Source organism: Phragmites australis, chromosome 5 (assembly GCF_958298935.1).
Source record: "Phragmites australis chromosome 5, lpPhrAust1.1, whole genome shotgun sequence".
NCBI classification, from domain to species: Eukaryota; Viridiplantae; Streptophyta; class Magnoliopsida; order Poales; family Poaceae; genus Phragmites; species Phragmites australis.
In genome coordinates, this window is record NC_084925.1 from 26,815,349 (window position 1) to 26,887,437 (window position 72,089).

Here is a 72,089-nt window from a genome sequence, read left to right on the forward strand (position 1 = left end):
TTTTACATTCCACAATCTATAAGCTATTTTTCACAATCCACAGCTAAAACAAATAGACCCTTAAGCCGATGCCTCCAAAGAATTGACAAGAAGAGATTAAATTTACTTTTGATGTAGCGAAGTGTGATCGGATTTTTGATTACTTGCTACAAGAAAAACAAATTAAGTTGTCTCATGGCCATGTAGTTCCACTGCCATATATCATACAGTTTTGCACATTGCTGGGCTCAAAGCACATTGCTATTGTTTGCAAGTTTTGTTGAAAATATCACAGTGCCAACCGACAACAACATAGACTGAGCGATCTTCCTCTTCGCAGTTAGGACATCATATCCTCTTCCATCACGTTCTTGGAAACTTCACAGCATCAAAGCATAGCAATGTCAGCCATTTGGGATCATCATCACCCGCTGATCCCATTCCTTGCTCTTGAGCTGTCTACGACGCCTGAGGGGCACCTGTTCTGCATATGCCCTTGGCTCCATCAGTACCATGTCTCCCTCCTTTGGCTGACCAAAATTAGCATCCTTCGAACTCCGTATTCTTGAGTATGTTTTCATCTTCATCTTGCTCATAGGCAGCCTTATGATTCCAATCATCTTCTGCAGCTCCCCAACATATCTCTCCAGTTCCTGCACCTTGGCTTCTGGACATAAGATCTTCCAACTTCTTAGCATATTCACTATATGTTGCCATACCTGATTCATCTCCCTCCACTGTACCTGTTGAAAACACATTGAATTCCTCATTTTCCAAACACTCAAAAGCACAGCAGAGCTAATCATATTCAGAACAGTAAATTTCTTGTTACTAAGCCAGAAGCCAGCCATGCTTTCATACGACTCCCCTATTTTAACTTGTACAATGTCAGACACTATCTTCCACATAATTCTTACAACAACACATTCAAAGAATAAATGTTGCACAGATTCCATTTCATTACAAAATAAGCAAGGTTTATCTTTAACAAATTGTCATTTGCTTCTCTTGTTAGACTCTTTTTTTTTTTTGATAATAACAAGGAAAAATGCACTCTAGGTGGAATATGTATATCCCATAAGCTTGGAATGAGGACATGAAGAATGCCTCTAAAAATTCACTATTATATATAAAGACTGAGAGGTATACTGCCCTTTTGAGTCGAACTGCCATATCAAGCATTCTTCTTCTTCAAAAAATTGTGTAGTTTGAGCCAGCTGAACTACCTCTAACCACATGTTCATTAATTTAACATCCGCACATCTACGAAAAGTGCATTTTACGTTGCTACCATCCCATACATCTACTACAGTAATATTCTTTTCATTTACAATTACATATAATTCCCAACAAACAATTGCCAAACTGGATGACCCCAACCAGTTATCCTCCCAGAACATTACGTTTTCCCCATTCCCTAATTTTCCATCTAATCCCATTTTTGCTGCTTTACCAGCCCATAAAACCCCCTTCCAAAACGGAGAAGTATTTTCTAAAGGACATTAAAATAAATTACTTATGATCTATTACTTGCTTCCATAGCTTATCTTTATCTAATTCATATCTTCTAATCTATGAAGCTAAAAGACAAATGTTCAAATCTTTTAAGTTTGGAATGCCTAATCCATTATATTCTTTTTTCATACAAACACTCCCCCGATTTATTAAGTGATAAGGGTAGCTAAATATAGACACCATTCAATGATGGGTGAAATAAATGTAAAATGTTACTAGTTAAATGAATGCCATAAATGCATGGATCTAAGAGTTAGGACAGTAGAAACAGGAGAATCATGGCTACAAATCCGAGTGAAAATGCATGAGAATAATTATATGCGTGAATTTCTGTTATTTATGTGTTTAGTCAGTACTCCCTTAGGTTGTGTAATGTTCTGATCAAAGAGAGGAATGGTGGTGAGATTTAAGTTCTGATTGTTTAGAAATTGCAGTAACCTTATGACTTCACGTGCTGATTAAATACTTATACAACTGAGAAGCTGGTTATAGATCAAATCTCAATTGAATGGTGCCATGCATTGGATTTATGTGAGCATCATAGTTAATTAAACTTCTCACATGTATTCTTCCTTGTGATGCAGAAATCATTTAATGTGGAACATCATGGATCCAAGGTAACTCCACAAACCATAGCAACTATGGTTATATGATTATACAGTTAATTTATGGAAAGTTTTGTGTCTCAAGACAATACTCTTTTGCTCAATTTGATTATGGTTCAAACCTAAGTGTGAGGAGCTGTGCTTTCAAGGTGTTGTTTTCCCTGTTCTATTTTGGTTGGTTTATCCGTTTCCAGCTTTCCACGTTTCTTCTTGGTTGGTTTAGACAATAAACTTGGAAAAGAGGGAATGGTACTTTATAAATTGTGTAGGCACTGTAAAATTGCTTTACTTCGAATATTGACATGGTATCCAACACGCGTCTTTTGACCATTACTTTTCCTAATCATATGTTAGTAAAAGCTATTAAAAATATACTCATTTGAAAGTATATTTCATGTCAAATGCACTAATATCTTTTTTAGGTGACAAACATTTAGACTTTCGTGTGTATTAGTGATCAAAGTTTTTAAGTTTGTCTGCATGCATTCTTAACGACATCTATTCGACAATGGAGGGACTAAGATTTTTCACACCATTGTTTTATTTTTTCATGGAAATTTGCTATCCCTTGAATCTTGCAGACATATATCTATGATGCTATGTGTCTTAGTACTGAATGGTACTCTAATGTTGTGAACTGTGAAGGTTTCCAAAAGAAAGTAAACCGATATTTCATTGCTCAATATATGTTATTTTGCACTCCATCTTGCTGTATAATGCAGGAAGTTCCTCCACTTGATCTAACTGAAGTACTGGCAAATCTAGTAAGACAGTCTGAACCATTTTTGGACCAGCTTGGCGTACGAAGAGGTATATATAAAATCATAGGAAAAGCAGCTGTGTCCTATTTTCTTTGACAAATTAGGAGTTGACCCTCTTATATGTTGATACTGTGGTCCAGATCTATGTGACAGAGTAGTGGAGACATTGTGTAGGAAACAAAACCATTACCTTTCAGAAGACACATCCTTGCTTGTAAATGATAACTCATCAGATGAACTTGATTTAAGAATCGCCAATGTGCTTGAAAGTACTGGTTATCATGCTGATGGCTTCTGGAGTGAACCTGCAAAGTATGAGGTCTCAGACAATAAAAGGCATGTGGCTATTGTCACCACAGCAAGCCTACCATGGATGACAGGAACAGCAGTTAATCCATTGTTCCGTGCAGCATATCTGTCTAAAGGTACTAAACAAGATGTGACACTGGTAGTGCCTTGGCTCTGCAAGTCAGACCAGGAACTGGTGTACCCAAATAGCATGACCTTCAATTCGCCAGAAGAGCAGGAAACTTATATAAGGAACTGGCTGGAGGAAAGACTTGGTTTTGAATCAAACTTCAAGATATCCTTCTATCCTGGCAAGGTGATTGTCTTGTGCATCTTATGTCAAATTTGATCTCTTCAATACTTAAACTTGACATGTTATATATGCCCTGCAGTTCTCAAAAGAGCGACGTAGCATCATTCCTGCTGGTGATACGTCTCACTTCATATCGTCCAGAGAAGCTGATATAGCAATACTGGAAGAACCAGAGCATCTCAACTGGTATCATCATGGGAACCGCTGGACCGACAAGTTCAACCATGTCATTGGTGTAGTTCATACAAATTACCTGGAATATATCAAGCGGGAGAAGAATGGAGCTCTTCAAGCTTTTCTAGTTAAACATATCAACAATTGGGTGACCAGAGCATACTGTGACAAGGTACTTGACCTAGCTCAGTTGTTTTTGCTATTCGGCTGATGTACTTCAGCATTTCTAATGGTAGCCATCTGCAGGTCTTACGTCTTTCTGCGGCAACTCAAGATTTACCAAAGTCTATCATTTGCAATGTTCATGGCGTAAACCCAAAGTTCCTGAAGATTGGAGAGAAAATAACTGCTGATGGGGAGAGTGGGCAGCCATCATTCTCCAAGGGAGCATATTTTCTTGGAAAGATGGTTTGGGCCAAAGGTTATAAGGAACTGATAGATTTGATGGCCAAACATAAAAACGACTTGGAAGGATTCAAGTTAGATGTATATGGAAGTGGTGAGGACTCGGAAGAAGTCCAGTCTACTGCCAGGAAGCTTGATTTGAGTCTCAATTTTTACAAGGGAAGGGATCATGCAGATAATTCACTCCATGGGTAGGTATCAATAAAAAAACTATGACGGGGTTGTCAAATGTCAATCAGCTTTTCATTTGTATTCCACTTTTTGCTGATTGCTGATGCAGCCATTCCCTGTTTGTGTTATCTTCAGGTACAAGGTTTTCATAAATCCAAGCATTAGTGATGTCCTGTGTACAGCAACAGCAGAGGCTCTTGCAATGGGGAAATTCGTCATCTGTGCAGAACATCCATCAAACGAATTTTTCATGTCGTTTCCGAACTGCTTGACATACAAAACATCAGAGGAATTTGTCACGAGAGTGAAAGAGGCAATGGCTAGAGAACCCCAGCCTCTAACCTCTGAACAAAGATACAACCTATCATGGGAGGCAGCAACGGAGAGATTCATGGAGTACTCAGACCTTGACAAGGTTCTGAACGATAAGGTAGCTGAGCGTGGACAGGGTGGAAACAGAAACAAAACGAGAAGAAACATACAGCCTACTTTGACAGACATCATGGACGGTGGATTGGCATTTGCTCATCGATGCCTTACCAGTAGCGAAGTCCTCAGGTTGGCGACGGGAGCCATTCCTGGTACACGCGGCTATGACATGCAGCATTGTGTGGATATGGGTCTTTTGCCTCCTCAAGCACAACACCCTGTATATGGTTGGTGATGATGGATGGGTACCCTAAGTTATTCTAGGTATATATGTACATAATACACCATGTAGCTCATGCTGTCTAATATTTTAGAGTGTTGTAATTGTAGCGTCCATGAGGAACTCTGGCGGTCTGGCCATTGTTTTATACTCTGTATTGAATTACTGGAACTTAGTATGACCTGCCCTTTTCATGGACATCAGAAGTTCAGAACATCAATGCAATGCGATAGAGTTCAGTAGACTGATGCAAGTGTTGCACCATCTGGATAAATGATGTAGTTAACTTGAATTGATGAACGGGGTGGAGTGGCTTTGGCAGACCAAGTGATGTCCTCGGAAACCGGATCCATCCCCCTTGTGTCGCCTGAACTGTGAATCAGGCCTGAGCAAAGAGCCTCCTCCCCGTTTGCAATAACTCCAGTTTCTATCAGATTCCGAGGTCGCAGACTATAATAAAATAATTTAAATTCTATTTTTAGTTTAAAATAGGAATATCTAGTTCTAACTTTATGAATTTTTAGAACTAAAAATATCTAGTTCTATGAATTTTGAAACTGGAGCTCTGCCCGTCAAACATATTAAATCTGTTTGGTTAGTTGCATCTAAATCTGTATATACAATAAATTTATATCCACTTATATATTTTAGTATACAAGTTTGTTTAGGTACTTACGTATCATTTTGGCTATACGATACGTTCAAATCGAGTTTCACTCGTATTCAAATTGAGCAGATACAGGCTGTATAAGCTACAGTGATCCTGTCATCAATCTCATGCCACATAGTCGTTACATCTATCCATCCCAAACAAATATTTTTCTAAAAAGCTATATAATTATCCTAATCTGTTTTTACTCGGCCAGACTAGATGATCTAATCCTTCTTTTACAATTGAACCCACCCTTAGTGCTGGGGCACGGCCTCGGCGTGCTGGACGTCGACACGGCTGAGGCGGCGTCGGCAGTCAATGCCTCGTCGTGCGTGGTGGTAGTGGCAGAGGGAAAAGGATGAGAGCGCTTCCCGAACGATCACTGCACGCGCTGACTAGTCTACTCCGCTGACCAGCTAGGCGCTGAAAAAGTGAAAAGTGGTGCTGACTCGGCTCGATCGAGACTCGAGAGGATCCTCTCTGGCCTGATCGCTCAGCACTGTGATGTGAGAGATGTCTGGCAGCAGCTGATTGATCTTCGGCTGACCAGAGTGACTGATTGCTTCTAGATCTTCTGCATTTTTTGGAGAGGCATGTACCGGTGCTTTCCGAAGAAGCATATATTGGTGTTTTGTTAACGTAATCTCAGTTGCATGCTTAATTTGAGCTAAATGGTACATATTGCTTCATGCCACGTAATTCCCGGGCTCTAATTCCCAGCTTAACCTGCCTGCCCATGGTCGTTCTGCTATCAGCCTACGACAATCACGTCCATCAAGTATCAGACGCTGTGCCTGAAGGTCTCCATTCGGAACTCTGAACATGGACGAGTACGTGTTTGCTTGTGCTAATTTCAACTTCTCTTCAGTACGACTAGTGTTCTCTCCGTTCTTGCATGCTCTCTCTCTAGACTAGCTTGAGCTGTCAGCCTCAGCCCACCCACAGTATAATAAATACTTTGTACTCTGCGGTAGCCGCCGCTGACCAGTGGGGGTGCAAAAATTGTCAAGATTTTCACTTTTGATCGTGACCATAGTCAGAGCTGATGATGACCTAACAGCAACATTGCAGGCGTCCTCGCAGAAAAGGCCTTCGTTTGCGGACGGATTTGTAGCTTAGTGGTAAAACTCTATGGATGGAGAGAGTCCGTGAGAGTTCGACTCCTGTTCTGCACATCAAAAAATCTTCAAAGTAGATTGTACAGTGAGGAGATATCTATAAAAAAAGTGTTCGTTCGACGGCCTTTGTAAGTAACCGAGGGAAACAAAAACAATGACATAGAGGTAGTAGCAGACATAAGATGGACTGTTGATGGTGTCTCATTTTCTCCTTCCTTCCAGTAAAACATCAGCGGGTAGGGGCTTTTAGCCCTTGCTGGATCCACCACTGGATAGAGGCATTACTCACTTTCTGTTTTTTTTGTCTCTCTTTTCCATATTTTCAGTGACGAAATCTGTTATAGCTTGGGCTTCACTGAACTTTAGCCCAAGGCAAATTCTAAATAAATTCTAAAGGCTCATTCATGCATATATAGCGTGGTGGGGGACTTTAGTCTCATATTACTACTTTAGATGGAGAGAGAATAACTTAAAGTTGGAGTTGATCTCACCTAGTTGAAGCAATAAAAAGAACACATGCACTGCTCACTCGCCCTGCCCTAGAATCTATCTATGTGAATTCCAAGAGATGACATACGAGAATGCAGTTATGGCTCTTGGCTATGATTGTGTTTTGGGTCGTTAGTAATCCTCCTATAGGGCCTCTTACTGAAAAGCAAGGTAAGGAGTTCGCTGCGACTACAACAATATTTGTTGGATGCGTCCTTAGCGTTCTATCTGACTAGCTGTGTGATGTGTAAATACAAATCAAAGGTGCTGTAGAATTGTGGGAGGGGCTCAAACATAAGTTCACTGCATCAGGCACTAGCAGTGAGCTATATGTCATGAGTCAATATCACGACTTCAAAATAGTTGATAATTGTTCTGTTGTTGAGCAAGCTTATGAATTCCATCTCACAAGAGAGCTCACACACTTCAACTGTGTGTTGCCTGATAAGTTTGTGGCTAGGGGCATGATTGGAGGAATTTTACCACATCGATTTGGTGGCTATCTTTGATGTTGAGGAGAAAGCTCAGACAAATGATGCACCACTTGGGCTTCTAAGGGACAATCTAGCACTAATATGATGCAACATGTTGGGAGGAAGAATCACAATCAAGGGAAAGAAAAGGTGGTTCAGACTACCAACTTTAAGAAGAAGGTGAATATGGAAGATGGTGTGTGCTTTGTGTGTGGAGAGACAGGGCATTATGCTAAGAAATGTCGCAACCGCGTGTGCAAGAAAAATCAGAAAGGGCAGAAGTCTGCTATTGTGACCATTGGCAATGCTGGTGGATGCTCTGAGTACGATAATTTACCTAGTGTATTTTTGGTTTGTAAATCTATCGATTGGTGGATTGATATAGGTGCAAATATTCATGTTTGTGTTGATATTTGCATGTTTTCTTCTTACCATATCGCACGAGGTTCTTCCATCTTGATGGGAAATGGGTCATATGCTTCTATTCTTGATGTTGGCATGGTAGACTTGAAGTTTGCTTTAGGAAAAATCGTGTGATTGAAGAACGTGCACCATGCCCCCTCACTAAATAAGAACCTCGTTAGTGGATCTCTTCTTTGTCGAGATGGGTTCAAGTTGGTGTCTGAGTCGAATAAAGTAGTCATGTCTAAGTTTGGCCAATTTGTTGGCAAAGGCTATGATAGTGGAAGCTTGTTCTGCTTTTTTTCTTTCTGATTTATGTAATAAAGTTCTGAATCATGTTTGTGATTCAACTAACAGTGGTGAGGCCAATGTATGACAATGGTTACATGTCTCAGCTATCCAATATGAATTTAATTTCAAACTTTCCATTGTTAAAGGTCCTAAATGTCAAGCATGTGTGCAAGAAAAGCAACCTTGTAAACCTCATAAGGTTGTAGAGGAAAGAAACTCGACATTGTTAGAACTCATACATTTTGATCTTTGTGAAATAAATGTTGTGTTGATAGAAGGAGGGAAAATATATCGTACAACATTTATTGATGATGCGACTAGATTTTGCTATGTGTATTTGCTGAAAACTAAATGAGGCATTAGATTATTTTAAAATCTTTAAAGCTGAGGTGGATAATCAACTAGAAAGAAAAATAAAATGAGTTAGGTCCCATCATGGTAGAGAGTATTTTTTCAAATGAGTTTGACCTTTTCTGTTTGGAGAATGAAATTATTCATCAACGAACACCTCCCTATTCACCTTGGTCCAATGGGGTTGCCAAAATGAAGAATCAGTCTTTAACTGACTTGGTTAATGTCATGTTAGACATTCATGATATGTGTAAGGCATGGTGGGGTTGCTATTTTAATTGCATGCCATATTCTAAATAGAGTTCCCACTAAGAATAGTGATGTTACTCCGTTTGAAAGATGGGAAGGAAGAAAGTTAATGCCATGTTAGACATTAGTGATATGTGTAAGGCAAGGTGGGGGAGACTGTTTTAATAGCTTGTCGTATTCTAAATAGAGTTCCCAATAAGAATAGTGATGTTACTCCGTATGAAAGATGGGAAAGAAGAAAACCTTTCCTCTCCTGCTTGCGCACTTGGGGCTACTTGGCCAAGGTCAATGTACCGATAATTAAAAAGCACTAACTTGGTCCTAAGATGGTTGATTGTGTCTTTCTAGAATATGCACATCATAGCACGTCATATAGGTTTCGAGTAGTCAAATCTGAGGTATCTGATGTTAATATCGATACAATAATGGAGTCTTGGGATGATACTTTCTTTGAGAATGCTTTTCCTATATGAAGGATACATGTAGCTCATCTAGTTCAATAAATGATTTAACTCCTGAACCTGCAATTCCACTTGATCAATTTGAACACTTACATGAACATGAGGAGGATGATAGTGTAGTAGCTCCTCAAAGTAGCAGCGAGAGACAACGAGTTGCAAAATCATTTGGTGATGACTGCACTGTGTACCTTGTGGATGATACTCCCACATCCATTTCAGAGGCATATGCATCTCTTGATGTAGACTCCTAGAAGGATGCGGTCCACAGCGAGATGAATTTCATTGCCGCTAACATAACACGGGAAGTCATTAATAGACCATTTGGTTATAAACCAGTTGGCTGTAAATGGGTGTTCAAGAAAAAGCTTAGACCTAATGGTACTATTAGAAAATGCAAGGCAAGGCTTGTGGCCAAGCGTTATACTAAAAAAGAAGGCGATGTTTTCTTTGATACACAATCACCTGTTGTCAGGTTAACTACCATCCATGTGCTATTATCCTTGGCTACTTCATATGGCCTCTCGTCCATCAAATGGATATGAAGACAACTTTTCTTAATGAAGAGTTGGATAAGGAAATTTATATAGAATAGTCTGATGCATTTATAGTACCTGAACAAGAGGGCAAGGTGTATAAGTTACTCAAATCCTTATATGGCCTACAAAAATTGCATGAGAAGTTTGATAAAGCTTTGACATATGTCGACTTTGTGGTAAATGAAGCTGACACATGTGGTGGGTGTGAAGGAGTAATCTTGTGCTTGTATGTTGAAAACATACTGATTTTTGGGACAAGTATCGACAAGATAAATGATGTAAAATTATTTTTATCCCAAAAAACTGATATGAAGGATTAAGGAGAAGCGGATATGATCCTAAATATTAAACTAAAGAAGGGTGAACTAGGGTGGGATCACTCTATCGCGATCCCATTATGTGGAAAATGTCTTGAGCCGATTCAACTATATGATAGCTAGCCTTCTTCAACGCCCTATGACCCTAGTCTAATGCTTCAACAGAATCAAGGACTAGGAAAGGATCAATTGAGACACTCTCAAATCATTGGTTCACTCTTGTACCTAGCTAGTGCTACCCAACCTAACATCTTTTTGTTGTAATCAAAATGAGCTAGTTTAATCCTAATCTAGGAGATTATCATTGGCATACACTTAAGTGGGTTATGCACTACTTGAGGGGCACAATGAGTTATGGAATTCACTATTTAGGGCACCTAGTATACTTGAAGGATATAGTGATTAAAATTGGATATCACATGCTGATGAGATCAAGGCCACCAGTGGATATCTATTAACCATAGGTGGTGGTGCTGTTTCATGGAGGTTGTGCAAACAGACAATTTTGACAAAGTCAACCATGTAGGTAGAGCTCAAAACTCTAGACAAAACCACTATTTAGGTAGAATGGCTGCATGAACTATTGATGAGGTTGTCAATGGTTGAAAAACCAATTCCTACTATCCTCATAGATTGCGATAATCAAGTGGTTATATAGAACGTGAGGAACAATAAGTATAACATGAAGTCCTCAAGATATGTGAAACATCAACTGAAGTCTATCAGGGAACTAAGGAGATCTGGAGTTATATCTTTGGATTATATCCAAATAGATAAAAACATGACAAATCGCTTTACAAAGGGAATTTCTCGCAATGTGATTGATAATGCATCGAAGGAGATGGGAATGAGACCCACATGAGTTACACTAGGGTAGTAACCCGACCTATGTGACTGGAGATCCTGTGAAGTGGGACCTAGGAAGAACAAGCTATTAGTTAACTGGAGAGTATGTCCTTTGTAACACACTTTATTAGAGATAGCATACTCTCATTTTATTTATGGTAGACTGATGTTTCTTAGTGTGTTCTGAGGACAAAAAAGGTGAGATATATACTGTCCTATAGAGTATTCTTGCAAGAACACACCTCTATGAGCCTGCCCTTTAATTGCAGTATATGAGAATTGAGAGTTCTCTAAAAAGCTCATGAAGTGAGACAGAAGTACGACTTATATGTTCCACGATAACCTTCTAGCGGCGTAGTATCAGCTAAGTCCTTAAGTGAAACTTGCCTACGCAAAACTTCCAATTCAAGGTGTAGTCCATTGTGTAGTTGTGGATAAGTGTAGCTTGAAGTTCTACATGGATGTTCAACCTTAATCGGTACCCACTGAAAAAATTGTATATTAACATTGTTTTGGAACTATAGGCAAATTTGATGTGCTTCTGTAATGTTAGAGTTTGGGCATTGGTCCAATGCAAATTTCAAATAAACACCAAAGTCCCATTCATGCATACATGGCATTGTGAGGGATTTTAGTACCATATTGCTACTCTGGGTAGAGGGAGGCCAACTTGGAGTTGGTTTCACCTTGTTGAAGAAATCAAAAGAACACATGCACACACTCGCTTGCCTCACCTCGCCATGCCAAAACTGTTCATGGTGACATTCTATCTATGTGGTTGGTTGAGAGACAAGAACGGTTCAAACGTTCATCTAGTTTCTTATGGCAACATTCGGTTCAAACGTTCATATAGTTTCTTATGGCAAGATTAACTAGAACTTATGGCAGGATTAATCACCATTAACTAGAACTTATGCAAGATTTCTCGAACTTATGGCAACATTCGGTTCAAACTTGTGCCTCCCACCTACCGTGTGATCGAGCTTTCCTCCAACCGCGAGGTCATGTCTATATTGGCGAAGGACCAGAGAGGTGGAGAGTTACTCAAATAATCTTTTGGCCCTTCCTTTCCACTATGTTGTGTTGCTTTCAAGTCTCCTTGTTTCTACGATCATATCGACGTGTTTTAGCCTTGAAAAGAGCAGGTCTCTAAAGCCATTTGTTCCATTTAGGTCCTTCACATGTTGGGAGGAATTAGGTTTTTGGGAAGCGCCATCATGACTACTTGCTGATCATCTTCTTCCTCGACATCGAACAATGCATCTACCTTCTTCAACTACGTTGCTCATTATCTTCTTTGATGGATTGAGCGCTTCCTTGGAAGTTACCATTAGTGTCACACCTTGATTTTCAGATTTCTCAAATTTCTAAAATTTTCCAAGACTAGATTAAAGGTTGAACAATTAGAATAGGAAAATTCCTATTTTCTAAATTCAAATTCAAATTTGAATTTGAATAAGGTTATTAATTGTTTCTATGCATTCATGCTGATAAATAAGCATTTAGGTTTATTTTGGCTCTTGGTTTTCATTTGGATTTATTGGATTTTATTTGAGCTCATTTGGAGTTATTAGAATTTATATGAGTCAAATCCAATTTTCAATATTTCAAAATGTGTTCATGAGTATAAAATATTTTTGGCTTCTAAATGATTTCAAAACCTTGCAGGAATTCTTTTTTGGAATTTTGGGCTTTATCTGTTATTTAATTGAACTCTATTGTTTTCCTTCATTTTCTGAAATTCACAAACCAAAAATGAAAATACTAAACCCTAACCCCGGGCCTCCTTCCCTCTCGGCGCATCCGCCAGCCCGAGCTGGCCTACTGCCACCACTCGCCTGCCTAGGCCACGCGCTGGCTTGTCTCGCCCCAGTCTGCCCTCCACGATCGCCAGCCCGAGCCACCCGAAGACGCCTCCGCGCCAAACCGTTTTTGCCATGCCTTGCCGCCATGTGGGCCCCATCAAGTCTTCTTCTTCGTGGAGTCTGATTCGAACTCGAGCCCGGTCACCGCACAACTCCAACTCTGTCGGCCACCAATCTCCCTTCCTTCTTGGCGTATGCGCTATGGCATCTTGAAGCCGCCACCTATGTATAGTACGACGCTCCCTAGCCTCGATTTCAGCCTCAATTCATTGCCTTCCCGTGCTTGTTTTCGCCAAGAACTCCATCGCTGCTAATGGAGCCTTGTCAGAACTCGTCGATCTGCCACCCCGAGCTGTAATTGCCTCAACTGAGCTACCTGGAGGTTTCTCCGTCGACCGTTGAACGCGCCAGTGCACTCACCTTTGCCACCCGGCCACCAGATCATCACCTCTACCATAGCCGAGCTTCACCGATGCCGATCACTACCGCCAGCCGTTTGTGCCACCTCTCTACCGTCGAGGACTATCAAGGTGAGCTCATCGTTGCCTCTTTTCTCTCTTCCGCCGCTCACCGGCGCAAACCACTCTCTGGAGCGCCATTCCGGCTATCCTTCGGTGAGTCCGTCGTCGTCCCGCATTTCCTCCGTCGTCTCTACTCTGTGTCCACCGCCCTTGGTCCACAAGACTCTCCATGAGCTGAGGCCACCGCCCACTGATCCACAAGTCTAGAGATCCGGTCCACAAACCTCAACCATCAGATCCAAAAGCCATGGCCCAGATCTGAGCCTTTGACCACGTCAGCTCATGTGCCATGTCAGCTGCCACATCATCCGCCCACGTCGGCATTTTTGATGATGTATCAATTCACGTGTCAAGCCACTTCAGCATCAAAATCCCAGTCAGCAAGCCACGTGTACGCCACGCAAGCCACCTGAGCCTGTCAGCCTCAATTTTGCAAATATATCCCTCTATTTTTACAAAAAGGCCCCTAATCTTTTTATTTTATCAAAACTAGCCTTTTTCTTTTTCAGATTAATCATGATCTATCCAACCATGCTAGTTTCAAGTATCAATTTTCGATCTTTATAGTAGTTTTTCCTCATTAACATTTAAATCTCTGCAACATGAAAATATTATTTCGATTAGTAAATTATGGTTGTTGCAATGGCAGGTAGGTTCTGATCAAATCTACATGTCATTGTATTACGAACATGAGTTTATGATATTAAAATAATATAAAACTTTGTAAGTCACTCATGTTTATGCCTTAGTTAACCTTTTCTATCATTTAATGTGAATCCTTTCTTATCATTTCATGTGAAACTCTAGTTCCTAACTTTTCATCTTTCTTCGGAAGATGTTCTCCTTGTCCAGCTCACTAGAAGATCCCGGTCTATCATTCTTTTCCTTTTATTTGCAATTTGGGGTTTATTCAATGTTGTTTTTGGTTTGTCGATAGAATTCACGATTAGTCGATAACGCTTCGGATTTGTTCGAGGGATTTCAAGACTAAGATTTCAACAATACTTAGCAATATTGGGTAAAAGGCAAGTATACTCCTTGATCATATTGCTCCTATGTTTTTAAACATTTTTTTTACAAAGTTGCATGCAGTGTCTGTCAATATGATAGGTAGTCACCTATGTTAGGGTTTTCCCTAGATTTTCTCTTATAATCCCTTGAAACCTAGGTGAGTTATGGTTATGTGTCCTTTATGGGTAGAGTTGCTTAGCGATGCTTTTGGGATGTTGGGAAGTGTCATATACCTGATTAATGGACTTATACAATGGTGATGATGAACTTGATATAGTAACATGAAACACTAGGACTTGGGCAAGGAGCTAGTTTGATAATGGTGGTTTGATTATGGTGGTTTATGTGGTGGGTTGTGGATACGTTCCAAAAAATTTGTTGGTTATTTCCCTGTTGGTTTGATAATAGTGGTTCATGTGACGGGCTTGTGGATACGTTCCAAGAAAAAGTGTTAGGTTTTGTTAGTTATTTCCCTATTAGATAGTCTTTGCCAAGTGTCACATGTAAGGATTGGTTCATGGAGCGACAACCCAAAAAATACTGTACCAACACGAGGCCGATATGGGTAAACCTTAGCATATTAATTAGACACCTGGCTGGCATTCATTGGAGTACTATGACCTAATGGATGGACCATGATTCGTAGTGATTCTCCTGGTGGCACACCACTGGCATGTGTTAAGTGTCTTGCAAACATGAAAACATGGATATCACGACTCGTGGCTAAAAGTTGGACAACCTCTGCAGAGTGTAAAACTGTTATAACAGTCGTGCCCGCAGTTATGGGAGACTTGGATCCTCACATGATTAGATGGTTATAGTTATGGTTTGCAAGATGGTTAGTTTTGGGTGAAGTCTAACGGTTGGATTAATTGGGATATATTCACTTAATAATTGTTCAATGCTTTTAAAGTTCAATTATTTTCTTTACTCGCATTTATGCAAATATATCTTGTATTAGCCTATTCTTGATATAAGCCTGCATATCATTATTCTGCCGTATACTTGCTGAGCGCATCATGTGCTCACACTTGCTATTTTCTCTATATCATGCAACATGTGTGGTGCTGCTCAGTCAGTGAAGATGATGAAGACTATCAAGATGATGTTGTGACGTTCTAGGCACGTGTCTCCCTGTTGGTTGCGTACGGTGTTGTTGGGCAACAGTGTTTCTGTTCCGCTACAGATATCTTCATAGAAGATAATATATATGTCAATTGCTGTAAGAGTTAACGTTTATTTAATAAAAATATTACTTTTGTTACTTCACCTGTGACGTCCTTATATGTGTTGAACATCGTAGACACACATAAGCCGCATCTGGTTTTGTCTATTAAAACCGGATGTGACAATTAGTAGATGGATAGATTAGGGATATTAGTGCCTTTTTTGTTCATCATGATGATGCCTAGAGGCGAAGCTAAGACCCAACAAGCTTGGGCCATTGTTCGGGCTCTGCCTCGGCCCACTATGAAGATTGGATAATGTAGATAATTTGTGAACCGCCGATCTAATGAACTTGCACTACCATATAAAGGGTCATCCGTGCCCCTCTTCACTACCGTTTCAAAAATATCCAGCAATGATAATATATCACTACCGGTTCTTAAGCTCAAGGTGTGCAAAAAAGGTCATGCCAGTAAGTGGTTATAACATGAACCAGTAGTGATACATCACTGATGGTTCTTAACACAAACCGGCAATGATGTTCAAATTATCACTGCCAATTCTTAAAAAGACTTTGCATAAAAAGATGTACCTTTAATAACCGGTAGTAGTAATATTTATCTCAACCGGTTTGTATTTCAAACCGGCAGTGATAAATATTTATCACTACCGGTTCTTAAAATACGGGCATAAAAAGACACACCTTTAATAGCCAACAATGATAATGTTTATCTCTGTCTGTTCGTATTGCAAACCGTCAGTGATAATGTTTATCACTTCTAGTTCGTAAGCTGGCCGATGGAGCAATAATTGAGGTCGATGTATTGGCGATGTTAATTATTATCGTTGCCGGTTTGTATTACCAACCGGCAGTGATGAATTTTCTATAATTGAACCCGTCTCCCTCAGCCACGCCCATAGCTCATTTCTCACTCTCCCAGAAACCGCTCTTGAGGGGTAGTGGTGGTTGAAGTGGAGTGGTGGTCACCAACCATCTCCACTGTGGCCGCCTCTACCCCTTGTGCCTGGCTTCAATACCACTCACATGAGCTCCTCGCCGTAGCCACCATTTGTCGAGGTTGACTTCCACCATGCCCACCGTCTCCCAAGCCAACGCGCACCTTCCCTGTCTCCTCTTTCCTCTCCCAGCGGTCTCCTCTCACCATCTCCTCATCTCCTCTCACTGCCACCACGCGAGGTTCACCGAGCCCATTGTCTCACAAGCCAACATGCAGCCATGTGCCTTCTCCCTCTCCTCATATCCTCTCTCCATGTCTCCACTGCGCGATTGTTGTGGCAATAGATAAATATAAAGGAATGGCAGCAAACACATCTCCTTCTTCGTTTGAGTGTTAAAGATTGTGCTTTTTCCGTTCGTTTAGACTTACTATTGTCACTCTCATAGTAAATTCAGTCAGAATGTTTGAAGAGCATGCAAGATGTATAATGGATGGGGTAGAGATGTTGTATCAGGAGCCCTTTGACATGGAACGTCTGAAGAACTCTTAGTACAGTAGCTTCGCAACATTTGTTTCTATTTTTAGATTTAGGTATAAAATACTCTACCTCGAATATTTTAGCATGGGATGTCAGTCTTAAGTTTGATGTGGCATCAAACATAAGACAGATCCCCATGCTGAAGAGTTCGTGGTAGAGTATTTTTGCACATTTAAAAAGATTATCACTACCGGTGCATGCCTTGAATCGGCAGTGATAGCAGTTATCACTGCCGGTTGAAGGCTTACACAGGCAGTGATACTTACTATAACTGCTGGTTCATAAGCTGACAATGATAATCATGGATTATCACTGCTGGTTCACAGTGAAGTCAATTTTAAACTGGTAGTGATGTCTTTTTTTGTAGTAGTGTTGTTGAAGAAATAGAGAATACTTTGAGTAGATGAATCATGAGGGAACACACATGGGTTTTTATACAGGTTCGATCCTCCCTAAGGATAATAATACTACATCATATTTATCTTGTATTGATCTGAGTTTATTACAAGGTGGTATGTGGCTAGCCTAGATGGATCTAAACCTAGCTGGCGACTTTCTTGCTCAGCTTCTGTTGGCTTGTATTAGACTTATTTGGGCTTTTGTCGCTTCATTCCTGCATGTCCTCCCCTGGGCCCTCTGGCTCTGTATATATATAGGAGTGCCATATGTCCTCTGGACTCCTCCTTTCTTGGAGATAAATTTTCCTGGTTATGGGACTCCTTGAGTACCTACAGGTAGTTTCTTTTCATCCAAAGATTCCTTTTCTGGAGATAAAGATATTCCCGAGAAATTGTGAAAACCCCTAAGGTGTCTGGATATAGTAACCATCCATTATTCATCCTCAGATACAGTCCAATTGTTAGAAATTGAAGTTGAGCCCGGCAAAATCGACTTTGGTAGCTTCAGCAAGCCCAACAAATTAGCTGGAAAGGGCAAAGGGTAGCTAGCCCCTGCCACCGACCTGTCATGTGCCCATGCTGGGGCTGCCCATCCATGAGAAGGGACCATGCTGCTGTGTGAAGAGACGATGTCGCTCTTCCGCGATGAGCCGTCGACAAAGGTGGATCACCGAGGCTATTGTGGCAGACGTGATGGAGGATCAAAGCCTCACATATGGAGTTGCAGCCAATGCTATTGCAGACGCCAGGGCCGAAGGCAGATTCTTGGTCTTGAGTAAGATTTAATTCCATTTCTTGTTAAGATTTAATATCATTTCTTGCAATGACTTCCTTGGTTTCTTTTATTGCAGTGAGATCATGTCGATTATTTAAATTATGTCACCACATTTAGAGGATTTTACTTCTTTGTCTAGGCTAATTCTGATTGTAATATTGACGTGAGGGGATCAGGTCATTTTAAAAAAAATTAGTACATGTTCAATATTCCTTAACACATGTATTATTAATTTTACATCAAGCTAATAAAAAACTTGATGATGATATATAATATTATATATTTTCTAAATACAGTATATATGAAAAAGGTATATGAGTATAGTCTATATCTTACTCGATACGGGGCAAGATGTAGCCACCATGGAGAAGATATGGAGACGATATACTTGGAAGCTAATCATACCAGATACAGAAGTTGTCCTCTATTTGAGATGAATTCCTAGATATTTGGTAGTCTAACGATCTAAGTAGGATATGTCTAGAGAAGTCTGAGCATGATATGCTCTAGGTTCCCCTGACTATATAAGACAGGGAGAGGGATATGTCTAAGATTGAGAAACCAAGTTAAAATGTGTCTTGGTTTATAAGTGATGAATGATTGACAATGATGTTATTTTTGTTTGTTAGTTTGTCATTTACACGAGCATGTATATGTGTTGCAATTATGATCATAGCTAACCAAAGTTGCAGAGAGAAATGGAGTTGACGTATTTGTCTTTGAGTCTAGAAAAATTGCACACATCGGATAATCCATAGCTTAAGATTTTGTACACGCCAGAAAGTCCGGCGTTTAGATGAGGTTCACGCCAGAGCTTTTCAGCTTAGAAGAAGAAATTGAAATACACGTTAGAGAATTTCTTGCAAAGATGTTGTGAGTCATCTCTGGTGGACTTAAACTTGTTGGATGGTCCAATGATGCAGAGCGATGCATGCCGGATTATTTCTTACATAAATGTTGCAGAACGGTGGTCTGGTGAAAGTGAAGTTGCTGGATGGTCCGATGATGGGATGAAGTGTACGTCAGAGCAATTCTTGCATAAATGTTGCAAGACGGCTGGTCTGGAGAAAATGTACATGTCGGATGGTCCGGTGATGAGATAATGGACACGTCGGAGCTTTTCTTGCAGAGAAGTTGCAACATAGCCTGTCTGCTGGATTGAGTACGCCGGATGATACGGCACTGAGGAGATGACAATGCCGGAATATCCGACGTTCACAATTTTTCTTAGATGTGCTTTAACTGAGGATTTTGATTATGTAATAATTGATAATGGATTTGGAGATATGTGTGTGCTTGTCTCATATTGTGTAGGTGATTGATGCAACTTGGCGGCTGATGGCGGGATGATCGAGGCCAAGTGGGGTGCTTGGTGCCGTACGATTGAGGAGGCTAGGCGAAGTCAAGGGTAATCCTAGCTGTGTATGTGGAGGTCAAGCAAAATATGGAAGGAAGGATGAAGATGACGTGTTGACAAAGTCAAGCGAAAGGGATGCCGGTGCAAATGACAAGGTGGCCTGAGGAATCGAGAGCGGGAGATACTTGTCGGCGGTCAAGATTGCAAGATGGAGTACACGCGTCCACACCAAGATGCTTGCTTGAGGTGAAAGCAAGTGGCAGCAAGTTACGCTTTGAGAAGCGTGCGAGGTGGTTTCGCGGTTTGGTCTCAAAACTATGGAAGGATGGAGAGCACGTGATATCATCACAAAGCTTGTATTGAGGCGATGCTAAGTTATGAAGACACCACGACTGTTCAATGGATGGAGCAAAAATGGACCAAGATACCCCGGTGGTAGGTAAGAGGTCATTGAAAGAGAGGGGTATCTTGGGAACAAGAAAACTTTAGTGTTAAGCTACAACCCTAGGCCTATAAATAGAGGGGTAGAGCTGTATGGGAAGTTTGAGACATCCATTTGAGTTTGTATGCTAGGGTTTTAGAGGAAAGAAGAGATGAGTGCTTAGCCTATGTGTAGGTGAGAGCTTTTGTGAGTGAAACTACTTTGTAATTGTTGGGAAATAGGTAGGCTATGCTAGCTTAAAACAAAAAAAATTCTACCACATTCACCCAGGAAACAATGCTAGTAGGAGATCATAGATCGTTACCACTCGACGTGTAGTGCAGCGGAAGAAGAGTTGGAGTAGACCGATCCAACATCGTGCGCGTTGAACTCCTTGAACAACTTCTCGATCAGAACCGCGACCAGCACCGACACAGATAGTCATGCTCCTCGACTAACTCCGAACAGGTGGTTGTGCTCCTCGACCAATTCCTCGACTAGTTCCCGATTAGGTCTGTTGCGACCTTGACCAGTTTTGAGGGGTCGTGTCGTGCTATCCGACTAGATCCGAGTGCTCGTGTTGTGCACTCCGACCAGATCCGAGTGGTCATGTTGTGCTTCGTGACCAGTTTCGAACACATTGTGATCAACTCATCAGGAAGATCAGCACCGCAATAGCAGTAATGCCTCTACGGTATCCACACATACTGGGCAGAAATGTCGAGTGCCAATGTGCTAGCATCTCACGCACGGCTAGGGTTTTGGGAGATCGTGTGGAAGGCTGCAATTAGGGTTTTGAAATGGCTCAACCTCTGCACGTCCCACCCCACGCCTCTCCTTATATAGAGCTCAGTAATAGGCTCCCACATTGGAAGCCCATTAAAACTCTAACACCTCCTGGATCACAATCTAATCAACCCATATATGAATCCAATTCGCATGTTTTGTTCTAACCCATTAAGTGTGTGACCCGTTAGGTTCATGTAAATATGGCTGCGACTCGGAAACCCTTTCAAACCAAAATCAATAGCGGTCTCTAGCAGGACATGTTGACTCCTGAGTATACATGAAAGATCATATCGGCTGAAACTTGATATACACATACACCGATCCCTTCACCTCACGATACTAGTGAAGCTCAATTGCGTGTCACCCTTGTAATAGCTCAACCATTCACTTGATGAAGTAGTGGATTCATCATGATTAACTCTTTAATCATATTGGTATGGGCATGCACTTTCTCAACCCACCTACCTCGAGGGGCCCAAAGATATCTCTTCTGTTATAAAGGAGGGGCAAATTCTATCTTGATCGCTCACAATCCACGACATGTTTCATGGCAAACCCAAAAACTATCTTTACAACTACTCAGTTATGGAATAGCGTTTGACTGTCCCAAAATATGTCACTACACATTCTAGAATCAACGACGATCTCTATGATTGCCTCTAGGGCATATCACCTTCAATCTCCCACTTGCACTAGAGTCAATCATGTAAGTATCTGATACTTATAGCTCTCATGTGCACCTCATACTTTGGTCGCGGGAGTGGTTTTGTCAACATATCAAAAATATTCAAATCAGTGTAAACACCTTGCATATCTTCACGTCATCCCGATCTAAAATCTCTCGAATAAGGTGATAGTGCCACAGTATGTGCTTGGATTTCTGATGCGACCTAGGTTCTTTGGCTTGCGCAATGGATCCACTATTATCACAATAGATATCCATTGGACTCGGACCACTAGGCACCACACCTAACTCAGAAACAAACTTTCTGATCTAAACAGCCTCCTTTGCAACTTCAGAAGCTGCAATATACTCAGCCTTCGTCGTGAAATCGGATACTGTTTCTTGCTTGGAACTCTTCCAACTCATTGCTCCTCCATTGCGGCAAAACACAAAACCAGATTACGATCTCGAATCATCCTTGTCGGTTTGGAAGCTAGCATCTGTGTAACTATTTACAACGAGCTCATCCTCACATCCATAGACTAGGAAAATATCCATAGTTCTTCTCAAGTACTTGAGGATATTCTTTATTGTTACCTAGTGAGCTTAACCTGGGTTTGATTGGTCTCTACTCGTAACACTTAGAGCATATGAAACATATGGATGTGTACAAAGCATGGCATACATGATGGACCCGATAACAGAAGCATACGAGATCACACTCATCCTCTCAAGCTCATCAGTGATTGAAGGACACTGACTTTTGCTGAGAGTGATGCCATGTGATATTGGCAAGAAACCTTTCTTGGAATCCTACATATTGAACCTTTTCAATACCTTGTCGATGTATGTACTCTGACTTAATCAGATTAGCCTTCTCAACCTATATCTATAGATCTTTATACCCAATATGTATGCTACCTCTCCTAGATATTTCATTGAGAAAATCTTTTGCAACGAAGATTTGACACCATCAAGCATTGAAATATCATTCCCGATCAATAATATGTCATCTACATATAAGACCAGAAGCACAAGTGCGCTCCCACTAGCCTTTTTGTAAACACAAGGCTCTTCTGCATTCTTGATGAAACCAAGCCCTTTGACCACTTCATCAGAACAAAGGTTCCAACTCCGAGAAGCTTGCTTTAGCCCATAGATGGACTTTTGCAGCTTGCATATCTTCCTAGCATTTTTCGGATCGACAAAACCTTCAGGATGGGTCATGTACACATCCCCACTTAGGTTTTTATTAAGGAAAGCTATTTTGACATCCATATACTGTATCTCATAGTCATATTATGCGGTAATTGCTAGGATGATCTGGATAGACTTTAGCATTACCACGAGCGAAAATGTTTCATCATAATCAACTCCTTGAACTTGCCTAAAACCTTTCGCCACCGATCGTGCCTTATAGATGTGAACATTTTCATCAACGTCCATCTTTTTCTTAAAAACCCATTTGCACTCAACTGCTTTAACACCATCGGGTGGATACACCAAGTTCCAAACTTGATTATCGTGCATGGATTCTATCTCGAATTTCATGGCTCCAAGCCATCTCTCAGAGTCCAATCCCACCATCGCTTCTAAGTAGGTCTTAGGTTCATCATTGTCTAACAATAATATACCGCGTTGCTCCGTAGTTAGGAACTTAAACCTCTCATGTGCACAACTGATCCTTTCCGAACGATGTGGGGCTGATGTCTCCACAACATATTCTGCAACATCCAATTATGGTTCAGTAAGGGCTGAAACACTTTCTGATGGTTCCCAAATTTCTATGAGTTGCACCATGCTCCCACTAACTTTCTTTGAGAGAAATACTTTGCCTTTTTCCCGGTTATAGAAGTAATATCCTTTGGTTTCCCTAAGATAACCCACAAAGATGCATTTATCTGATTTGGGAGTGAGCTTATTAGACGTCAAACGTTTTACATAGGCCTCACAACCCCAGATCTTAAGGAAAGACAACCCGGGATGCTTCACGGTCCATATCTCATATGGCGCCTTCTCTACAGCTTTAGATGGAACACTATTTAAAGTGAACGCAACAGTTTCTAGAGCACATCCCCAGAAGGATAATGGAAGATCCGATTGGCTCATCATGGACCAGACCATGTCCAACAAAGTTCGGTTCCTCCGTTCGGACACCCCATTCCATTGGGGTGTACCCGGCGGAATCAACTATGGAACAATTCCACATTACTTTAGATGATCACCAAATTCATGGCTCAAATGCTCAAATACTCACCTCCATGATCAGATCGTAGAAATTTAATTGTCTTGCCAAGATGATTTTGTACTTCATTCTGAAATTTCTTGAACTTTTCAAAGGACTCAGATTGGTGCCTCAATAGGTAGATGTAACCATATCTACTGAAGTCATCGGTAAAAGTAATGAAGTACTGAAAAATCACCTCTAGCGATAGAGCTCATTGGTCCACACACATCAGTACGTATAAGGGCCAACAACTCACTCGACCTCTCTCCTTGACGAGTGAAAGGTGCCTTAGTCATCTTGCTAAGTAAACAAAATTTGCATGTATAAAATGATTCAAAATCAAATGAATCAAGAAGACCATCTCTATGGAGTCTCTGCATGCGTTTCTCATTTATATGACCTAAGCGACAATGCTAAATAAAAGTGGGATTCAAATCATTAAGCCGAGGCTTCTTCGTATTAATGTTGTAGACAGGGACATCCTCAAAATCTAGAATATACAATCCATTCACCAATGGACAATTACCATAGAGCATACCATTCAAATAAATTGAACAACCCGTGTTCTTTATTATGAAATCATATCCATCTTCTTCCAAACATGAAGAAGAGATAATGTTTTTGCTCAAGGCAGGAATGTAATAACAATTATTTAATTTCAAAACTAATTGTGAGGGTAGCTATAAGGAATAAACACCGATGGCCAACGCAACAACTTTTACACCATTGCCGACGCGAGCATCCATATTGCATCTCGCACACTTCCTAGTCCTTTTCAGTCCCTACAACGATTTGCAAGTATGAATCATCGATCTAATTTAAAATACACATGAATCATTAGGACGAGTAGCAAGATTAATTTCAATAACATTTATACCTGAAGTGGAAATCTTCCCTTCTTCATCTTGAGTTCTTCCAAGTATAGCTTGCAGTCCTCCGCCAATGGCCAGGCTTATGGCAGTGATGGCAAGCATCAGAAGTAACAGGGCCAGCCTTGGACTTTCCAACAGGTTTAGGCTTTGAGCTTAAGATCTCATCTGACACTTTAGCCTTGGCCTTGCGCTTTCTCTTCTTGCTATCCTTCTGAACCATCATTACATGACTAGAGATTTTTTAATGCTTTCCTTAGCAGTCTTAAGCATCCCATGCAATTCAGCCATGCTCTTCTCCATGCTATTCATATAAAAATTCAAAATGAACGGCTCGAAGCTCGCAGGGAGCGACTGGAGAATCACATCCATAGCCAACTCAGGACTAAGGGGAAAACTAAGTTTTTTCAGGCTCTCGATGTAACCAATCATCTTGATCACATGAGGACTAACTGGACTACCTTCTGTCAACCTGCACGCAAACAAGGACTTGGAGGTGTTGAACCTTTCGGCCCTAGCTTGGTTCTCAAACATGCCTCAGAGTCCCACAATCATATCGTGAGCATCCGCGTTCTCATATTGCTTCTGAAGCTCAGAGGACATAGTGGCAAGTAGGAGACAGCTAATATTGAGTGAAACGTTGCTATGCTTTTCGTAAGCCATCCGATCAGCGGCAGATGCATTATCAGCTGGTTCATTAGGATAAGGAACCTCTAGAACATACTCCTTTTTCTCTTGTTTGAAAACAATTCTCAGATTTCTATTCCCATCAATAAAGTTTGTTCCAGATATCTTTTCTATTTCAAGAATCGAACGCAAATTAAAACTAGAATTAGCGTTAACAGTAGGTGCCATGATCTATAATAGAAATAAATATGTAAAGTTTAGCACTATATTTATGTAAACCTTTCATTAAACAATTTAACAAAAGATACTCCTACTATATGTTTTGAAACTGTTTCCCTCTAACGACATATAGTGGAACAAGATCTATATTTGACTAGGTTCTAGTGAGCTTTAGCATCATTGCTAGAAACTTAAGTAACATAGGTAAGAAATATCTTGCTAATCACATCCCTATGCGACTCTTGTTTGTTGGGTGGCATCAAATGCCTCGGCACCCAACTCTATACCCCAAAGCCCAAAACTATTTTGATAGCTTTGTTAAGTAAACCAACACTATGTGTGTGGATGTCTGATATTCACCCTAACTGGTTAAAATAAAAGATGGTACTCTGCTTTGGCAAACCTACCAAACAATGATCAAAACCTATGTAGGTACAACTATTGGAATGATGTCAATTACTCTTAATTTTTCTAAGGGAGGCTATTCTATCATGTAAACATATCCATCTCATAGAAAATATGAATAAAATAGCATGACAGGAACATAGATAAGCATCACAAGAAATTATATTAACTGTGATGTAGTATGGCCCCTTTACATGGTGATCTCCATCACCACGGTCCCTGTCCTTCGGGTCATCATGCTTCGAGTCTCCATGGTTATGTGCTAGTCTACTACACCTAATAGCACTAGACAAATTACATGAGAACATGAAGCATCACAAGTCGGTACACGGGCTGTTATACAATAACATGGAAGCCTTTGGCTGCAATTAACGATGATTCGCAGGCCATTAAAATTACATGCATGCATCATATACACATAAAGGTCATACTATTCACATAATTCCCTACAAAAATAAGTTAAGCGCAGAATTGAATCATAATGGGATGATGAAAACATGTTATCCTTAAAACCCCTAGGCTCGAACAGCACCGCAGTCCCGCTAGCCGGTTAGAGGGTGGGGGTCGAGGGGGAAGCCCCCCAGGGGGTTTCAGGGCAGTGCCCTGAAAACTTTTCGGTAATACATAGATCATATCTATAAATCGCTGTGAAAATCTCATTGGATTGATCATATCAAGCTGATTCTAAGTCATTCACAATGCCGCAATTTTCATTTGATCAATTATATTGATCATCGCATGGGGTTTTTTGGAATCGATGACAACACACATAACCTCGATCTGTTGTTCTTCCGACCATGCAACGGTGCATGCTATTAGCCTAGATGGTGATTCCCGTCGGTAGAAACAAGTCGCTGCGCAGCCAGGTGGGAAAGCGAGCTAATCCTTTGGTCATATGGTTCCATCGACTCATACCTCATCCAACCCCTATTACAACAAACCATGCAATAACCGATCCATCACATGAACCAATCAAGATCCAATCTTTTACTACCACACATCATCTATATGCGACTGATCTAGATCAAAAACTATGCAGGATAGCTCTAATACCACTATTGGGAAACGGGTAGGCTACGCTAGCCTAAAACAAAAAATTTCTACCGCATTCACCCAGGAAACCATGCTATAGGAGATCATAGATCGTTACCACTCGACGCGCAGTGTAGCGGAAGAAGAGTTGAGTAGATCGATCCAACGTCGGACGCGTCAAACTCCTTGAACAACTTCTCGATCTGAACCACGACCAACCCCGCGCAGATGTTCACGCTCCTTGACCAACTCCAAGTAGGTGGTCGTGCTCCTCGACCAGTTCCTCGATCACCTCCTGATAAGATCTTTTGCGACCTCAACCAGTTCTAAGTGGTCACGTCATGCTATCCGACCAGATCAGAGTGGTCGTGTTGTGCACTCAGACCAGATCTGAGTGGTCATGTTGTGCTTTGCGACCAGTCCTGAACACATCACGATCAACTCGTCGAGAAGATCAGTGTCGCAATAGCAGCAGTGCCTCTACGGTATCCACACGTGCTGGGCAGAAACACCGAGCACTAATTTGCTAGCACATCGTGCATGGCTAGGGTTTTGGGAGATCGTGTGGAAAGCTGCAGCTAGGGTTTCAGAATGGCTCAACCTCTGCATGCACCACCCCACACCTCTCCTTATATAAAGCTCGCTAATAGGCTCCCATGTTGGAAGCCCTTTAGGACTCTAACACCTCATGTATCACAATCCAATCAAACCCATATACGAATCAAATTCGCATATTTTGTTCCAACCTATTAAGTGTGTGATCCGTTAGTTTCATGTACATACTTCTACGACTCAAAAACCCTTTCCAAACTGAAATCAATAGCAGTCCCTAGCAGGACATGTTGACTCCCGAGTATACACAAAAGATCATATCGGCTGAACCTTGATATACACATGCACCGATCCCTTCGCCTCACGATACCAGTCAAGATCAAGGCGAGATACGTGCCACCCTTGTGATAGCTCGACCATTCACTCGATCAAGTAGTGGATTCATCATCATTAACTTTTTAATCATATTGGCATGGCCATGTACTTCCTCAATCCACCTACCTCGAGGGACCCAGAGATATCTCTCCTATTATTAAGGAGGGGCAATTTCCATATTGATCGCTCACACCCCACGACATGTTTCATGAAAAATCTGAAAACTATCTTTATGACTACCTAGTTACGGAATAGCATTTAGCAGCCCCAAAGTATGTCACTACACATTCTGGAAATCAATGATGATCTCAAATCTAAGGATCCTGCAGGTACACCATTTGAGATAATAACTGATGGCACATCATAATAACAATCCCAATAGTATCTCAAGGTTAGCCTATCCAATATTATGTTCTCCAACATAAATGTCCACATTATTGACCTGACATCTCTATACCTATGATCCATAAAATGTAATCATCAATCAATACATGTGCTGGTCTTATGTATCATCACAATGATATGCGATTAGGGATCTACTAAGAATAACATCATGATATAAATAAAGAGTTTCATGAACAAGTCACGTACTTACCAATCAAAGTAAATGACAGTCATTCTTGGAGTAACATATTCTTCAGAAGTACAAGAACATAGACGTGTGATACAATCGTCTCTATGATTGCCTCTAGAGCATATCACCTTCAGTAATCTGCCTAAAAGAGGACTAACTTTTGCAAGAAATGAAGTGCATGTTTCCTCCAATGTTTATGTTCATCTTCTTCTAGTTTCCTTCTATTGGCTCCCTTGCTTTGTTGCGAGTTTTTCCTTTTTGTTGTGATTTTCATTTTGGTTGATGAGCTAAGATTTCCTCACCTTGAGAAGTTGTTCTGCTTGTTGTTAGAGGTATACAATTCACACATATATAAGTGGGTCTTGAATTCCCTTGCTTCTAGGTCATCAACTCGGAGAATTTTTTTCTTTCGGTGTTCTTTTCCTTGGAGCAAAGGTTTGTTTCTTCAAGTTGCTATCTTTCTATGGCGGTGACTTGTGGGATATGTGCCAATGGAACTTAGAGTTCATTTACACCCATGAAAGTCATGTTTAGAGTTTTTTTGTAGCAACTAGTTTCTCTCCAGTTTTTGCTTCTGCATTGTTTTGAGGTGTGTTGGGTGACAAAATAGGAAAAGGCCATTGGTTTCATAAGAAATTGGTGAGGCACCTATTTACCCCATCTAGTCATAATTCTTAATCCTACAATTAGTATCAGAACCAGTTTGATCACTTGTTGACCTTAACCGGCTTTGTGATCCGTAGGCGACATAGAGACATATGAGAAGATTCCAGTCTTTGAAGGTCGTGACTTCTCGTACAGGAAGGTGCACATGGAGGCTTATCTCTTAAGCCAAAGAAGTGCAATATGGGATATTGTAGACTCTAATTATGTGATCCCTGATGCTCAAATTGAATAATATGAAGATAACAACATGGCTCGAAATATATTGCTCACCAGTCTGAGTTAGAATGAGTTTGATAGGGTTCAACACCTCTGCACTACTTGAGAGATCTGGTCTACTCTGAGTGTCATTTTAGAGGGCACTAATCAGATTAAGGCTTGACGCCAAAGCAAATACAATCAAGAATATCAAATATCTGTGCAAAGACCCGGAGAATCTTTGGATGCTTGCTTCTCTATTTAATCATATGGAATTTTCCTATTACAGGTATGTGAATAACAAAGGAAATGTTGTTGAACAGTTTCTTGCACCTGAACATGTCATTTATACTAAATCTGAGACACTCAAGTGAGCTTTATTTGGTGTCCTTGATATTATCACAAGCTATTATATTTCCCGTATACAACGACAAGGTTATGATTGGACTTCAAATATGAGAGGTGAATTTAATGGCTTGCAGAAAAAGATTCTACATGAAAACCCATATGCTTTTTATGTTCATTGTTTTGAGCACCAATTGCAATTGATAGTTATTTCTATCATAAATTGTTGCTCACCTATTTATGATTTCTTTGAGTATTGTTCATTGATTGTGATAACAACAAGTGCATCTTGCTAGAGAATGGATGCTTTAGTGGAAAGTCATCATAAAAAATTAAAGAAATGCTTGAAAGGGGTGAGTCATCTACAGAAAGAAGCATGAATCAAGAAACCAATCTTGCTAGACCAGGAGATACTAGGTGGAGTTCACATCATACAACTTTAGTTCGTTTGTCTCAAATGTGTTTTTTTATAAAGGTTCTTTATATGGTCCATGAGGATGGGTATGGACCAAATCAAGCTGCTGGTTTGAAAGAAAAAAATGGAATGCTTTTAGTTTTCTTTCATTATAAAGCTTATGTTAAGATTGATTGGTATCACAAATGATCTCTCACATGTCTTGCAAAGAAAGGATCTTAACATTGTTCATGCCATCATGGTTAGTAGCTAGTTCATTGTTCCATTTATAATTTATCATAAATCCTATTGCAATTTAGTAATTCATTTTATTGCAATGTAGCTTCTTAATGTTCTCAAAATTCAGTTGATCACCATGAGACATAGAAATTGGGATGACTTATTTGATGAGGTGACACCGTTTTGTGTTGTCAAGGGTATTCTTATGCCTAATATGTCTGGAGAAATACTGGTGAGGGGTCGCTCAAGGCGTGATGGGTTTACTGTCACTAATTTGTGCTAAGATAAATCATCGGTTTAGTGAAGCAACTACAAAGTTATTAGCATGCTTCTCTTATCTTGATCCAAAATATTCTTCCTCCAAGTTTGATGTCAACTGGCTCGCTCGACTCGTTGAAATTTATTACGTAGATTTCTCATATCATTACCGTACAATAATAAGTGATCAAATTTAGACCTATGTTCTTCATGTGAGGAGGCATGTTGTGTTTGCTACTTGGAAAGACATTGCAAGTTTGGCGGTGAAGATGGTTAAAAGTGATAAACATTTGGTATTCCATTGGTTTACATGCTCATTGAGTTGGTATTATTATTGCCCATGTCAACGGCAACTGTTGTGTAACGTCCTAAGTTTTAGCATATTAGTTAACTACAAAATTCACTTCAAATTAAAAATTTTGTAATTAGTTAAACCAAATAAACATCAAGTAAAAGCTTATATGAGTATATATATATACCAGTATGTATATATTTATGTATATTAGGTTGGCTAAGTACACCAAAATGCACCACCTTAATTTCAAAATGAACCCTTGCATTAAGTTTACTCATATGTATTTGGTTTATTGTTGTTGTAATTCTTGGCGTGGAGATTAGAATTTGAATGTCTCTTAAATTCAAATCTACTCTTAGTTTTTGTTCAGCTCAACTCCAATTTGAATTCAAATCATCTTCCAAATCTCGAAGCTTTACTCCCAAGTCCAAATTCAAATCCCTCATTTGAATTTATCCCAAAAGTATTTTTCCTTTTCCTTTTCTCTATTTTACCTTAGGCCTAATCTCTTTCTCTTCTCGTGCTGCCTTTCTTTTTTCCCTCTCGGTGCATCCCATCCAGCCAGCCCAACCAGCCTGGCTCCCTTCCCCTATCCTTCTCCCATGCTTTGGCCGCAGCCGCGCTGCCAGCTCAACTTTCGCACGCACACATGAGCCCGGCCGTCCACGCGTCTCCCATCCGCTCTCCGCTCATGTCGTCTCTCTCCTCCAGCACATCGCCACGCCGCGCTGTCCGCACACAGCCACCACGACTGCCACTCTCCCCCTCAAGAAATATCACGGTCAGCGCATTGAATACGCCACGAAGCCCTCCGCTCTCTCGCTCTCTTTTCTCTTTCTCTCTCTCCCCTCACAGCACACTGCCCATGCGCATGAAGCCGTGTGACTTCCACGCCTGTGCATGCGTATGGACGGCACAATGTGGCCATGCTACGGGGATTAAGGTGGGTGCCCCAAGCCACCTCATCTCCATGCTTCTCGCCGATGACCGCACGATGTCATGAGACCAGCACCACCTCAAGCCGGAACGTAGGGCTATAAAAGGCGTAGCCCCGGCCTCTCTCCTTCCCCTTTTACCCCTTTCACCGTCATCGTGCCATTGCTCTCCGCCATAGCTCTGCCACTGATGTTTCTCCCCACAACGAGCTACCGAAAAGCCCACAAGCTCACCGTCGTCCCTATGTTGTGCTCCATTGACTAGAAGCCCGACGGGATCCCACCTGAACCAGGGACCAAGAAGCATCATTGTTGTCACTTCAATGCATCGCTGGCTGCTATCCTGCCCATCACCGTTCTTGTGCTCGGTGAGCATCCCCGTCCCCTCGCACAACCCATCGCCTAGCACCATGCAATCATGAGTTTTTCCCCACCGCCATCACCATCGCTCGCCGCTGGTAACCCCTAGCCCTCTCCTGAGCTGGCCTTCGTGCCATGTTAGCCACGTAGACTTAGCCGTAGGCTTGTGGGTGGCCCAAAGCACTTTGGAAGGAGGGAGGTGCTGCCCAATTTCTGCATCACCTCTTAGACCTACCCCAGCTGCTGTCTGGCGTTGCTCCAGCCATGACTCACCGTCGATAAGCCCTGAGACAGGTTAGCCGTTACATGTAGAGGCTCGGCGACCATTTGCCTTCGAGGAACCTCAGCAGGAGTGTGATTCTAGCGAGCTCATCGGTGCGGCTCTGCCGCAATCGCTTGTCGGCGGCCTAATCCCCCCTCGTCACCCAGCTCTGCCACACGCTCGCACGTGCGTTTGCGGGTCGCCGCTCGCGCATTGCGCCTGGGCAGCCTGGCCAAGTCGGGTTGTGGCTCAGCCCGGTAGCCAGTCGGACTGCCAGGCCGGCCTAGCCACCCAAAGGTCATGTCCCAGTGGATCAGCCCAACTCAGCAGCAGCTAAAACCAACTGGCCCGATCGAGTGGGTCGTGGTACTGTGAAGCCCAAGTCTGGCCCATCCTAAGACCATTTTGGCCCAATCTGAGCTACTATTCATGTGGGCTCAGGTTACTGTTCACATGGGTCCCACCCATAAATAGTATCATTTCGTATTTTTTCGATCTAATTTTAGATTAAATCTTCCAGGAGCCATAACTTCTCTGCTCTGGCTCTGATTTCGACGATTCTTTCATGAAAATTCATCTAAATTCAAGATCTACCTATCTATCCTATTGTGGTATCCATAATCACTCTTTTGTTTTGCATTTGGTGTTTTTTGTTCTTCTCTACTATAGTTCATTATTGATTGTAGTCGTGTTTGGAACTAGCATAGTTTTGTGAGTGCTACGCAGGAAGCATCAGGAGCGAGTAAGATCCAGATTTCAATCAAGATTTAGAAGAGAACATCGAAGAAGGCAAGCCCTATCTCCTTGATCATATTGAACCTATGATTTCAAATAATCTACATGATCAACTAAAATTGAACTAATTATCGTATGTGCTATGTATTGCGCTTTTACAAACTACTTATGGTAGTTACTCCTATCAAACAATTGCCCTGCCTAAAATATTATCATCCAGAATACATATAACCCTAGGAATTATCTGTTGTTATCTATATTAACATTGGATGACGCCTTGATATCTAGCATGCTTAGGATTAAATACGTCTCCTCGGAGACGTCGCTTTTAAAATACATTTCTTCAGAGATAACAATTTACTGTTATCACTGTTAACTCATATACCATGAATCCTTGATGGTTGTGAATTCCATGATGGGTGAAATCCTTGTTGTCGTGTGAGATATGGCAGAACATGTGTAAAAATAGGTGAAAACTGTTTTGGCAGGGGCAGGTAGAGTGGTCCTCTAGTCGAGGATGCTCTTGGAGGCTTGGGTTACTTTTTTGGTATTCACTGCCAGAAGATACCTACTCTGGTTGTTTAAGTATCAAATCTTGTGCTGTCATGCTGAGCCACCCTCGTGCAACCATGCATCCTGTATGGGCAGGACTTGACTTTTCTCTCACCGAACCAGGCTAGGGAGGAGAGAGAGGTCAAGTGACCATCTGTTCCTCTGTTTGAATGTTTCAAGAACTAGCCAACGGCTTAAAAGGGGGGCTGGCATTCAATACAAGGCGTTTGGTATTTGGGTTGTCTCGTAGAAAAGCCCGACAAGAAAGGTGATTGAAGTGTCTCGGTATGATTCGCTCCTCCGCTTGCAATTGTTGGAGGTTGGGCATATCACGTGGGTACAATGTACAACCTCTACAGAGTGTAAACCTATTTGAATAGTCGTGTCCACGATCATGAACATGCGAATGCATGGTCATGCTTGATTAGACTCTGGGTGCGTGTGTCTTGATGAGTGAGTGTGTGGATTAAATGTTTGTGTGATGAGGTTGCTGGCTCAATCCGACAGAATTTGTGTGGTACTAGAAGTACAACAGATATGATGATGGGGACTGCGGAGTGAGGTGTAGTCCCTCCTAGAACCAAAAAAAACCCCTAGATATGACTTGTTTCATGGTTTTGAACTACTTCAAACTGTTTTAAAGCTATCAGTCTATAATACAACTGAATGACTAAATAAAACTATTTTACGCTTAATACTAAATTGTAAAGCCTTATCCTTGAAGTACCCTTTATGCATCTATCAACCATTCGAAGTAATACAGGGCTTGCTGAGTACCTTCTGTACTCACTCTTGCTGTTATTCAGATGAGGAAGCCACTGTCGACTAAGTCGAGGATGGAGGTACGGATGAAGAGTAGAGTTGGAAGTCACGTTCGCACCCTAGTTGTATGTGTCTTGGGTAGTTCTTTATGTTGTGCTTTTATTGGCCGTTAGGCCAAGTTTGTAATATACCGTATGATTTTGTAAACCTTTTGTATTCTGAACCTTAATATCTTATGTACGAAGTTTGACGGTGATACCATGATTGTTATACTATGTGTATCAGTTACTTGATCCAAGAACTGATACAGGAGGCATAGGAGATCCCAGGAAGTCGAGGTCTTACATGTTGAAAGAGCATTCTCAACAATGAAAATAATCATGTCTAAATTGCGCAATAAGATGTCAAATAAATGGTTCAATCATTTGATGATCTGTTACATTGAGAGAGATCTATTTAAATCACTGATGAAGAATTCCTTCTTTAGTGGCTCCAAGGCATCAAGACTCAAAAAATGCAATTGCCTTGTAACTGTAGCCCTAATTAGTTAGCATTTTCTTTATGTAAGTTTCATTATCTACTTGTGAACATATTTTCTTTTATCTGACAATAGGGGGGGTGAAGAACTAAATAACTAACCCAATTTTGTTTATTTATACAATTCATTTGAAGGTATGGTACTATGCTTGAAAATTTATTGGCGGGTCGATGAATCTTTTGTAGCGAGGTAATCATTGTCTCTTGTTCCTTCTTTCAAAATTTTAATATTTGAATGTTGCTTTATAAATTAGAGAATATTTTTCGTAATAATTATTGCTTTATAAGTTTTCCCAGGCTGTCCAAATTTTCTAGCTCTACGCCACTGATGATACCTATTGTTATTAGTAGTACTCTTGATATAGCATATGCCATGCTTGCCACCAAACTGCAATTGATAAGTCCTAAAAAAACTGCAATTGACCAACATATATGGCTGATATAAAAAAATGCAATTGATTCATTTTCATGGATGATAACCTTGAGCAAGCAAAAAAATGAAGCTTTTGCTATGTGTGTTTGAACAACTATCTGGTCTCAAGATCAACTTTCATAAAAGTGAGACTTTTTGCTATGGGGAGGCCAAACAATATGAAGACCAGTACTCATATTTATTTGGATGTGATATTGTTTCTTTGCCGTTTAGATATCTTGGCATTCCGATGATTCACAGGAAACTAAGAAATAGTGATTGGAAGGGGCTGAAGAAAAGTTTAAGAGGAAATTGAGCAGTTGGAAGGCGAAGCTTATGTCTATTGGAGGAAGATTAGTACTCCTAAACTCAATGTTAAGCTATCTACCTGTAATCATGATGTCCTTCTTTGAGCCCCCGGGTGTCATTAAACGACTAGATTATCTTTGATCCAGATTCTTTTGGCTAGGGGATAGCCATAAAAAGAAATATCGGCTAGCTCGTTGGGATATACTTTGCCAACCAAAAGACTTGGGTGGATTAGGAATTACTAATCTCTCAGTTAAGAATATTTGCCTCAGCAAATGGCTTTATAGATTACCTAATGAGGATGGGGTTTGAAACAATTGCTCAGAAATAAATACCTTGGCGGTAAATCTCTCACACAGGTTGAGGGGAAACTAGGAGATTCACACTTTTGGTCTAGACTTATTAAAGTGAAAAATGTTTTTCTCATATGGGGATCTTTCCAAATTATGGATGGTAGCCAAGCTAGATTCTGGAATGATAGTTGGTTAGGTAATACCACTCTGAGGGAACAATACCCGTCACTGTATAATATGGTTAGAAAGAAACAAAACACAGTGGCGAAGGTCATGAGTTCCATACCGCTAAACCTCTCATTTCGTAGACTAATTATTGGGGATAAACAAATCGTTTGGCATAATATGGTGTCCAAGTTAGTTCATGTTCACTAATGCAGTGGACGGGACATCTTTAAATGGGGTTGCATTCGAATGGAAATTTTTCGGTTCATTCAATGTACAATCAAATAATAACACAACCCATTTCTGTCTCTACAAGAGGTCCATGGAAGCTTAAGCTCCAGCTCAAAATCAAGATTTTCTTGTATAGGTGTAATTTTGACAAAGGATAATTTGACTAAAAGAAATTGGAAAGGTAGCTTAAAATGTTTCTTTTGCAACCACAATGAAAATATATAACATTTTTTAATGTCATTTTGCAAGGTACATTTGGCACATAATCACTATTATCTTAGGAATCAAGAAATCTAACGGTATACGTCATATAATAGGAAATTGGCTAAAGACAAGGAGAGCTACTTCTAATTCCTAAGCTCTATTTGAAGCGGCTACCATTTTTTGTCTATATGCCTCTTCTGTGATAATATGTTTTTAATAAAAAAATATTCTACAAATTTTATGTAGGCAATTTTCAGAGGAACCTATTGATTATGATTCTGGCTGCTGTTATAAAAGGAAACACAAAAAGAAGATATTCTATAGGCATGCCATTATTTGGAGGTGATGGCTATACAAATCTTCGTCAATAATGGATGGTCGTATAATCATAGACTATTTGGTTGATGGTTTTTATTTAAACCTTGTTTTTGATATGATTAATAGATGATGTAATAATGAATGTAGCCTGTATGCATCGGAGGATGCAAAAGGTGAGAACCGGTTCCTTTATCTAAAGAAAATATGCAACTGGGGCCTGAAGAAAACTGAGGAATTAATGAAGCAACGATTCAGTGGCTAGAAAAACACTATAATAGTCTCACTTTTCTTATGCTATTTCTGTTCTTGGTTGGACTTGGATTTGACCGTATCTCTTGTTGTGCAGATTAAGCTATAGAACAGGATTGCTCGGTCACCTCATATACTTAGAAGTAGAACCCACTTACGATTGCTGATTATTTTAATAGACGATACATAGATGCATGCATCTGGTATGTATGTGCAAATCAAGTTTCAAACATGGGCTATCTAGCCACAACTTGGCAACCTCCCTCGCCCATGCATGCATGTGGGTATAATCTACTGACAATTATTTCGTATCGAAACTTTGATTTGCTTTGACCTATTTGATCCGGATCATGTGGCTGCAGAGAGGAAGCGTGTCTGCACTCTGCAATGCAACAAGCAAACAAGTAGTAAATTAAAGCTGCAACTAGCTGCTGCTACAATGAATTTGAGCAGTTTTCAGAGCCCATGCAGGTTAAGAACATCCAGGTTGAACGGCGAGTCAAACTAAGCATGGGCAGTAGACAGCAGAAGATTCTATTTTTACTGAATTGTCTTCTCTGTAGCTATCTTGGCCAAAATAACTAACTGTGCGTTGTATGTAGGATAAACATTTGACTATTGTTCCTACCTATTCACTGCTTGATCCAATCTTGCATTTATGGTTTTAACTAGTCCTCGTTTTGAAGAATCAAATGTCAAAGACTATTTCTTCATAGCTTGTGCGTAATAATCCTGAACTTGCAGAAACTAACGCCTTGCTCAACTGGTGGTTCAGCTGTAAGAAACCGTCGGGGAACATTAGTTCCCGCGTTAAGCATTTCACATGACATCAAACAATCGTTTCTTTTAAACGATCAAACCCAACAAATTAAGCAATTTCTACTGCCTACTTAGAGGACTTTCGTGTCTATTCTTTTGTCTAGGATAATAGAGAAAGAGATCAGCTGATGGATTCAGGCATTCAGCTGCGCTGTTTCCACTCCAAATACGAGGAAAAGGTCATGTGCGGCTAATCCAATTGAGCCAAGAGCCCAAGCGTGTGACTAGCATTCATTTTTTTTATTTGATTTGGTACCTGATCGCTGCATTTTTCTCCTCAAAAGATAAAATGATCTATGCATGCTATATCTAGTCAGATTTTTGTGTGGCGGCTGCTTTAGGTCATCTAGAAGCGAGTAAGAGACAATGGTTGAGAAAGAAACTAAGTGAAAGGTGTATATGCTAAGTCATTCAGGCGGTATGTATGTTGCAGCCATGAAGCAAAAGTAACAGCGGGCCAAACTGTATTAAGTTCGAATTTAGTATTCTTCGACTCAATGGAAAGTAATATGCAGCCACCGAATGCTTACACAGTTCAGTTTAGCTATGTTTGCATATGCTGAATGAAGGGAACAGAATTGCAGGGCCATAATATGGAAAAAGAAAAGTCGTCATGATCTTAAAACAAATATATTTACAAAAGGATAATCTGGGTAATTACGGCTCCAAAATTTGTTATTTGTAAAAATGTCGTGTGTCTCACTAGCACGTGGGAAGACCCACATGTCACCATCACACACGATAGCATTTTCCAAAGGTACAAACTTAGCAATGGCACAGGGACACCGGAATTTTGTAAGGTTCTTGCGAAATGTACTGTAATATTCTTGTAAAGTTGTTGTGTTCCAAAATGCGGCCCTAAATTTTTTCATGTCCTAATTAACCAAACTAAACTACTATAATCTTGAAAATATTTTAGTCAAGCCGTTTCCACATAATATTGTTTCTTCAGAATTTTCTCAATTCAGGAACTAATGTTTATACACATGTATCCTGCAGAAAGAAATATAATTAATTCTCTATTATAATTCAAATACAATTTGAGCAAATGTTAAAGTCACCCTGATCAAGTAACTAACATGAGCGTAACAAAAGTTTTACTTGATACTCATCTTTCTATAGTTATTGCTCCATGATTTTGGCTGTTATTCATGATCCCGCTAGTGACTTACAGTAATGTCGTATCGTTTGTGTTTTCAAGAAAAATCGAACATACATAACAGCGTAACTGTAATGGACTAGAATAAAGATTACAATTAAGATAATTCTTAGCACAATCAAACACAAACTACGATATCACAATTAAATCACATTTTACAGCTGCCTAGCTATCCTAGCATATAATGATTTGGTGACATGCATCCATGACATTGAATACCAAAACCAGATGAAAACAGGACAGTATTATTCTACTGTTCATTGACAATGTGCCCCTGTTGCAAACTAGCACAAGTATCAGAATTATCACATGAAATGAAATACTTGAATTGAGAATGCATAGCTTGATTTATTCCAAATGTACATTATCTAATGATCTACATCCATCAATAGATACATTTCGCCCATTAAATTGGAGACTATATATCAATAACATAAGAAAAATACATTATTTTTTGTTGAAACAAATAAAGAATTTGTACATCTACTAACCAAAACGTTTTAGTGAAAAACTAAAAAGGAGAATCAAAACGTATGCTCCTTTCATGTACAAATTATCAATGTAATGCACATGACATGGTGTATCAACAAGGGTATGATGCCTTCAAGTGTGCTGGCAAGCATGGCGAGTCCTTCCAAACCCTAGTGTGCGCCTTAAGCATCTCCTTTGCCCTGACCCTGGCCCTCTCGCCGGCATCCACCTGCAGCACCAGCAACAGCTTGGCCACCACCCCGACGGCAAGCATCTCCTGCAGCACAGCCGGCGTCGGTGAGTGCCTCGCCACGGCGTGGAGCGCGCGCACGGCGCTCTCGGTGGCGGCCAGGGACACCCGCATCGCTTTCTTAGACACGACGGCCAGCCCCGCCGGGTGCGCGACTAGCTCAGACCGCCCCTCCGCGCAGCCGCAGAGGTGGTCGACCACAATCACTGCCAGCTCTGTCACGCGCCGGCCGCCCTCGTCGAGGAGCAGCTCGACCAGCGCGGCCACCGCGCCGGCCTCGACGGCCTTCACGCGGTTCCGGCCCCACGGGCACAGGCGGCAGAGCACGTGAAGCGCCGCCCTCACGGCCTTGGAGGACACCCGGTCCACGACCACCCGTACCACCTCCTGCACCAGCTTGGCGCTCACCGTCGTCAGCCGCGCTGGCTCCATGACCGCTGTCAGCGCCTTCAGCAGAAGGATGCCGTACGTGCGCGACCGGTAGCTCGGGCGGCGCAGGACGGACGCCAAGGTGTCCAAGAAGTCGCCGTCCTTTTCTAGGATCTGAGCCAGGCTCTTCTCCGACGGCTTGAGCGAGTAGAGAACGCTGAGCGCGTCCTCCTCCTGCGAGCTCGTAGACGTCGGAGAATCCGGCTCCTCCAAGAACTCGTCGGCATCTTGGTCGGCATGCTTTGATGATTTAGACGTGGAGCGGCTGGTGGAAGAGTGCTTAGTGACGACAGAGACGAGGAACTCGACGGCGCCGGGGGTGGCCTTGACGCAGCGCCTGTTGCGGTCGCTCTCGGCGACGATGGCCTTGATCTCCCTTAGCGCGGCTACCTCATTCCCCTTCCCGCCGTGCCGGCCCTCGTCGAGGAGCGCGGCGACGCGGCAGGAGTCGAGGGGCGGGCGCGGGGTCGGGAATCGCTCGACCTGGTGCGCGGCGCACCAGGCCTGGATGAGACGGCGGAGCGTGTGGTTGGGCGTGGCCTCCCGCTCGTGGGGCGCGAGCGCGCTTCGCGTGACGGGGCAGGTAGCGTGGCCGTCGGAGAAGAGCCAGCGCTCGATGCTGGCGCGGTCGTAGGTGATGCCGGTGGCGAGCGTGACCGGGTCGCGCATGACCTCCAGCGAGATCGGGCACAGGAAGTAGTGCGGCACCTCGACCGCCGCCGACGAAGACGACGACAGGGAGAGCTCCATCTTGCGGTTAGTCTACGTGTGATCGGAATGAGGTACGGTGGTCGAGGAATCGGTTAATAGCTAGCTCGCGACGGGAGAGATCGTAGATCGATGAGGGGCGCGGAGAAGAAGATGGAGCTAGCTGTTTGTTGGGATTTGAACGAATGGAAGGGGAAGCAAGGGCGCGCGTTTTTATAGGTGTTGGATTGGAGGGCGGGAGGAAGGGAAGGGGATGCGAAAAAGTCAACCCGTGGCGGGGCGTGTTGAGTTTTTACGTGGGGTCAACGAATGGAGGTGGGTTGTTGCGGTGGCGTGCGTTAATCGATGGAGCAATTAATTAATTAATGTGGGAAATCCATGAACTCGATCCCGTAAGTTACCCCTGTTTTCACTGTCCTCCTGGTAGATCATATTTTGACCTTGACATTTTCAAAAGTGGATATGCATCCGTAAACCCTTGGGTAATTAAGGCTCTTGTTTGCATCTATTTAAATTATTTTTTAATGGAATCCCACTCGGATACACGAGATTGAATTAGGGGACGTAGTGACTTAATTACACGGTTCTATGGATTCTCCTACCGGTTAATCAGTAATTAATTATACTTTGTGTGGAGGGAGGTAAAATGGGGTGGGGTGGGGCCTACTTTGGTCTGAGGTCGGTGTTGGGTTGTGGAAGGTAAGGTACGGCTGACCATGCATGGAGGTTTGACTTTTAATTGATCCCTTCCGTGGTCTCTTCGATCGTTTCTTCAACGTGAAAGATTCCGTTCCAAGGTTGAAGTTCATGCGCTGCTCAATTAAGAAGGCTTGAGAACATGCGGAATATACTTGAAGATTCGATCAAACTTTTAAAATTTTATTTATAGTTTTTTAAAATATTTAGTTTGAAAATATAAAAATTATATGTGCAAATTTATTTAAAAAATATTTTCATGATATTATATTTTTATTAGATATTATAGATATATTTTAATAAAAAACAATAATCAAATTTACATGTTAAAAACCATAAAAACAAAAATCATAATGTATTTTTGATCAGATGAATAGCTATTTGATCATGAATGGTTATGTATGGATGAGCATATATATATCCCAACCAACCGGTTCAACGTAGTAAGCCGCATGTTCGCTGCGGAACAATTCTAATTTTCAGATCCAGAGGATGTTTAATTGCAGCGCAGGGCAGCAGAATTCGTGTGAAAATTCCCTTCGTTCTGGAAAGGCTTTTAGGATCATATGTGAAAGAGAGTGAGGGGGAAAAGGTGAAAGCACAAATTCTTAATTGCGAATTGGAAAAATATGCCAATCCTTGCTGGAGGAAAACATTCAGAGGGGAAAAGAATACTAAATTAACAGTATTGTTTTGCAGGCACTAAGGTGTGTTTGTTCTTCGTACTGAGATCTTTCGAGTTATATCATATAAGTATGCTAAGTAAAATTATATTTATTAAAAAGTATTTGATTAGTTATATCTATTTTAATAGATGAAACTAAGTTTTTATTTGGTTGATTAAATTTGATGTCACATGAGTGAATATAAAAGTTAATATTGTGATTGATTACTCGTATAAAATAATTTTATAATACTAATAAGTAGACTCACTTACATGAACAGATGTAGATGTTGTATCTCTCACGATTGGTTGCGTAGTGAAGTTTGAATCATCACTTTCAAGTTAAAATAAAACTATATATTTATATCTATCAGATCAAAATAAAACAGTAAATATAAATAATCATATTTTTTAAAAAAATTATTCGTATTTACCAAACAAAAAGACATTCGAGCTCCCAAATGCACCGAAGCGTCGGCCACTGCGCAGCTATCGACCCGGTCCCGGCTTCTCCCCTGCACAACTGGGCCCACATGTCGGGCCTGTTTGACCGACCCAGAGCCGCCTCTCAAGGACTCGTCTGCCACTCTGCCCTATTATATCCGTCACGTGCCGTGCCGTGCATCTCTGACCGTTTGTTTGCCACTCCACCACCTGCGGATTTTCGTTTTTCACAGAGCATATGGATCCCTTCTTGTTCCGCTGTTTCCGACGCTCATCCCACTCGTGCCTCTGATCGGATCACAATAAACAACTGACACATAAAAATTAGTGCCGGTTTATTACGACCAACCGATGTCGATTAATCAGCAAAGAAACCTGCTGGGGTCAATTTATTAAAACTATGACCTTGCAACCTCGATCAACTATGATGTATAACTGGTTGATAACGTGCTAATTAAGGAAAGGGATAAGAGCGAAACTTAAGCCGAAATAATACTAATACCATTTTATTATATATCTAATAATATATATACAAATTTATATCTTTACTACTTAAAAAATACGTAAGTGATTCTGGCACCAGGCAAGACGTCCAGTCTCCAGTCCTATAGACTACACCTAAACTTCGCAGAAATTACCAACCTTATGTCACTTAATCTCTACTACTCCGCTCGTATGTGTTTCGCTCCCAGAAATCCCGCTCCCGTGTTTCGCCTCAGACTCGCGCGTCCACGTGCCCAGCGCACTACGCGTCATACACGTCAGCCACCTCCTACAACTCATGGCTGATATCCGCACATAAGCGGACCCAATAACTAGTAATTAGTATAAATAGATTATTGGTAAAAACTTTATTCACTCTAATGCCAATACACCACTCAAGCTATATGTAACTGTGCACCTGGAAAGAGGTGCTTCAAGCGTTATTCCCATGTGAACGGTCAGAGTTCACCAATTTGTTTGACATTTGAAAATCAGATCCTAGCAAATTTTTGAAATTCGCGAATATCACGAAAGCCACTTAAAATTCGGTAAGAATTTGTTCTAAGAGAAAAAATCGGCCGAATCCACATTTGGTAACCGCTTGATTTAGACCGAAAACAAACTGCATTACACCAAAAACTGACTGCATTTTTCACATTGAACACATTTTGAATGAATTTGTTGAAAATTGTTTGATTTTACCAATTTAACTAGCGAATTTCCCGAATTGCAGTGAAGTTCTTAAAAAAAATCTAAAAAAATAGTTCAACCTTGTAAAATTAATAACTAATTCATCTGAGCTTCAAATCAAGTAAAACAAATTTTGTTGGTTTCGTTATAACATTATCTACATGATAAAAGTATTTATACTCATAAAAATATTAAATATTTTCTGTGAGAAAATGTATTTGCTAAACCTAGTTAAATCATGAAACCAATTTTGTTATTCTTCTTACATGATCCTTTGTATTTTAAAAATATATAAACTCATAAAATAGTTATTTTAATATGCATGATTGTGTAATGTGTTGCGACTAGATTAATTTATAACTAACCCATCACACCTTTATAACAAGTGAAACCACTTTTATTAGTTTACTTATACTATTATTTATGTAGAAAAAATAATGGTAGATATGAAAAAATTATTACAGTGCTGTTTTTTAATATGTTCACTTTATGCTTGTGAACTTTGTAAAAATCAGGAGAAATTAATAAAACTCTAAATGAAGTAAAATCAATTATAAAGAAAGATATGTCTTAAAAAAATATGTGTTTGTATGTTAAGCTTTTTCTTAACGTGATGGACTAAATCATCCTGTTCATACGGTCCATTTCAATATTTTTCTTTTTTTAAACTTCCTCTTCATAAAATATGATGCAAACGATATTATTTTTGAAAAAAAGATCACAAAAGATCTTAAATTGTCTCTAGTATTTAAAAAAATATGATTATTTATTTATTTATTTAATTTTGTTGAATTCAAATTTAAAAACCGATCGATTTTTAAATATGGTACGGACCAAATTGACCGATATTCATGATATTTTGGGTGGTTTTCAATGAATTTTTGAACCCTATGAACGGCTAGACAATTAATTACCAAAACTTGTTGATATATACCACTAGTTGTGCAGTTCACGTGAACATATAAAAATATTTTTCACGATGAATAAAGTAATACTCCATCATTCTTTTCATTTGGGACAGCTGCCCTAGCACATACTACTAATTACTAGTACATGCATAGTATTTGCCCTAAGCTCGGAGGATCATCTATCACGTGATTAATTCAGGACCACAGTATGCAAACAACGTGGTAATTATAAGACCGATGTCGGGGCTAGCTTTTGGCAGATGTCAAAAAGAGAAAAAGATGGAATGGGAACACAATTGCGCACGTGAAAGGAGTGCACGATGCATGGATCCATTGGCGGAAGGAACAGACGCGGCGGCCGCCTTTTGTTTTCTTGTCGGCACGATTGATCCTATACGAGTTTTTTTTATTTTATATTTTTTGGATTAAAAATTTAAATAAATAGATTTCTCGTAAAAAAATTAAAAACTAGACGTCTACCGCCCTCTTAGGAGACGATAAGGGCCTAACCGCCCTCTAAAAAAACGGTAAGCAGTCCCATAAATTCTTACTGCCCTATCAAAGGTGGGTAGACTTACAACCTCTGAAGGGAGGTAAGTACATTACCATGGTAAACAGTATTCTAAAGTTTAATTTTCCTCATATATTCTCTATTTAAAATAGTGATGTTTTGTTACTCCAAAAATTCTAAAACTTTTTGTACGTGTTACATAATCCATGTGCAACCCATTTTAATTAAATTCACCCAAAAATACTGTATATAATTTAAACTAAAATTCTCCAAAAAAGGCTACTTTTATAACTTCTAGCAATTGTTAGGGCCTCAAATAAATTTCTAAAAATCCGGTAAAATTTACTAATATTATTTTTATGTGATGTGATAATTTCTAAAATTATTTTAAGCCCTAGATTATATGGTAAAAAAGTGGATTCCTTTGTAATGCACCATTTATATCTATTTTTATAATTTCATGTGATATTCTTCTTTTAACTTAATTTGAATTAAACATATATAAAAATAGTGCTAAAAATAATTTTAGAAATTATCACATCACATAAGAAGAATATTAGTGAATTTTACAAGTTTTTTAGAAATTTATTTGAGGCCCTAACAATTGCTAGAAGTTATAAAAGTAGCCTTTTTTGGAGAATTTTAGTTTAAATTATACACATTATTTTTGGATGAATTAAATTAAAATGGGTTGCACATAGATTATGTAACACTTACAAAAAGTTTTAGGATTTTTGAAGCAACAAAACATCACTATTATGAATAGAGAAGATAGGAGTAAAATTAAAACTTTAGAATACTGTTCACCGTGTTCATGTACTGTAGCTTACTCTAAAGGGGCGGTTAGGGTTTACCGTCTTGGAGGGCGGCAGGCGTTTAGTTTTGTAATTTTTTCTACGAGAAATTTATTTATTTAAATTTTTAATGAAAAAAATATAAAAATAAAAAAGCTCGATCCTATACCATAGCTTCGAGGTAGCGTGGCCCATAAGGCCCATAGGGCCACAGTCCACTCGCTCAGGTAAGTTTTTTTTCGTTTTTTGTTTATTTTTTCTTCTAAATTTTATTAGTAATTCATTATTTTACTGATTTTAATTTTGTGTTTTTTATGCACTGAACATTTTGAAATAGTAAATTCAACATCTTTTAAAATCTAGTGCAACAATTTTTAAGCGCTAGTTCCACATTTTGTCTGAAAATGTTGAAGCAATGTATTAAAAATGTTGATTTTTTTAAAATTTTTAAAAATATGAATAAATTATTTATGTTGGATCTCATTTTGTTGCATTAAGTCTAAACTACACGGTGGTTTAAACGGATTCAAAAATGGACTAATTGTTTGAGAGAAAAATGGATTTTAAGTTTGCAAATAAACCCACAAATCCCGCCAATGAACCACGAGTTTTTTTTTTATATATTTTGATTAAAAATTTAAATAAATAGATTCCTCGTGAAAAAATTACAAAACTAGACGCCTGCAGCTCTCAAGGCGGGTGGCCTAACCGCCCTCTCGGAGGGCTAAAGGGGGCTAACCGCCCTCTCAGGGGGCGGGTAGGGCCTGGGAGGGCGGTTAGCCGCCTAGCCACCCTCTGAGGGGGCGGTAATGGTATTTTTTTCCGAAAGTTGCAAAATTTTGTGTATTTTATCAAAATTTAAAATAGGGCATTTAGAAAATTTGGAATTAAAAATATTGAAGAGGAGTGAAAACGGTATACTGAGGAAGCGATAATTTAGAGTAGGTTACGTAATAGTCGGAGAATAATAAATCAGTAATTGTAAACAAATTGTATATGTGAAGCACTCACAGTATATTACGCGGGTATGAGGTGCGAACAGCGACAAACATAATATTAAATATATGATGAAAATATTACATAAGACTGTAAGCACGACGACACGACGAGGAAAAGAAGGTGGCATATACGGTTCGCACTAAGACCTATTTATTAGTACGCCGCTCCTAATTATAACATGCCTTAGGGAGTGGAAGTATGTCGGGTTACATTAGATACTCTCTACTGAATGCATCTAGAATATTTTCCCTTTCGGAGGGCATCGGGACCTGCCGCCTTAACACGGCGGGCTCTCTCCCGCCTCCTTGCCCTCTCAGCCTCCCGAGCCTGAGTCACGGTATGGTCGTGCACCTCCTTCCTCATACGCTCTTCTTCCTCCTGCTTTAGGCGAAGTTCCTCTTGCTGTTGCTCATACTCCCGACGTGCGTAAGCTTCCCTTCTCCACCTCATGTTCATGTCAACCCACTGCTTCTGTTCCTCATTTTGCTTATTGTCGAGCCATTGAATAAAATAACAGAGCGGTGAAGGGGACTGAACAAATAGAACAAGATGAGCGGTTAGTAAAATAGGGTGCGAAATCGGCAGAGATGTGGCTGATATCTGTTGCTATACCAGTGGATACTCATATGCTCCATGTTGAGGCTTGTCATAATCGTAGTTGGCACACATGAAGAAGCGCAGCCCATAGGTGTATGAGATGTCCTGTGACTCACAGAGCCTACAAAGGTCACCACAGAAGCACATCGGTGGTTCGATACCTTGAGGGATGAAAATCCCCCAGTGTTTCTTTGGTGGGCTTGGTGGAGCTGAGGAAGACATTGCACATGAGAGATCTGAGAAATGAGTGGTGCATCAACGTATGGAGGTTCGGCTATTTATGGTTGGGGGAGGCAGGAGCATTGGATTCGCTCTTGAAGAAATGAGTGAGTTCAAGGGCTCATAGGGTGGCAGGAGCATTGGATTCCATCTTGAAGAATGGGACGCACCTCCTCCACGACATCCTGTAGCGCTTGGGCCCATGCTGCCACATATAGGGCCAAGTGATCTGCCCAGAGGTTGGCAGCCAGCTAGCCTTTGCATGTGTACCATGTTAAATATAATTCACAGTAAGACGAATGTTACGAAAATTTTAATTATGCATATATACCTATGGACGTGCACGGGGACAGTACGAATGTGGACGAGAGGGAATGCATGGTGACGGCCAAACTGCCGCACGACGCGGTGCGGTGAGTACTCATCGACGTAGATGTTGAAGACAAGCGGTGCCTTCGTAAGCCAGTAATCCTCGTCGCGGGTACACAACGGTGACAAACCCAAACCTGCACGGCCTTGGACGGCCAAGATGTTGTACAGCTGCCATACCACGTTGTCTAGTCGTAGCCTGTCGAACTGGGACCGAAAATGCTCGTAAGCGCTGTGAGGCTGCTCATGCGCCTAGTGTAGATGTGTGAGAAATATCGTTAGAAATCATTAGAAATAACAAGCGTGCCAATGAAAGTGTGAACAAAAAGTACGTACCCGACGATGACACCACATCGAGGCCATGGTAGGTGCGTCCTCCTTCGGCTCGTCGTACCATTCCTCTGGGTACGGAGAGCGGTCCACCACTGGCCTGCCTATGGCGAACCGCTCGTAGGACCACAGCTGCAGAAGAAGTGGACACCCGACAAAAGTGGCTAGTGGCTCCTTCTTTGTGCACGCGTCGCAGAGCGCTCGATACGTTGCAGCAAGGACAGCAGATGCCCAACTAAACTGCGGTACCTCTTCGCCATCAGCATCCGCTATCAACCTGGCGTACGGCACAAGCGTCCTCGCAACCAGGTGGCCTTGGCTGCTGGTGAACATAACCCACCCAAACAGCCAAAGTAGATAGGCCTCCAAATGCCTGGAGACCGAGTATGCGTTGGCCTGGGGGTGTATGTACGCCGGCTGCAAATATGGCAGGTGTCAATAATGATCATAACTAGATACTCGAATTGTAAATAAGAGGTTGTATTGTACCGAACCTGAAACTGTAGGATTCACTTCTTTGTTGGCCCTCGTGCATCGGACAAGAACTCAGGCACGTATGGGGGTGCGTCCGCCTTCCGCTCAACCGGGCCAAAGCGCTGATGCATGACGTTGATCCAGTTAGCATCCATATCGATGACCCCAACCGCAGCTCCCGCGCAAGGTAGGCCTAAGAGGTAGGCTATGTCCTGCAAGGTCGGGGTCATCTCGCCGCACGGGAGATGGAACGTATGTGTCTCCGGCCTCCATCGGTCGACCAGTGCTGCTATCAGCGACCGGTCAAAGTAGAAACAACGCGCCGCTGCCTCGGGGTTCTCCGTCGATCGGGCCTCAACCAAACGGCAAAACGGTAGGAGTTCCGTCGCTGCCAACCTAAAAGTAACGAAGTACATCAATAATATGGAATTACATCAATGATATGGCAATTTCGTATGAAAGTATCGAAGTACCTGTTTTTCCACCGATCGTCGATCGTAAGCAGCTTTCCAGGGCCTTGTGGTCGGAACACTCCTAACTCCGTCTGGTGCTCAGTGGACAAGAAGCTACGGTGCCTCTTGTCCACTGCAGGGTCTAGAAGCTCGGGGGTCGTAGGTTCCGTCATATCTGTATTTGAAAGACATGTATATTAATGCATTTCGAGATGTAGACAGGAACAATATACATTGAATGCAAATTGAATATACAACCATATGCAACATGAGCATATTGCGACATGTACTTACAAATAAAGGTTCAAATGCTAGCAATCGAAGTACAATTAAGACAGCAAGCTACACTAAATACAATCACACTACAACGCGTCATAGTACTCACCTAGACAACAGGTGCATTTTTAGGACAATACTTGTACGTGTGACTTGTTTCATTGCACTGACTACATCGCTTGACCCTAGGACCCGCCTCGGATTCATCCATATCGTTGCTAATCCGCCAAGTTTGTCTGCGGCCAGGTGCGTTCATCTTTTCCAAATCAGGCACATAGATTCTTGAAGACCCTAGATTACTTGTAAAAGTGTCAACAATGCCGTAACCATACAGCTCATGATTCCAAGTGTTCAGTATTTGATCCTTCATGAAGTACTTTGAAACATATTGCCTGGTAAGCATATTGTGCTCCGCACAAGCAGCTATGACGTGTGTACAAGGTTTATGGAGTAATTGTGGCTTCTGGCAATTACAAATGCATGTTCCACTCATTAGCTTTCGGAATACTGTTCATGCACGGAGCTTTCGGAATACTGTTCACTGCAGGTACTGTTCATGCACGGGAGCTTACCTTACGGCCTACCGTGCTGTGAGAGGGCGGTAAGCTACGGACCGACTGCTTATCGCTCTCTCAGGAGGCGGTAAGGCCTAATCGTTATGTGAGGTGTGGTAGGCGTCTATTTTTTAAATCTTTTCATTCGAGATACATTTAAATAAATTTTTATATTAAAAAATATAAAAATAAAAAAAGCTATAAAAAAAAGAAGCTGCAGGAGAAAAGGCAATTGGACCACCAGGGTGCAGCTCTCTTTGTCATGATCAGCAGGAGGGAAGCGGGTACGGCCGTCCTCTTCACGCCTGGAGGGAGAGTCGTGCCATCCAGGGCGCCGCAACAAGTAGTGTGCCTTTTGTTTGCCTAGTAAATCAATCGGTTTCTGCATGAATCATGATGAGGTTGGATTCACATTCACTCGTGACGCCATAGGCCCGCAACAGGAGCGTATATTTATGCCGGACTTATCCATACAGCTCCTCCCTCCCGCTGCGTTGTCGGCCGACTGCACCAATTAATGCAAAGGCAAAATGAACTATTTGTTACCGGTTTTACGATTCACTATCTTTCTATGCAATCGAATATCGAGTTTTCTTTTTTTATATCATAGCCTCTGTTAGGTAGGTTGTAGACCTCCATTAAACGTTATAAAAAACTATTTTGCTCTTACTTTAGTATGTGAGTAAATTTCCTCGTGCTGCTGTGAATTACTGACCAAATTTTTATTGATATAACTCAATTTGTTTTTTCAACTTTAAACTGGGCTTTAAAAGACAATTTTTTAGCTTTTCTTTGTCGCATAATAGCAACAGGAGAAATTAACTGTCTACGTTTAATTTTGATGACTTTTTAAAATGAAATACATCTTACATTCTTAATATATGGAGTATAGAAAAGGAGAGCTTGAGAATTCAACAACAGCTAACGGAAACCCTTATATAATTGGATCAATCATTTTCGATCTTAGTATTAAATAGACACGCAAGTATATCTACCTACTGGGAGAATGGTACCACGTGGGCCTTTATTCGTTAACTTTGGCCACAACGGTAAATCTCAAAGGCAAAGTAGCAAGCCTAACATCAAGGCGGAGATGTTTTCCTTTATGCTCTGCAGGAGCTATACTTGAGAAGGTACAATGAAGCCCAAGGGGCGAAGCTCGAACGTGGGGGTCGATGGGTAGAAGCGGTAGCGAAGTCCAAGAGACGAAGCCCGGAGGCGAGGACTGAATGACGAAGGGACGCGATGAGGCCCGAAGGATGAAGAGTGCGACGAAGGCTCATCCGAGAAGGAGCCAGCGAGTTAGTTAGAACCCGACTAGGAGATAGCTAGAGGGAGACTGTTAGTAGCCCCAAAAGGGGGCTCGATGTGGGTCCCTCTAGGACACTTGTCGAGATTAGATTTCATAGGGCACCGTAGGTAGGAAATGATTGTAATACCCTAAGAATATTCTAGGACATATATTCTTGTGGATAATGGGCACAAATGTAATGATGATGGAAGTGGTTGAGGTATGCTTATAAATACCTCCACTTACTTGATGTAATGACAAGACATGAATAATTATTACACTTACAGTTTTGAGTAGTGCTCATTATGTTGTGATCATGATCCCAATATTTAGCGTCGTCCGTGGGGATCGAACCCATGGCCACGTGGTGATCTCATGCCATCGAACACTAAGAAAGGGAAAGCGCAAGGATCCGGGGACGCCGAGGGGGGTTTGAAGGCACCCTTATAGCAAGGGGAAGCCATGGCGATGGGGCTTTGGGAGAGGCCCCTAGGGTTGAGATACCTGGGGTTGACATACTGTGGAAGGCGGAATGGGGGCATATGAGGCGATTGCTTCGGGCACCCAGGAGGGTCGGGCAGCCACGCCGGATGCACAGGAGAATCACCCAGCCACCCCACACTCCACGAGGGACCACTGAGCAAGAGCTCACGAAGGCAACGCTACGCAGTACATACATCAAGTGGAGGAGGCCAACAAGCACATCAAAAAGCTACGCGAAGAACTCAGGTCCCTCCGTCGTGGCCGCCGGGGTTCAAGATGCATCGGCTACACTTGTACAATGGTGAGACTAGTTCGAAAGAGTTTGTGATGGGTTTTATGACTGGAGTGGAGTCCGCGGGAGGGGGGGGGGGACAAGGCAACTATGGCTAAGGCCTTCATCCTCGCCATTAAGGGAATTGCACTCTTGTGGTATACCTTCCTCCCCGCAAAGATGATATACTCATGGGAACAACTCCGAGAGGCATTATTCTCACACTTCCAAGGCAACTATGCGGCACCGATCACAGTCGGAGATATGTTTGTAGTGAAGTAGAAGGAAGGCGAGAGCCTGAAGGAGTTCACCCGGTGCTTTGTGCAAGTGAAGTGCCAAGTGAAGGGCCTTAGGGATGACACTGTGATAGATGCCACACAAAAGGCCTCCATCCGGGGGCCCTGGCGTCACGCCTAGCGTGCAAGCTAGTCAAGTACATGGACGAGTTGTTCACCAAGATGGATGGGTACTCGAGGGCTAAAGAAGATGAGCTTTGGAGGTACACCAACAGGTCATCCTCGGAGACCCAGAGCTACAGGACTGGTAAGGAAAAAGCATCTCGTGGGAAGGAGAAGGAAGAGCGTCCGTGGGAGACTCACCAGTTGGCAGACAGGCACAAGCCCCATCACTACCATTTCCACCAAGCAAGGGGCCACAAGCGAGGACTGCTCAGCAACAAGGAGAGTCAGGATAAAAGTAGGCAGATAGGCGGAGACTCGATGAGGGGTCGAGGCTGCGGTTCTGGGCAACCCCGTCCATTATATTGCATGGTACACGACGAAGATGCTGGTCACACAACCAAGTTGTGTCCTCATGTAGTGGCCCTAAATGAAGGGTTAAACAAGCAATCCTCTGGACCCCCAGGCTCAGGGTCCTCGTATGATCCTTGAACAGTGCATCACATGGAGGTGCGAAGTGGATTCGGCTTTGGAGTAGCCCCTGTGTTCTACCATCTGTCCTACTACCCCACAGCGTGGACCGGAGCCCCTTCTTCACATCACTCGCAGATGCCTAAGTTGCCGCCACCCCTACCCAGGATGGCTATCGAGGACAAGGCCTGTCCAGAATGTGAAAGGATCTAGGAGCGTGATATTGGCCATCTTTGGGGGTTCCAGCTATGACTTCGAGTCCAAAAGGCAGCGAAGGGAGTATGTACGCAGAGTCAACCATGTGAGAACCAGTTCCCCAATGGTCAAGTCTCGGTGGTCACATCCACCAATCACTTTTTCTCAGGAAGACCTCTGAGTTCACGGCTACCCTCATACGGATGTCTTCGTTATTTCTACAGACATATCTTGATTGGAGATACAAAGGATACTTATCGGTGGAGGGAGTTTTGTCGATCTCCTATTTGCAGAAGCCTTTGATACGATGGGAATTCCCAGGAGCTACCTGCAGCCAGTTGGTACCCCGTTACAAGGCTTATGGGGAAAGCCCATTGAAGCTCTTGGAAGGATTTTGCTCCCAATATCCTTCGGTGTGGGGAGAGGTGTGCGAACGAAGGATGTTCTATTTGACATGGTGGATGTGCCTTACCAGTACAATGCCATCTTTGAGCGAGGGACATTGTCAAAATTTGACGTAGTAGTACATCATGGTTATCTATGCATGAAGATTACCGACCTGGCGGGTGTCATATCCATCTAAGGGGATCAAGTTATGGCTCAAGGGATATAGCATGGCTATGCTCTGGGTCAGCGAAGGTGCACATGCTGTCTAAAGCAGACACAAAAGAAAAGGAGAGCATGCTACTGAGGGCCAAGCCCGAAGGCAACATCAACCGGATTCCACTGCGTCCCAAGGACGAAGGCAAGTGCATGCATATAGGTGCATAATTCACGCCCGAGCAAGAGATGAACCTGTTGGCCATCCTTCAGGCTAACGAGGACATATTCGCCTGGTCACCCTAGGACCATCTAGGAGAGCCAAGAGAGTTGATAGAGCACCGCTTGAATGTGATCCTAGAAGTAAAACCAAAGAAGCAGAGGCTTCAGAAGATGTCTGTTGATCACCAGGAGGCTGCGAAGGAGGAGGTCAAGAAAATTCATGAAGCGGGGGTGATTTTGCCAGGTCATGCACCCAGAGTGGTTAATGAACCCCATGCTGGTGAAGAAGCACAACGACAAGTGGCGCATGTGCATGGACTTCACCGATTTGAACATGGTGTGCCCGAAGGATGACTTCCTGTTAGCCAGGATAGACCAATTGGTTGGTGCCACCACCAGATCAGAGCTAATGAGCTTTCTTGATGCCTATTACGGGTACCACAAAGTCTGGATGGCCAAAGAGGATGAGGGAAAGACAAGCTTCATCACGCCTTCGAGGACCTATTGCTATGTCCAAATGCCATTCGACTTGCGCAATGCTGGTGCCACCTTTGTAAGGCTAGTTAGCAAAGTACTTTGTACTCAGCTAGACCACAACGTGGTAGCATATGTTAATGACATCGTGGTCAGAAGCAGATGCGAAGGAGACCATGGAGCCGACTTATAGGAGACATTTATCAATATTCGGAAGGCAGATCTGCAGCTGAATCCAAAAAGTGCATTTTTGGCATCCGTTCAAGCCAGCTGCTGGGATGCTTAGTGTCTCACAGAGGCATCGAAGCAGACCCAAAAAAGATACAAGCCATCATCGACATGAAGCCTCCAAAGTCTATCAAGGATGAGTAGCGGTTGGTGGGGAGGATGACCTCGTTGAGGATGCTCAAGGCACCCCATTGCCATCTGCAGTCTTCTATTAAGTCCTCGAGACCCCAATGGTAGGAAAAGGTGAAGTATTGGCTGGTATCGTTGTGGTAGCAGAACAAGATTGGCAGGAGCCGCTGTTGGCATACTTGCAAGGGCAAGCACCACATGAAGATGATGTGATAGTAAGGAAGATCTCCTACCGAGCCCGAAACTATGAAATCATCAACAGAGTATTGTATAAGGGGGAGTTTGTGCACCATTGCTCTGATGGGTACCGAAGGCCAAAGGCGTGGAGATCCTCAGAGAAATATATCATGAATTGTGCAGATCTTACGCAAGCTCGAGGGCCCTTGTGGCGAAGGCATTTCGGCAGGGCTTCTATTGGCCCATGGTAGCATTGAATGTAGAGTCCCTGGTTCGCTCGTGTTCGGGATGCCAGTGGATGAGAAGACAGTCACACGTTCGACAAAATCCTCTCTAGCCCATTCCCCTAGTGTGGCCACTAGCGCGTGGGGAATCAATATCATCGGTCCTTTTCCTTGAGCATTAAGGGACCCGTGTTGCGTAGTGTTGGTGGTGGATTATTTCTCTAAGTGGCTCTGGGGGTCCTTTTCCTCAAGCATCTAGGAACCTGTGTTACGCAGTGTTGGCGGTGGATTATTTATCTAAGTGGCTCGAAGCCGTTCCAATTGTCCAGATCACAGCGAAGAATATTCAACGCTTATTCTAATAGAACATTGTGTGCCGGTTTGGGGTCCCTCAAGAATTGACCCTTAACAATTGGACGCAATTTGACTCCACACTGTTCAGAGATTTCTATAACAGCTTGGGAACTAAGTTGTGCTTCACGTTGGTTGACCATCCATAGTCCAACAGAGTAGTCAAGAGGGCCAACGGAGGCATCTGAACAATGGTAGCCAAGCGGCTGATAGGGCTACCTTAAGGCAAATGGGGGGAGGAATTGCCAAAGGTTCTATGGTCACTTTGAACAACGCTTACTCGGCTCACGGGTTTCACACCTTTTCGATTACTGTTTGGGGACGAGGCAATAACCCTAGAGGAGGCTCATGTTAAGTCTTTGAGAGTCTTGTTGACCAACCCTGGGGATGAAGCTTTATTAAAGGATCTCATCGAGGAGACTCGCCTGGTGGCTACCGCAAACCTCGCGAAGTACCAAGAGGAGGCCACACGTTGGGTCGATAAGAAGGTTGCCAGCATACCCTACCAGACTGGAGACCTAGTATTTCGACGCAAGCTAAACCATGAAACAGTGGCGAAGCTTCAGTGCATATAGGACGGCCCGTTTGTCGTGATAGAACCCCGAAGATCAGGCTCGTATCGCCTAGCCACTTTAGTTGGCGAAATGTTGATGCACATGTGGAATGCATATTCACTCCGCAAGTACAGGGTCTAAGGACCAATCTTCGTACACCTGCTAAAATAGATAGGGTTAGCTAGGACCTTTACTTTTTCGCAAGAATGTAAAAGTAAGTATCCTCGGAGCTGTACTCTTTTCCTTGCAGGGGAAGCCCCACTCTGAGGTGCAAGGTTTTTAACGAGGTGATCTCCTTATGTAATCCCTAGAGGAATGAAGACAAATTCCCCATAAAAGAGCACACATCTTTGCTTTGTGCGATGAAGGGCCCCCGTTGGAGGAATGGTACTGCATGGGCCTCCGTTCGTTGACTTCGACCACAACAGTCAATCTTGAAGGCAAAGTAGCGAGGCTAACTTTAAGGTAGATATGTTTTTCTTTATGCTCTGTAGGAGTTATGCTCGAGAAAGAATAGCGAAGCCCAAACATAAGGACCGAAGGACGGAGGCGGTAGCGAAGCCCAAGGGATGTAACCCGAAGGCGAGGACTGAAGGACGAAGGGACGCGATGAGGGCCGAAGGAAGAAGGGTACGGCGAAGCCCTAAGACCGAAGAGAGGCATTACAAGGACCTTCGGCGGTAAAGAGGCTCATCCGAAAAGAAGCCTACAGGTTAGCCAGAATCCTACCAGGATATAGCCGGGGGAGACTACTAGTAGCCCCAACGAAGGGCTCGATGTGGGCCCTTAGGACACGTGTGGTGATTAGATTGTATAGGGCAATATAGGTGGGAAATGACTGTAATACCTCTGAAATATTCTAGGATATCTCTTAGTGTTAAAAGAAATATCTGTATCGATAAGTGACACAAATATAATAATGATATAAGTGGTTAAAATATGCCTATAAACACCTCTATTTACCTAATATAATAACAAAATATAAATAATTATTACACTCACAGTTTTAAGTATTGCTCATTGCATCGTGACTACGATCCCAACCCTAACTAATCAGCGTAAGTTTTCTACAATTCTTAAATCTTTTATAAATATTATGCCTCCTAGGTACCACCTCTGTTTTGTTTTAGTGCCCAGTGGCACTCTACTTCCGACATTCTCGCGAGGTAAAAATGGCTTGCACTTATTAGGCCAGTGAAGCTTAAACAAAACATGAAATTAATCACATGCGTCTGATTGTTGCTCACCGTGCACGCGGTGGTTGGAAAGGTTCAGCTGAGGTCGCAGACAAGTACAAAAAAGTCTTCGAGGATTAAATCCGGTCCAAATTGAATTTGTTTTTTAGATTTTTAGCTCTAAATTTTTTTAAGCTATGTATTTATAATTTGAGGAATTTGTGAACTATAGTTATAGTATGTTGAGGTTAGTTAGATGAGTCATCTTGTTTTTATTTTAAATTAAAAATAATGATTTAAATTATTTTATTATATTTTATAATTTCAAAATTTAATATAGAGCCAGATGCGGGAGCAACACTTAATTTAGTAGTCATCCTATCAAATGGGAACAACACTTCCTCAACCATAATAGTTAGATCATCTCTAACTATTTTTTATTTATTTCGTTTTTTTATTTCTTTGTTTCTATTTTCTTTATTTCTATTCTGTTTTCAATAGTTTCTCTTTAAGAGGAATTGTGAAGGAAAAATAGAGAATCTTAGAATGAATAGAATGAAAAAATTCCTTCGTGATAAAAATTATGATGAAAAATTGTTGAAATAGTGAAGGAAATAAAAAATCCTTTACAAAGAAATGAGAACTGTAAAGCTCAGCTCAGCTCAGCTCGTGGACTTTTACTTCCCTCGTCAACACTACGCTTCCTTCCTCCTCGCCTTGAACCATTCCGCCGGCTTCCCCCTCCTCTTCTGCACCTACAAAGCCTCGTACCGCTTACTAGCAACCATCCTCCGATTCGTCGTCCTCTCTTTGCCTTCCTCTGGCTGCTTCCGCGACGGACACATATATGGACGCGTCGGACCGCACGTCGCCGCGCAGCCGGCAGCTGCAGGGCCCGCGCCCGCCGCGGCTCGCCGTCAGCAAGGACTCCCACAAGGTCAGGAAGCCGCCCGTCGCGCCGCAGCGCCACCACCACCTGCAGCCGGCCCCGCAGCAGCACAAGTACCAGCCGCAGCAGCAGCAGGCGCGGGCGCCGGTCATCATCTACGACGCCTCGCCCAAGGTCATCCACACCAAGCCGGGAGATTTCCTGGCGCTTGTCCAGCGCCTCACAGGCCCGGGCGCTGGCGCCTCCGCCGCCCAGGATCAATTCGACGAGGCGGCGGGGGCCGGGCCATCTGCCGCGCAGCCGATGGAGTACCAGCCGCGGGAGTTACGGCTCTCGCCCACCGCCGCGCTCTCGCCGGCCGCGAGGCTGGCCTCCATCGAGAGGTCCGTCCGGCCGCTGCCGCCAGCGCCCTCCTACGTCGCCGACGACTACTCCACGTCCTTTGCGGATGTGGACAGCTTCGCGGCAGTCCTCGGCCCGCCGGGCAGGCCGGGGATCCTGTCGCCGGCGACGCTCCCGCCGGTCGCGTCCACGGGGTTGTTCTCGCCGTTGCCGTTCGACCCGAGCTGCCTCTCGTGGCTGGGCGACCTGAGCCCGTTCCTCCCCTCGGCCAGCGCCCGCGCGGCGGGGCTGGAGCCGCCGTTCGCACCGAGCCCGCGCAGCAGCCTTCTGCTGGCCACGCCCACCATGCCGTCGCCGGCCACCTTCTCCGTGCTGGAGTTCTTCAGCAACTTCCCGGACCTGTAAATCTGATTAACCCTACGGCACCCCCTCTGCTGATTTGATAATCACTTCTTTGCCGTCCGGCGCAACAAACACAAGAATCGAAATCAAAAGCCGGTTAATTCCCTATAATCACTTCTACTGTCCTGGTAACCTGGGATGATGAGCAGGAATCAAGCAGTTGTTGAGGTGAAAAATGGTGGTGGTTAGATTTCTTTATTCTTTCTGATTTTTTTAACAGATATTCTAGTAATAGTTCATTGTTAAATATTTTCTTGTGTAGGGTCAGTCGGTGAGAGCAATGCAAGTTGGCCTGCTCAGTGGTAGCTACTGATTGATTAATTTATTTATTGAAGTAGGAATTTTCGTTCACAAGTTTCCTTGGTGTTAATGAATTCTTGAAATCGTCAACTGCAAGTAGGTAGAGGCTACTAATCTTCTCAAGTTTTCCTCCTTCTTTTTTATGTAACAAAATTCTTGGTGACTATGTTATTACTTGTAAACGAAGGAGATGATCGATCGGTTCATGTATGCTAGCTTCATTTGTTGATTCTTTGCCCTGGATCCTTGGACTTGGTCATGTCTTGTTCTCAAACAACACGAGGGCTAGCTAGTTGCCTGTTGGGGCTCGTCTCTAATCCCAGCCGTTCGATTCCACGCTGGGTGGTTGGGATGAATAGATGATCAACTGCAGCGAGAAATTCATTATGGGTGTGTTTAGTTTTTCGGAGCAGGTTTCGTCGTATCAGTATACTGAGAGGAAGTAGGTTAATTATAGTTATATTTGTTAAAAAATATATTGTTTGGTTGGTTATGTTTGTTTGGATATGTTGAATTGAGTTTTTTTTAGCTGATTGAATTTGAGATCGGATGAGTGAATGTAATAGTTAAGATTACGATTGATTATTTGATTATTTGCAACGGTGTTTCAAAAGTTTATAACAATAAGCTATCATCGTTCGTTCATCGGACGAGAGTAAGAATCTCACCCTACGAATATGTGAGACCTTGTGGACCTCACCGGTCAGAAATAAAAAAGTGACAGTGATGTATCATGTGTCGCAAGACAAAGGTGTCGCCCGGTGAACAGGAGACAACCTCTTTGTCTCTCCCAATGAACGAGCGACAATAAGGTGTCGCCTTGCTGTGACCAAATTTAATTTTATTTGCGACAGAATAGACGTCAGTATGTCGCAATATTTTGTTGTCAATTCATCCAGTGCTAGTAGATGTTTGTGCGATATTTTTGATACCCGGATTTGACGGAAATAGAAAGTTGAACACGGTGATTTTGATGGGAATTACGAAATACACGATGGTATATACGGTACACGATCATTCTAACATAAACCAGCATCGCATCTAAACCTAACATGCCTTAGGGAATGTAAACAATAGGAGTACATTTTCTTCCTCGCCACTTCCGATCCTGCCTCACGTGCCTCCACTATCATGCAGTTACGCTCCTCCCTCATCTTCTGCTGCTCCTTCTAAATATGCTTGCACGTAGCATCCCTTCTCTTGTCGGTTTCCATCTCATGGAAGCATCTCCAAGTGGTGCGGTATTGATTGTGAAGGAGGAACATATCCACTTTTAACTACTCAATATCCAGCCAATGTAAGAAGTCACACAGTAGTGGCGGCGATTGCAAGGAAAACTAAAATGTTAAGTAGTAAATCTTAGTTGTTTTTGGAGTAGTTTGGCTAGAAGTTATTACCTGGCGGCGGTAGCCAATATTGGTTCTTCCGTGGGGTGGATCATACTCGTAATTATGGCACATGAAGAACATCCTTCCGTAGGTGGAGAACTCGGAGGTGTAGGGATCCGTGACGTCGTAAGAGGGGGGGGGGGGTAAATTAAGACACTTAGAATCTATTCGGCTCTAAAAACTACCCAAGATAAATCTATATTAATTTCTATCTAAATATACTATAGGTTTATTTAATGTGTCTACTCTACCTATCAAAGCGTTTGCAACCTATCTAAGAAGGTAAATTGTAAGAATGTAAATGTGGAAACATTAATAAGGTAGAGAGAGTAAACTCGGTACAAGGATTTTTATTCTGTGATATCGATGACATAAATATCACCCCTAGTCCACGTTAGAGCTCCATCAAGGATATGCTCCCGGATGGCATCCGGTCACGGCTATTGACCCACCAAGTCGCAAAGATAAGATCTCAACTAGGATGAGCTACCAAGTCATCAGGGTAAGGTCTCATCATAAGCCTTTCTTCCGGTCCCTTACCATCATGATCACCTTGGAGCTTGAGCCACAATGGCAAGGATCTCCGTGTCTCCACACAATCACCTTGCCACCGCTCTACACCAAGTCAGAGGGTCAACAAGCTTGCCAATGAGTTACCAAGACTCTAAGGTGCCGGCGTACCAAGAGGTACAAGCTTGGATCACTCATTGATCCAATCTCTAGGCAGCAATCACCTAGCAACATACTCTCTAGACCTATAAGCACTAATCACTCTCTAATAGTGTGCTTAATCACCTTGAATGATCACTTTAAGCACATTGGTGATTTGGATGTCTTCTTATGTGTGCATGAACTTCTCAGGACTCCAGCAGCATGCCACACCCTTAAATGACTAAGTGAAGAGATATTTATAGCCTTAAACTTGCACACTAGCCATTAACCCAACGACTTAGAAAAGTTGTTAATACTGGATGATCTGGTGAGAACAGTGGTACTAACACCGGATTATCCGGTAAGTACATCTTCAGAAACTAGCTATTGGACTTCCACTCAAAGCCATCCTGAATATCGGACACTCCGGTGTATACTTTTTTCTCATCACCGGACTATCCGATGAGTTATCCTGAGCCATACTGCGCCTTTGCAACTTCTCTGTGTAAATTGCTCCGGTGTAAGCCTCTGGTGTACACAACACCTATAGCCAGACCATTCGGTGAGATAATCTTTGATCTTTCAACTCTTGTAAACACTTCTACAGGAAATACTCCAGTGTGAAGCATCCAATGTGTACAACGTAGGCACTGGACCTTCCGGTGAGATGATCTTCGTTCTTCTGTGTTTGGATTCTTCTCTGCAAAAATTAGTCTGGTGCTTTATACCCTTTATTTACTAGACTATTCGATCAGCTTATCTTTATTCTTCAGCACAATACCCTTCTCTGGAATAATTGATCCGGTAAGCACATTTTCTAATCACCGGACCTTCCGGTGAGGTCTTCGACCCTCTCTCCCCCTTTATCATATATGCTCCGGTGAGTTCAACGCCCTGAACACTGGATCATCTGGTGAGTTCATTTCTCCTAGGAATTTTCTAATTCAATCAAACTTTGTTCCGGCTGCAATGGCTTCTTCATGTCATGTATGCATGAGATATACTAACATATATTCTTAACAAACATGTTAGTCCTATTGATTATATTATCATTAATCACAAAAATCACAATTATGGCCTAATAGGGCCATTTTCACTACAGATGGACTTCATCACTCTACAAAGGTCTCCACACCAGCACATGGGCACTTTGACCCCATCAAGAGTAGTGTCTGGCATGTATTTCTTAGGGAAAGGATCAGACGCCATTTTCGTTGGAGTTGTAAAGGTTGAGGCTAGTAGTTTGGTTCTACATGTGGCCAGAAGATCATCTATTTATACAGCGGATTCATGCTGGTGCATGAACTATCCAAAGAAATCAGCCCTAGGAAAGCAGTTGATTCTGCAGCAAGGAGTGGTCATATCAACTGAAAAGACTACTTCTTAAAAGCCTACATCTAAAAGGGCTACTTCTAAAACGTCTACTTTTAAAAATCCTATATCTGAAAAGGCTACGTCTAAAAAGGCTATGTCTAAAATGGGTAGGTCTGAAAAGGCTAATTGTAAAAAGGCTAGGTCTGAAAATGGAATACATGTTTACTAATTTGACCAGTTCTAGTAGTAGCCATCAATTTTATTATCATGGTTGGATGTGTGCAGGTAAGCCAAATTTGACGGTAATATTACGCCACAGTAAAAGGACGTATGTTGCTACGACACATCTATAAAAGGCTCATGTACCTAGAAACTAAAGCCATATCAATCAATGGAGGCTAGGGGTGGGAGGGGGCGGGGCAGTCAGCGGTGAGATGGGAGGGTTCATTTGGTCAACTGAGTACGAGGAGCCTCTCTATAACTTCCCTTTGCAGCATGATATGAGTGATTTTCGTCCTCCAAATCACCTAAGAATTTGCGAGCACCTAAATGAGCTCTGGCCCAAGTACTGCCATGGCTACAATTGCGTCATTAAGATGTACGATGGGAGCATTCATGGGGAGAATCAATTCTTCGGATATTCTCTTGGTAGGGTGAGAACTATATCACCATGACCGTTCATATCATTTTATTTAAAACATTATACATTGTGACTTTCACATTTCTGCAGGCCTCCGATGACGACCCTGACAACTGCCAGTACACGAAATGGGTTGATCCTCCTGTTCTGTAGCATATCCTAGATTACATCCACCACTCGCGAGACCAAATCTTTGACTTGCAAAGGGAGGTGGAGAATATGCCAAGTCCTCCTGTAATACACATGGAGGACTCTTCTATATGCATCGATCTATGGTGCACCTGTCCATGGCACAATAGGGATGCTCCTCCTCCAGCTTGTGCTCCTCCTCCTTTTCTGTCAGTGTAATATAGTGGTGGAGATTATTGGAACTCAGGAGATTCCTCGCGGTTCATTATAAGCCAATACGATTAGAACCACTGTCAGGACGACATTGTTATTTGTGTATCATCCCATCGATCTTCGTCCTTTTACATTCCCTGAGGCATGTTAGGAGAAACTCTGGTACACAACTAGGGGTATCATACATGCCATTATACGTTAGGTCAACGTGTTTATTATGATTGTTATGGAATGCTCGTGATATGACTCTATGGTCCGAATAGAATCACAAAACAAAAATATGGTACATGAAAAATATTATGACACTAACAATAACATAGTAGCATTGCACTGACATTAACATAGTACCATAATACCAACAATAACATAACACCATGAAACTAACAATAACATAGTAGAATGAAGATAATAGCATTACATTAATATTAACATAGTCCCATAACACCGACAATAACATAAAACTATGAAACTAACAATAACACAATAGCTTATAGGTTACGTCCCCTCTTAGGGAGGGCCATCCTGGTCGCATCCGCCCTCGGGACCCTGTGCCTCTACGCTCTCACCTGATGAGCTGAATACGTGAGCTGTTCAGGTGGAATGATCGCCCGCACAGGCCATCCAATGGGCGATGGAGTGGTGTAGTCATCCTAGGATGCATGTGTCCCCGTAAGTGGCACGCCAGGTAGCTGTGATGCACCGATCTCGTCACTCTATCCGAATGTGTAGGAGTACACAAGGACCTGAGGAGCATCTACATGTAGCTACCCCGCTCCTCTACATCCTCAAGATCGTCGATCTCTGCACATGAAACAACAAACAAAACATGTTAACACTGATAAAGCGTGAGATACATAACAATTAGTTATTCATGAAGCAAGTGTCGTACCTGAGGCAAGGACGTGAGAACTAGAAGGACTCAGGTTCGCTGAGGAAGGTTGTGTGGACCCGCTCTCGGCGTACAAGTGGTCACCGGCACCGGTGAAAGCTGGTCTCGATGCTATAATGCCATAGTGAGGGTCACCAGCTCTGGAGAAATAATGCATAGCCTAGCCGCCAGTGTAGTGCGGGTCACTGCCCCAGATGAAGGATTGCCTCACTGATGCGCCGCCATAATACGGGAAGTTGGGGGTGCAAGACGGCGTTGACGGCTCAGCGATGAAGGTTGGACATACCGATGGGCGTGGTAGCTCGGTGAACGTGGCCAATAGGCATGGTGGGAGAGGAGCCAGTGCTCGTGGCCCCCATTGCAACAGTCGAGGAGGACCTACAGCTGAGTGACCTGATGACCTTATGCACCTGCCATACAATCTGGCCTAATGCCTAGCTCACCTCGGCCCTAGGGACCTCAAGGCCCCTGTCGATCCGCACCTAGGTCGCCCGTGCCTCGACCTCATGTTGGTACAATATTTCCCTCTGCAAAGAAAATTTTCATTTGATTAGACAATTTTTTTATACCAAGAATTGTACTACATGACTAGTCGCGTACTGCTCTACGTACCTCAAGTGAACGCGCCTGGTCCTAGTCCATCGGTACGTGTCACGCACATTCGGCACGTGCCGCAGAAGCTTAGTCGATGTGTACGTGACTTGGATTTGCGTCCAACCCACAAACCAGGACTGGTAATCCACGTACGCCTCCTCAGAGTGCGACCGATCCTCGTCCACTATGTCCTCGACAGCTTGGCCCCATTTCTGGACCCACGTTTGCACACAACATGCAAACGTGCTCGTGCTATGAGCCCCTTGCACGTCAATCTGCAAAAAACATAAGCACATGCAAAAGGTGCAGCAGCATCTCCAATGAAAATATAATTACAATGTTACGCATATGTGTATATTGCTAGACATCGTCCTAGTGAGTGGGAGTAGGAATGCCTGCAACTTCCTGAACTGCCGTATCACACGATACGATGAGTACTCCTTGATGTAGATGTCACAGACGATGATGCACCGCGTGAGCCAGTACTCTTGGTCCCTTAAGCACAACACCGAAAGTCCAACCGGAGCACGTACAAGTATATCCTCCTCCATGTATGGCCTCCTGCGGACGTTGTTCACCGGCAGCTCATGAAACTGGTGAATGAAGTCCGGGTACGTGCGATGTGTCTGCACACTAGACCAAGTCGACTGTGCAACCAAACTAAGTTAGAGAAACAAAAAAGAAAGAAATAAACAAATACGTGCAAACTTAATAGCTCTTACCCTATGTCTACACCACAACAAGCCCATGGTCAGGTCGTCGATGTTGTCGTCAGGGTACTAGTACACGCTATGGTCGATACCAGGTCTGCTGATGGTGAAACGCTCGTACGACCACATCTGAAGCAACAAGGGACACCCGGTGAGAACCGCATTAGTGTCGGTCTTTGTGCAGGCATCACATAGGTCGCGGTACATCGCAACTAGCATAGCAGAAGCCCAACTATACTACGAGACCTCCCCCGAGTCAACGTCCACAACTTCTCTAAGGTAGAGGATCATGATCATCGAGACCGTATTGACATGGGTCTCGAGGAACATGATCCACTCGAACAACCATAGGTGGTATGCCTCCAAGTGGTATGACATATCCTCGTTGACTGCTAGTGGGTGGATGTTGCACGCCTGTCAAAGAAAAACAATTACAAATATGTTAATTGGTTATTAACGTAAAAGACATGGCAAAACAATACAAGATGGACATATCACAAACTGAATGAGAAAAGCCTTCATTGGGCCGTGCTTCTCAAACCCTAGAAAAGCCTTGAACGGGGCTAGGTCATCCCTCCATTGAACCACGAAGAAGCGTCCCAGCAACTTGTCGCGTCATGCCACGCCACACCCACCTTCCACACTCTAATAGCAGCACATGCACAAGCCAAGCCCATAGGTAGGGAGACGTCCTCTAGCGGGGGCGCCATCTCGCTGCATGGGAGGTGGAACATATGTGTCATGGAACACCACCTGTTGATAAGGGCCGCGAGTAGAGCCATGTCATAGCTGAATTGTGTGGTCACCTCCGAGCCCCCACCAACGCATCCACCACCACCATATGACACAGCGGAAGAAGTCTAGCTGCACGCAACCTGCAAACAAAATACAATTAGTGAGCAATAGCAATAACAAGCCGCATAAAATGTTACATTCAAATGGTACAAGCCTCGGGATCCAGCGTGTGTCAACCCTCATGAGCTCATCCGGCACATAGGGTCGTAGTACCGAGAGCTCCTTAGCCTGCATGGTGATGCAGTACGAACGGTGCCTAACGTCGAGCTGAGGGTCAAGCAACTCTAGTTGTGCCATACATGCATGCTCACAAATTATTTATAGTTTGATAAGCAAAACAAACACAGAGTAACAAGTAAGCATGCAACATATAATATGAGAGAATAGGTTCTTCAATGCGTACATAAATATGTTAATGAATCACAAGTTAACACATTACAACCTTAAACATAGTGGCAGTCTCACTATTACAATAGTAAAATACAATGTTGCGCACACGAATATCCATCACAGTATGAATTACAACATTAATTGAACTCAATGAGTCGACAAAGCCGACAATCGATGAGTACGAGGATATTTCCCATCTACAACTGAGCCGGAAGGACCTGCTTCCATGGGGTTGACACTTGGCACACAAACGGTGCATTTCTTGTAAGTGTGCCATGTTCCGTTGCACTTCCTGCACCATTTCACACGATGACCTACTTCTTCTTCGTCCATGTCATTACAGTGCCTCGTAGTCCTGTGTCGTCCCTTCTTCTGCTTCATCTTCTCGGGATTAGGGATGAACACACAATCGGGTATAGGTTTCTTCGTGAAAAAACTATAAATCCAAAAACCATAAATCTCATGGTTCGAGGTGTTGAATAGAGCTTTCTTCTTGAAGTAGTCATACACGTACCTCCAAGTCCCCATCCCTATTACAACACATGCGGAAATCACTTGTGAGCATGACTTGTGCAGTAGCATCAGCTTGTAGTTGTTGCAAACACACACGTCATTGAAGAGGGTGCACTCTTGGATAACTCTCTCGCTCTTGCCCCCCCCCCCTCCTTCCTTTGTCCCTGCAAAGGACTTTGTATCAATGATGTGCAATTCCCATGTCCTTCACCCGATGAATCTTTGTCTTCTCTATCTTGTATTCCATGTACTTAGTCATCTTCATCCCATAAATCAAACGAGCATCATTTAGCACCGGATGCGCTATTGCAGGTCCCTTAAAGTATGAATTCTACAATCCCGACCAGAGGCAACCCCCTCACACCTTTCATCACCTAATTGTAAATCTTTGTTAAATTTATAATCACAATGCCGTACCTAGCACTGACGATAAATAATAGATAGTTACCTTATCCAGGTACCACATGATTTCCCGCAATTCTCGGGGCATATCATTATCTCTGAGAAGGGGATTCGTGGAAGAAAGAAAACTACCCATAGGTACCCAAGGCAACTTGTAACCAGAAAGGTTTATCTCCAAGAACAGTAAGGAGAAGTTCAGATGACGTACAATACCCCCATATATATATGGAGCCAAGGGGCTCTGCGGAGGAGGGGCTTAAACAAGTCGAACTAGAGCAACACAAACAAGACAATCCAACAAAAGCCAAGGAGGAAGTCATCGACTAGGTTTAGATCCATCTAGGCTAGCTACATCCTCCTTGTAATAGGCTTAGATCAATACAAGACAAACATGACGTATGGTTATTGTCCTCAGGCAGGTCTGAACCTGTCTAAAAATCCCTCTGTGTTCCCCTTGTGATTCGTATACTCAAAGCATCCCCCAATTCTTCAACAAGTTTGTTAGATCGACGATTCACTAATCGTCGACAAGCCCTGTTTGTGTCGTAGAGTAGAGCCCACTTCTTCTTTGACCCATTCTCAATCCACTCACTAAATGATCTGGTTGATGACCTGATCCTCCGCATTATGCAAGCTTCATTGTCCACTGGCAGGAGCTCAAGAAGTATTGGTTCATCCTCCGGTCCCCTCACGATCCTCCGTGCACACTCATGTGTTTGCTTCTTCGTCAGCTCATCCTGTGTCTTTCAAAGAGCATCAAACTTTCGCTATTGGTTTTAACTGCACAACTTCTTGAACATGTTCATGAGATTCTTGTTCTTAAATTAGCAGAATAATTTTGCTCCCAAATGCCTCATGCACCATCTACTCTGCAAATCTAACCACACAGGTCCCATCATACCATCGTCCATACCATTATGTAGATCTTGAATAGTCTTAAGCATCCCAGTATGCCAGTCATGTATAAGGCACACGTTTGGCCGAGCAGTCACAATTACCACAAATGCAAAGGCCAGCGGTACCACTTGGTTATTTCCATCAACCCCACTAGCAGTTAGGATATGTCCCTTGTACATGCCGATAAGGAAAGCGTCGTCGATGCAGAGGGTATGCTAACAATGCTCGAAAGCTTTTGATACATGGTCCTAATGTGAAAAAGCATTGCTTCATGACATACTTTCTAGGTTGGGACATCAATGGAAACTTATTAATGTCGTAATACGTCCCTGGGTTCCTTCGAGTAATGGTCTGTAGCAAGTGTGGAAGATTATCATATGACGCTTTGTAGGTTATGAGCCTCATTTCAATTGTCTTCCTCTTCACGCTCTATGCCTTATTGTAGCTAATAGTGTATTTGTACTCCTCCTCAATTTACCTGAATATGGACCCTAGTTTGTAGTTCAGGTTGTTTACAATTTGGGAGTACATCACATTGGTGACAAAGGCTGAGGTAATATTCTTGTGGCTGGGCTTAAATTCGTCCATCGTGCAAGTGTGGTCCACCATAATCGACACCTCTCAATACTCAACCCACTTCCCGTTGAAGCTGTGCACCCACCATAGGCAACCCTCCTTCACGTACTTGACATCATATTCTTTCTTCCTTGACTTGACAATATAAAATTGCCATCGAAGCGATATCGCCTATTGAGTCATCACAACACCCTTCATGGCTTGACAGGTAGGATACCTAGCACCTTCAGTCACCTCATTCTACGTATACTCCTAAGGCATCTGATTCCCCTTATTCATCACAAGGTTATTAAAGTTGGGATTATTCTAGTCTGTGGGAACATAAGCATCGTCCTCATAATCCAACATGTCATAATTAGAACCTTCGTCAGCCTCAAGACCATCTCGCTCAACCTGTTCAATTAGAGAAGGGATTTGTTTCCCCTCGTTTGCCTCACCGGTCGGTTCAGTCGGATAATCCGATGAATGTGTAGCATCTAGATCGACATCCTCCTTACCCTCATCCTCATCACCCTCCTCCTCCGCGTACCCTAACCTTGTATCTCCCCAATTGTCTCCTTATTCTTCTATTGTACAAGAAACATATGTGGCCAACCTCTTTGCACAACATCATGCAGGTACATCCTTCAGACTTGATCTTCCCTAAGCGGGTACACCTCCCAGTACACATCATCTCTTATACAGTTGCCAACAATACTAATGGTCATCTCTTGAACATTGGGGTGGGGTCTATTTAAAACTCCGCATCAACTAGGCATACATGTGTCCGGCACTCTTCTACATAGGTCTAGAGATACTCTTGTCTATTGACTCAAATACAGACAATGTTACTTCTTCCAGATCATATAATATTTCACTGCTCCCATAAAAAAATTCTAAACTACCACTTACCCGACATACCTATTAACCATCGACAAAAAAAAACTAACATTATTGCGATAGAATATAAAAAAATACATAAAACTACATCTACAATAATGAAACATTCATTAAAAATATAATCCAACAGTTAATCTACACTACAACAAAATATCCTCAGGTCGCTGCATCAAACACGTCTAAATCTTACATCTACTAGCCCAGTTATATCTACACTATATCTAAATCATACATATAATACCTAACATATGTCTAAATATTACATCTAATTGCTAAAATATATGTACAAACAGTTCTAATTGCTAAACTACGTCTAAACCTAATTCTAAACCTAGATCTAAATTGTAACATATGTCTAGTCCTATCCTACCGGGTATGTAAAAAAATCCTATATCTAACCTCTAATATATGTTAAAACCTAGCACTAATGACTTTCTTACCGAGTTTATAAAAAAATAGATAGAAAAATATACCTCATTCCTCCGGCAAGACTTCCCCTCTAATTTCTTCTCTCTCCCCTCCCCTTCTCTCTCACTTAGGCTCTCCTCTCTTCCCCCTCTCTCTCTGTTCGGTTGGAAACAAATAAGGCACTGACGTCGATAGGGCCAGTGTGGACGCTTTTTATACCCAAAAGGCCCGTCCGAATAGTTGGCGATATCTTTTAAGTGGGTCTGCCGCGCGTCGTTGCAAGGAAGATCCCGTCTGTTCAACGTGCGAGAGTGAGACCCGCTGAACGGGCAAGACCCCACGTCACCGCCATTTTTATTCTAACTGGAGGGACCCATAAGGTTTCTACCGTTTATAGACGGGATATTGCTATCGTCCGATGAACATACAATGATAGCATATTATTATAAATTTTTAAAATAATTGCGTAATTTTATAAATATTAAAACATATATAATTCCGGAACACTGGACACCGAACCATCAGTACTCAGCTCAGCCCATAAGGTTTTCTTCTGCACGGCTGTGACTGTGATGCCATCGACGAATTTAGTGCAGGATGGCGTGTGCGTACACAAAGAGCTCACTGGTTGGAGTACGTCTTCCTGCTCGGCCTACGTACTCCACCGCCGGACCTAGGTGTGCGCACAGACCGGAAACTAAGTTTTTATTGTCTAAAAAAACGTCGGACCACAAGAAAATTCTCTGCCTCTTTGGGACCATCTTGTTCCAGACTATGTCATCAGGCTGCCATTTGAGCCCTCTCATTTTGATTAATCTGTAGAATTGTTGTGTCATAGTTTCAGGTTTCCCTGTTACCATCTTCTGCAATCCATGGACGATCTTGTTCTCAATTAGCGCTAAAAATTTTCGTAGCCTTGTCCGATATATTTGGGTGCAGATGCAGTGGCCACCATATCTGACCGTTGTGTTGCGATGACACCGTGCAAATTATATAAATTTTCACAAGTCATTATTTAAGACATGCAACTGATCTACGTTCCGAACTAAGACATAAGAATAAACACAGGCAGTATTGATAAAATAGGTAATATATGAAACCTATATTACAAAAATAGACACTATATTACCGTGTTTGCAAATATAACATGTGTATTCACTACCTTATTCACCGAAAATAAAT

At 42.3% G+C, this 72,089-nt stretch overlaps 3 protein-coding genes and 1 pseudogene across 3 annotated transcripts in view; 3 read left to right on the forward strand and 1 right to left on the reverse strand.

The window, feature by feature from the left end:
- The window catches only part of LOC133919048 (digalactosyldiacylglycerol synthase 1, chloroplastic-like), a 6,482-nt gene extending 1,380 nt beyond the window's left edge, over positions 1 to 5,102 (forward strand). The window contains exons 2-7 of the mRNA XM_062363272.1: positions 2,079 to 2,111; positions 2,822 to 2,909; positions 3,001 to 3,464; positions 3,541 to 3,807; positions 3,882 to 4,231; positions 4,347 to 5,102. Of these exons, the coding sequence (XP_062219256.1) occupies positions 2,079 to 2,111; positions 2,822 to 2,909; positions 3,001 to 3,464; positions 3,541 to 3,807; positions 3,882 to 4,231; positions 4,347 to 4,875 (1,731 nt within the window). The 3' untranslated portion in view covers positions 4,876 to 5,102. The remainder of the gene's footprint in view (positions 1 to 2,078; positions 2,112 to 2,821; positions 2,910 to 3,000; positions 3,465 to 3,540; positions 3,808 to 3,881; positions 4,232 to 4,346) is intronic.
- Positions 5,103 to 18,149: 13,047 nt separating this feature from the next.
- LOC133917900 (uncharacterized) lies at positions 18,150 to 34,940 on the forward strand (annotated as a pseudogene).
- A 4,473-nt stretch (positions 34,941 to 39,413) lies between these two features.
- LOC133917532 (E3 ubiquitin-protein ligase PUB23-like) lies at positions 39,414 to 41,145 on the reverse strand. The gene has a single exon (XM_062361415.1). It carries the CDS (start codon positions 40,983 to 40,985, stop codon positions 39,669 to 39,671), a length of 1,317 nt encoding a protein of 438 aa, XP_062217399.1. The 5' UTR covers positions 40,986 to 41,145; the 3' UTR covers positions 39,414 to 39,668.
- Positions 41,146 to 58,257: 17,112 nt separating this feature from the next.
- On the forward strand, positions 58,258 to 59,760 carry LOC133919049 (protein MKS1-like). The gene is made up of 2 exons (XM_062363273.1): positions 58,258 to 59,387; positions 59,482 to 59,760. Exon 1 carries the CDS (start codon positions 58,434 to 58,436, stop codon positions 59,220 to 59,222), a length of 789 nt encoding a protein of 262 aa, XP_062219257.1. The 5' UTR covers positions 58,258 to 58,433; the 3' UTR covers positions 59,223 to 59,387; positions 59,482 to 59,760.
- Positions 59,761 to 72,089: the final 12,329 nt, after the last annotated feature.

What these genes read in the sequence shown, in the direction of transcription:
- LOC133917532 (XM_062361415.1), bottom strand. Translation starts at nt 40,985, where the DNA reads ATGGAGCTCTCCCTGTCGTCGTCTTCGTCGGCGGCGGTCGAGGTGCCG.
- LOC133919049 (XM_062363273.1), top strand. Translation starts at nt 58,434, where the DNA reads ATGGACGCGTCGGACCGCACGTCGCCGCGCAGCCGGCAGCTGCAGGGC.